The 72089-nt window shown below is 37.6% G+C and overlaps 3 pseudogenes; 1 reads left to right on the top strand and 2 right to left on the bottom strand.

Annotated features, from left to right (window-relative positions):
• Nucleotides 1-954: 954 nt before the first annotated feature.
• On the bottom strand, nt 955-2615 carry LOC131044122 (berberine bridge enzyme-like D-1; annotated as a pseudogene).
• A 15070-nt stretch (nt 2616-17685) lies between these two features.
• Nucleotides 17686-31800, top strand: LOC131044106 (berberine bridge enzyme-like D-2; annotated as a pseudogene).
• A 6413-nt stretch (nt 31801-38213) lies between these two features.
• Nucleotides 38214-65927, bottom strand: LOC131044107 (DNA replication licensing factor MCM4-like; annotated as a pseudogene).
• Between the last annotated feature and the right edge of the window lie 6162 nt (nt 65928-72089).

Genomic DNA, 72089 nt, shown 5'->3' with positions numbered 1-72089 from the left:
AGACAAGAAGATACTTCAACACTCACAAGAAATTTGACATTCCTGATGGGTTCATGATGAGACAACCATTAAACATGACACACAAGAAATAAAATTTATAATAATATATACTATTCAAAGTACACCGTGATAAGAAATGACCATATTGACCTTGAGTAGATAACATGAAAGAAAAGATAAATCAAAAGAAACATAAAATGATCAAAAAGATAAATCAAAGAAAATGAAAAGAAACTATTAAAACATAATAGTACTAACTCATGCTAAAGTGTGGAAATGATTACAAGATAGATTTGGATCATGTAGGACCTAGATTAAAATTTATATTTTAAGTGATTTTTCAATTCTAAAGTTACTTTTTGCATGTGTAATATTTGTGGGACCTTCCATGTAATGTTTTATTTGATAAAGAACATGATAATTTGAAGAATGAGTTAATTAATGGAGAAGATATGAGAGTAGAATTAGAATTATGAATTTTTCTTTTGTATTTTTATTATTTTATTTAAAATTTTACTCTTTAATGGTATGTGGATAATCAATACTACAACATAACATTTTTCTAATTATAAAAAGTTGAATAGAATATTCTACATCAAGACATGTGACCGTCCTTCAATGCCCGAAGGCAATATTAGCCCCCACCCATCCTCACACCCAGGTGGTGATGTGAATATCTTAATAATAGTTAGCTATATATTATTCGTTTGTTATGGGCAAATTCATAATTTTGCAAGATTCAGTCTTCATCAGTTTCCAACCATTGGGTGAATGAAACCCAATATATAGATCGGTTGCTAAAAGAATAGAATAAATTTCTGAACTGCGAACATAACTCAAAAGGCTCAATCAAGCAAGAGCTTGGATTGCGTTACAAAGGAAAAAATCCAGCAAGATCTTGGAATGCGTTAAAAAGAAGACATGACACGGTCCTTACAATGTAATAATGTGTTATTAAAAACGATTATTTGTCAGAGCTTAATTGGAAACATAGTAACAACACTATAATAAACAGGGAAATAATAAATCAGGGGGACTGAATATACATATCTCACTTTTTCACAGGAATGCTCTGAGAATTCCTGAAAACATTGTTAGGATCAAATTTGGTCTTTACCTTCACCAATCTGTCGAAATTGCCTCCGAAATACTTTTCACCCCAAGCTCTTGCCTCTGCCACGCTAGTTGTTCCATTAACAGCTGTGCCCAAGTCTAGATCTAAATAGTTCACATAGGCACCCCTTGGATTTTTGGATACATGAGGAGTCATGTATGTGTAAAATCTTCGGATCCAATCGATGAACCCCGAATCCTTGCTGCTATCACTCCACGTAACCTGATATTGTATGTTGTACAAATACCCTTTCCTGTGGGGAAATGGAATCTCCCACGATGGTATCTCGTACATTCTTCCACCCAGCGGAGCAAAAATAACATAACCGTTAAGCTCCTCTTCCAGGAACTTCCATGCGCCCTCCAACCCCGATGGCGATATGGGGCTCGTTACAAAATCAGATTTTGCTTTGAAGTAGTTTTTGCCGGAATTGGTCCTGTTAGCCAGCTGGCTTGTATTGGTATTTGCGGTGTAAGATATTGAGCCTATCCAGTCCGTCTCCTCGCAATCTCCAGCACCGATTCCCATTTCGGGGAAACTTTCGTTAGCCACTTTGAGGAGCTGATCGAGGGGGCCGAGATACATTCCATTGAAGGTGAGCGTCACGTCCTTCTCGCCACTTTGCAATTGGGTGCCTGATATGACGGCGCGAATAAAAAAATCCCGTTCCAAATAAGGTGCAATGGATTGCCACCGATAGACCAGGTCGGTCACCTTACTTCGCCCTGTTCTGTGCACATTGAAAACCGTTACTTTGCGAGGCACACTCACCAGCCGGACTTTCCACGCAACGACGACGCCCCAGCTGCCTCCACTTCCACCTCGGAGGGCCCAAAAGAGATCTTCTCCCATGCTCTTTCTGTCCAACAACTTACCATTTGCGTCCACAAGCACCGCATCGATGATGTTGTCGGCGGCGAGCCCGTATTTCCTGGAGAGCAAACTCATTCCGCCGCCACTGAAATGGCCGCCCGTGCCCATCGTAGGACACACACCCGCAGGGAAGCCGTAGTCTGTTGTGACGCCTGCAATGGTGGAGTACAGCTGTCCAACCGTTGCTCCCGCCTCTGCCCACGCTGTTTTCGACTTCACGTCGACCGTAACGTGGTCGAAATTGATGAGGTCGATGATAGCGAAATTGGGAGAGTCGGAAGTGGAGGAGAGACCTTTGTAGCTGTGCCCTCCGCTACGCACAACGATCTGTCAGCCGTGTTGGATGCAGCACCGCACCGAGTCTACGACTTGTTCTCTCTTGTATGGCAGAATCAACACGTATGGTTTGCGCACGCTTGGTTCTGTATACCTCAGGTTTTGCAGAGAAAACCTCAAGAGAGAATCGTATGCAGAGGAAGAATTAGAAGTCGTCACGTTTGTGATGCCCTTTTGTTGAAGGCACGATATGAGCCCCTGCCCATCTTGTGCAGATGCGCAGATGCTCAGTAGAAGCAATGCGTTGCACAACGAGATAATCCTCAACAAGGCCATGGTTATGGAGAACTTCTATTCCTCCGTTCTATATTTATAGCTCGCCTGCGGAGCAAGTGATTTGAACGTTTATTTCTCATCTTTGACTAAATAGAGGAGCCGCCTCCTGTTTTGCCTTATCTAGAATAATAATTAGGCGTGGACTTTTAAAAATGCAATTCTCTCGAAGAGGTGCGCCCACTCTCTTTGACGATAAGTATGTGGATCTGGCAGAATGGCCATTCGATGGCAGCTGTTATTTTGCTAGTTCTCTATCACCGGTAAAACAAATCAATATTAGTTCGCTGCAAAACAATTTTGTTAAACTAATTCTTATGGTAAGGAGGGGAGGATTATTAGGTTGTAGATAAGATTTTTATGGATTATCTAATGAAAGAATTAGGATGTGATATCCAAGGATTATGTAGCATACAAATTGTGTTTTTAATCTAAGATATAGATTGGATAATGCTATGTAGGCATTTGTGTCATACTTGATGGTGCATGGATAATAACTATACGTGTCAAGAGTTTAACAATTTAACATATTTTATATGTGTCTTAGTCCTTATAAACAACAAGGTGATTAGGGCTTCTTAGTGGTCTTGTAGGGCTCATAAGAAGTCTTTCTCAACTTGGTGGAAGGATGTTGTTCATGACCATCTCACTATTTTTCCTGATGTTGTTGCTTTTGAGGAAAATGAACATTATTTCTAAGGAATCAGAATAACCCACTCTTGTCTCTTCTCCTCCTTAAAATACATTCTTCTTAAAAATTGAAAGAAATCATATAGTTATCTATTAATTGTGCTGTATTCGTAACAAGATACATTGAATAACTTACTTAACACATCTAAATGTTTAATATTTTCTTATTATCTCTTATGTATAATACAAACATTGGATATCCAAACCTTGACCAAGACATTCAAATAAATTGTAAAATATGTATTATATCAATATGAAAATACATAATCCTTGGATCATTTGTTAGTATATAATTACTTTAATCCATTCTTTGGAAATAAATACAAAAATAACTAAGAAGTAACATAATAAATTTCTATTAAGATAGAGATAATAATGGAAATGAAATGTAGAGTGATCAATAAAATTGAATTTGTTACTAGGTAGAAGTTCCATGTCTCAGTCAAGGGATTGGAGACCTTTCAAGGTCTTTCTATCTTTCTTGTTTTTATCTTTCTTGTTTTCTCAATAGAGAGCCTCTAATAACCTTCCATGTATAAAAAAGCTAACTACCTAAATGATCTACAAAGGTGATAGCTAATTTGTTGATTATTGATCACTCTTTTTTGAAAAATATTTATAATTGGTAATTTTTTTATTCATTCGCCTATGTTCATGATTAGTCAAGTTTTCTAAGTGTTTACTTTTCACTTAATTTAAATTATTTTTAGTGTTATTAGCTTGATGAATTTTTTTACCAAAGAATTTTTATAGGAAAATTGGTATCGAAATGATCAATGGCCTAATCTTAAATGTTTGGATGTACAAATCTTTACCATTCAACATTAGTAATTTATAATTATATTTTTTAAATTCATTAAAAATATTTTTTCTAGCACATACATCAATGTACTTTGGTATTCAAATTAGCACTCTCCCTTGATAATTATATTTTATTAGAACAAGACCAATCAGTATCAATTTTGAATTAAAACAATTTTTTTGGGGAAAAAAGATCAAAATATATTTTAAAATATGTCTATAGAGATTACAAAAGGATTTGTAGAGAGCCACAAATATTAAAAAAAGGTCAAAAAAATATACAAAGAGGTGTCCCACAAAATCAACAATCAAAAAAACCCATAACCCTAGCAAGAATCAAGAAATAATTACAATAATCGACCCTTATCACGATGGATAAAATGTAAAAACTAAGTAACCTGATCGATGGATAGAGAAGTCCAATCAAAAGAATTCTACCCTCTAGGAGCCTTCGATATATATTTAACAAGAGAATCAACAAGAGAATCAATAACAATAATGACAAGGGCAAGGGCAACTTTTATTTTCAACCCCAACTAAATGAGTTAGCAATCATAAGGAAAATAGTAACTATCTTCAATTAATGTTTCTCTATGACAAACACAATAATTCTTTAATGGCACTATCTTGTATAATATAATGACATCATAAGCATCCAAAAGAATGAAATTGAAGTACATGACTTATTAACAAAATTTACAAATCTCTACTCACACTATGCATGATAAAATCACAAGATATATTCTTATAGTACTAAAATCTCATTATTACATCATAAGATATTGTTCTCATATTAGCACATTAATACATTAATGAAGTATTGAAACAACAACATAGAACAAATGATGTAATCTTTTGCATAACTTGTATCACAATATTCATATTAAGATAGGGTTACATTTTTTCATCAGTTCAACTTGAGTAACAAACAATAATGGAAACCACCAAGAAATATATAAAAAATTATTATCATTACTCGTAAGAATCAACCAAATCTTTTTGTTAGAGACTATTACTAACAAATTTGTCATCATTTTGGAGAATATTTCGAGAATAAATGTGACAACCATATTAACCATATTACCCTTATATATGATGTGACATTATAATAAAAAGTCATATAAAGATATGGCATGGATAAGCCTTCTTTCTATATGCAAAGAAATCAACTTGAAGACCAATTCTCTCTATGTAAGGTGGACAAATGCATTCAAAATAGAGTCTAAATGATTAGCACCAATCTCTCATAAGATAAATTAATTTGCTCATTTCGTATTTGACGTCTCTCTCATAAGGAGAAGAAAATTTTAATGTGAACAATATTTGAATTGCAATTTCTGGTATATTTCTATGTAATAAATCTTATTCTTAAAAGACTAATTTTGGTTTCTTAGCTTGGTTTTAATATTTTTAAAGTTTTCACAGATGATAGAATGTGTTATTAATTAAATCAGCTATTTATTTGGGTAAGTAAATTCCTGTAGTATAATGTAGGAGAATAAGTTCGTTCCCAGGCAAAATAATTTAAGCTGATTTATAGACATTTTGCAGAGTATCAATGTTATTATGATTTCTATATATATAATTCAAGAGAGTTTGTTGAGCAATAAGCTACAAATAGTAGAAAATCTGTAAGTCAATCATAGAGTACCTTCCCAAAGATAGATACCTATAAAAAGAATTCACAATAACAGCTGCCATTGAATGATCACTTGTCCAGATTCTACACCATTTATAGCCTTCTAAAGACAGTAGACACATTTCTTTCACTCATTTCCATTATTCGAAGTTCATGCATTATTATCAATTCATTATAAGGCAAAACCGCAAGCGGGCTTCATTATTTTGTCAGAGATATCAAAAATAACGCTTGCGGTGCAAGGCAAGACTGGTAACTGTTTTAACTTGCTTGGCTTCGTTACAAAGCCAAAGATTAGAAAAAAAACCGTTTACACTATATATTTTCTCTGTTCATAGCTTATATTTTCAAAATTGTTTAACATTTCAAACTAAAAAAGTATTTTAAATTAAATTGATATTAACAAACCTACCATCATTTTGGGGAACAATGTGACATTAGAGTAAAAGATTATGCACATATGTGCCATGGATAAAACTTCTGTCATTATACAACTTGAACAATTATCTCCACAAGGTGGGCGAATGCATTAACAAGAGTCTAAACGATGAGCGTAATCTCCCATAAGATGAACGGAATTTCATATTTGACGTGCCTTTCATAAGGAGAAGTTGTAGAATGAAATAAAATGAAAGAAAGAAACAATAAACAAGAACACAGAAGTTTATCGTGGTTTGGCAATTGCCTACGTTCACACTAAGTAGAGTAATTGTATTATGTGAAAAGAAATTATTTACTGTTGGTGTAAATAATTATTCATCATGGATATTATTACACTTACTTAAGTTTACTTAGGATAATGCATTTCATAGTAGTTTGGATATGAGACACTTGGGTGTTTGTGCCACATTGGGATAGTGTGTGTAGGAGAAATTCCACCTCTTATGGTGTTGATCTTGTTATTACACTATCATATCCACTTATTGTGGAGTGATAATTCCACCTTCGATGGGTGATCCACCTCATGTGGAATATTATATTATTTCTCCTACCTACCCACACCTATTTCCTACCTACCCTTGTTTCTTATTGAGCCACATGTCATGTTTGTGTGCTCATACATATCCCTAGCCTTGCCTATATAAGCAGGCTCATCTACATTGTATGTAACAATTATTGATCATTTTCTATTGATGAGAATACAGTTTATTCTTGTCCCATATTATGTCTCTATCTTGTGCATTTCAATGACTTCTTGATCTTGGCAAAATCCAACATGGTATCAGAGCTATTGGAGTCTCATTGATTCGTCTTGAAGAGGCATTATTGTGACGTCAAGAGGCAGATCTGAGGAGCATCGTCATTTGGAGGCGTCCTAGACCAGATCCGACCTCTCCATTGCGTCCGGAAGGCCATTTCCATGAATTTTGGTTATAAAGTTGGCCTATTTTGGTGAGGAAAAATTTTTTCCCCAATTTTGCTTATCGTACGGATTTTTCGAATTTTATATAATTTTTTCAAAAAAAAAAAAAAAATTTCATTCTTCCTGAAATTCGTTTTCGAAAAATTGAAAAATCAAAAAATTGAAAAAAAATTCGAAAAAAAAAAATCAAAAAAAAAAGAAAAGCTATTTTTGGGGGGTCCGCAGACCCCCCCCCGTACCATCCGTACCTCCGGTTGCAGGTCGCAGGTGTTGCAGAGATCGTACCTGGCGCCCGCAGCTCCGCCCGCGCAGTGTTTCCCCCTCGGCGTCCGAGCCCGCGCGGCCCACTCTCCTCCCAGCTCCGGCGGCTCCTGGTCCCGACACCTCCCGGCTTCCTCCTCTCCGCTGCGTCCTCGGCGCCCGCACTCCGCCCGAGCTGCACCGGCTCTGCAGACGGAGCTCCGCCAGCTCCGCTCCCGGCGCTCCTCCGTGGCCCACCTGCAGGTGCCACGTCAGCACCGCCACGCAGACCACAGGTGCCACGTCGATATTCCGTACGTCCAGTCATCAGTACGGACTGCCACATCAGCAGCCACGTCACCTTGACACATTAGCATTTCGTACAGTACGGAACGTACAGCCAGTTTGCCACGCAGTCTGTCCGTACGGTACGGACGCCCAGTCAGCCAGGCAGCGAAGTTTTGGTGACGGTCATACGGCCGTCAAATTTAACCCAGTGTTTTGCTGACGTCAGCGCCACATCAGCAGGGTTTGGAAATTTTTTGACCCCCTCTCATTTGCATTTTTGATTTTGCAGTTCAACTTCAAATGGCCATAACTTGCTCATTTTTGCTCCTTTTTGGGTGCAATTTTTTTTGAAATGGGCTAGAATTTCGTGCTCTCCGCAGTGGTGAAAGAATTTTTTGATTTTGATGCATGTATTTTTCAGAAAATTCAGTTTTTGGTGACTGTCCCTGAGTAATCCCAGTTTTTGCAACTTCAGAGGCTTCGTTTGGGGTCATCCGACCTCCTTTTTAGGTGCCGTTTTTTTTGAAAGTGCGTATTTTTTCATCTACTTTCACATGATGCTATCAGATTGATTTCATTCTAAGTAGAAATTGTACTTTCAGATCTTGGCCTTTTTTGGCTCTTTTGGTACTTGTATATTTGCTTGAATCTCAGTTAGATTCATTGCACTATTGATTGAAGTCTCTTGTATCTCATTTGAGAAGTTGTAAAATTTGCATCATAAGCCCACTTTGCCTTGTTTTGCAAGTGGCTCATTGTAATCGCACTAAGTATAAAGTGCCAAAATCATCACTTTAGGGGGGGTACTTTGATTGATTGAATTTGGGGGGTGTCTCTTGTGCTTTTGTGCTCTTGTGTTCCTTCCTTTTTTCTGCTATGGGTTCTTCTAAGTTTCCTCTCTTAACTCCACATAATTATGCTACTTGGAAAATTGATGCATGGAGTAAACTTATGGAAAAAGGACTCACTCATTACATTGATGGAACTATTGTTGCTCCAACTGATCCTAAGGCTGATCCAGTTGGTCACTTAGATTGGCTCACTAAAAATATCATGGCAATTGGTACCTTAAGAAAGTATGTATCAAAGGATCTCATTTTTCATATTGAGAAATGTACTCTAATCAAGGATGCTTGGCAAAAGTTTCAAGACTTGTATGGTCAAGTTGATGAGATTAGGGGATATCAAATTGATAGTGATCTCACCATGTTAGATCCCAAGAACTTTGATACTATACAAGATTATGTCACTAAGGCAAATGAGTTGAGGGCACAACTCAAAGATTGTGGCATTGATAAGAAGGATACTCAATTGATATTCAACTTGATAGGGAAGCTTCCACAAGAATATGCAGCATTTGTTTCTAGTTTCCAAACTCATAGGATGACAATGGGTTCAAGCTACAAAATGCCTACATTTGATGCTTTCAATGAAATGTTGATGATGGAACAAACTAAGTTGATAAGCATGAGCATTCTTAAGGCTTCTTCTAAGTCTCAAGCATTAGTGGCAACTCAAGGAAACAAAGGAAATCAAGGAAAGGACAACTCAAACAAGAAGAAATGGCAATCAAAGCCTAAAGACAAAGCAACATCTTCTCCACAACAAGGAGATTCATCTTCTTCCAAGAAAGATAATTCACCAAAGAGAGAGAGACCTACTTGTGCTTATTGTAAAAAGATTGGTCATGAGGAACATCGTTGCCATACTAAGAAGATTGATGAGCTCACACATATCATCAAAAAGCATAACATTGATTTGCCTAAAGTCTACAAGAAGGATGATTCATCAACTTCCACTTCCTCACATTCAAAAGGAAAAGGGCAAGCTTTCATGGCTTCTACAAGTGGAAAAACTCACTCTTTTGGAACAAGAAAAGGACAAGCTCTATGTGCTACAACAAATCATACTTCAGAGAGATGGCTTCTAGATTCAGGGGCTTCTCATCATATGGCATCTTCACAATCTATGTTCTCTACATTTGAGCCTTGTACCATGCCACAGATTTTGATGGGCAATCATACATACATGGATGTGATTGGGAAAGGATCTATTGACATTGGGGATAACTCCTTCAATGATGTGTTGTGTGTACCCCACTTGACAAACAATCTCCTTTCTATCTATCAAATCACACATGGCGCAACTAAGAGAGTTGTGGAGTTCACACCTGACTCAGTTTTTATTAGAGACATGGAGACTAGAGCTATCATTGCAACTGGGGTGGTTGATCATGCATCTCGGTTATACTCCTTTTCAGATTTTGTTGATGATGATGATTTCACATTTGATGATTCTACACATGATGATCACACTTATTGTGATGATTCATATTTTGAGGAGAACTTTGGACACTTGAACTTGGGGATTCTCACATGTAACCCAGTTCTTGAGTCTTGTACTTCATCTTCTCATATTGATATTACATCACCTATTGCACTTGATTATGTGGATAGTGCGACAGTTTTGCCTTCATGTGATTCAGTGCAGCAGGATATACATTGTCTTCCAGCTTCAGATTCATGGGATGATTACATGACAGATATTGCAGGTTTGTTTGTGGAATCCTACATTGCAGATTTGGGAGACATCATTGATGACATACATCTTCTCTTTGATGAAGATGATCCTTCTTCGATTGTTGCGAGGGCACACTCTGACCCTCTTGTTCATTCTCTACATGATCATTCTTTCGAGGTTGACATGATTGTGGATACTTATGTACAGCAGTTGGAGGAGGTCTCTTTATTCTTTGAGGAGACACATGAGTCTTTGGATATTGTTCTACATCCATCTCCACTAGATGTTGGAGTTCCTTTTTCAGCAGTATGGCACAGTTTACCATCTTTGGAAGGGGTATCTTTCAGCATCGACATGGGGACACTTGAGCAGTTTTCAGAGATTCCTTTCATCATGAGTTTTCTTCATACATCTTCCCTTCATGATTGGGGAGACTTCATGGATACACCTTTGGTTTTGTTTCTTCCTAAGGGGAGGAATGTTGTTCGATGTTCGTGGAGCAGTTTCTTCATACATCGAGCTTCTATCATTGGTGCAAATTCTTCATTGAGGGATGATCACAGTTTGACTTCTCTTCTTCTCTCGTATGGGGGGGACCTTTTCCTCACATGGGGTTTTGTTCCTCACATACTTCTTTGAGAGTTCTCTTGTATAGCTTTCATCTCTCTTTTGGGGGAAGGTTTTTTCCCATTGGGTTTTTCTCTCTTTCCCCACTTTGTGAGAGATTTCATTGCATTGGTTTGCATGCATTTGCATTTGTGCATGGGTACCTAACATGGCCTCGTAGCCGGGACCCATCTTGCATTGCTTAGTTGCATTGTAGACTTAAGTGCATTCCCCTAAGTTGCACTTAAGGGGGGGTGTTGGTGTAAATAATTATTCATCATGGATATTATTACACTTACTTAAGTTTACTTAGGATAATGCATTTCATAGTAGTTTGGATATGAGACACTTGGGTGTTTGTGCCACATTGGGATAGTGTGTGTAGGAGAAATTCCACCTCTTATGGTGTTGATCTTGTTATTACACTATCATATCCACTTATTGTGGAGTGATAATTCCACCTTCGATGGGTGATCCACCTCATGTGGAATATTATATTATTTCTCCTACCTACCCACACCTATTTCCTACCTACCCTTGTTTCTTATTGAGCCACATGTCATGTTTGTGTGCTCATACATATCCCTAGCCTTGCCTATATAAGCAGGCTCATCTACATTGTATGTAACAATTATTGATCATTTTCTATTGATGAGAATACAGTTTATTCTTGTCCCATATTATGTCTCTATCTTGTGAATTTCAATGACTTCTTGATCTTGGCAAAATCCAACATTTACAAATGATAGCAGCAGCTGTATATAAAGCCTTTTCAATATACATGACTTCAAGACTCACAATTGGAGGGAATATACAAATGGACAACAAACCTGATGGTCAACAAAAGCTGCCACTAATCACCCATTACCCTGCTCGCCCTGCTGATTTTACTTTAGCTTAACAAGGCCAAGAGAAGTTCTTGCATATTCAAACTTCTCTTTGCCTACAACCTTGATGAAAATATCTACTAGATTGACCTTTGTGTCAATTTTCACAACTTTCAATTTGCCCTCTTCAACCATGTGATGCACAAAATGAGCATGTGTGTCTATGTGTTTTGAACATCACTGAGATGTGTGATTGTGAGCCATAAAGATGGCGTTGCAACTATCACAAAATAGAATATAATCATTTTGTTGATACTTTATGTCACCAAGAAGTCGCTGTAACCAAATCATCTCCCGAGCACCTTCGGAAAGAGCAAAATACTCGGCTTCAGCGGAAGAAAGAGCAATGGAAAGTTGAAGCCTTGAGGCCCAACTAATAGCAGCCCCAGGAAACATGAATGTGTAACTGGTAGTAGACCTTCGTTTATCCAAATCTCTAGCAAGATCCGAATCCGTAAAGCCTTGTAGCTGAACATTACTAGAACCAAAACATAAAGCAAAATCAAAAGTACCTTTGAGATATCTTAATATCCATTTGACGGCCTCCCAATGAGTCTTCCCGGGATTGCTCAAAAATCTACTCACAACTCCCACAGCATGAGCAATGTCGGGGCGTGTCGAAACCATAGCATACATAATGCTACCAATTGCTGATTTGTAAGGAATTCCTTCCATGAATCCTTTTCTTCTTGTATTTTTGGACACAAATCAGAAGATAAATGAAAATGTGGAGCAAGTGGAGTAGAAACACTATGTGCATCAACCATGCCAAATCTCTCAATGACTTTGTCAATGTATTCCTTTTGTGACAAAGTGATCTCCCTCTTCTTCCTATCACGGGTGATAGTCATACCAAGAATCTTCTTGGCTGCCCCTAGATCCTTCATAGAAAATGTGCTTGCCAATTTAGTTTTTAGCTCACCAACAATTTAGGACTTTGTTCCTGCTACCAACATATCATCAACATAGAGAAGAAGAATAACAAATTCACCATTCGGAAGTTTCTTGTAATAGATGCATGGATCAGATTCACATCTAGTGAAATTGTGCTCAAGCATGAAATGATGAAATTTCAAATACCATTGTCTCAGGGCTTGTTTGAGCCCATACAAACTTCATTTCAGCCTGCAATAAAGATGCGCTTGTCCCTTCTTGACGAATCCTTGAGGTTGTTCCATGTATAGCTCCTCATCTATATCACCATGTAGAAACACGATTTTCACATCAAGTTGTTCCAACTCAACATCCCAAATGGCTACTAGTCCCAAAACCGTCTGGATTGTTGTCATTTTGACAACCGATGAGAAAATCTCATTGAAGTCAATCCCTTGTCGCTGAGCATACCCTTTTACCACTAACCAAGCCTTGTATCTTTTACCACTGTTGCCCTCATCCTTCTACCAATACACCCATTTATTCTTGAGTGGTTTTCAATTTGGAGATAGTGTAACCAATTCCCATGTTTTCTTTGTATTAAGGGAATTCATTTCTTCCTTCATAGCAATCATCCATTTGTCATGATCGCTGCTCAAACATGCCTTTTTAAAACTAGATGGTTCGATTTGCTTGGAAATTAATAATTCTAGCTCTGCCTCTTTAGCATACAACAACTGATAATCAGAAATTTTTTGTGGAATTTTCCATTGCCTGGAAGATCTTCTCAATTCTAGAATATGACTTGGATCCATAGTGCCACAATTTCCAACTGTATTGGTTTCAATACCTTCCTGTGCCTGTATGTTTCCACTGCCAAATGGAGCCTATGATTGAATACCACAATTTGATGCAAGATGCTGAGTATAATGTGAATCATCACATAAGTGATGATTATCAGAAGGTTGCGAGCTATTCATAGCTCTGTTTTCAACAAATGGTTTCCCTTGCCGCATGTGATCACGTGAGGATATTGTTTGTTCCTCCAATCTTTCTTTCTGGCATTCAACCCTACCCAAATTGTGGCCAATGTCTTTTGGTGAGACATTTGTTCCATGAGACCACTGTTGACATTCAGCGTTATTTTGCCCGCTATTGATATTCACCCGTTCACCAATTTCCTTATGCGTGTGGGTACCCTGTGGAAAATCTCCTTGGATTTGATCGAGGGTTTGGGGATTCAGTGTAGAAATCTGTGATAGCATGGGTTAAATATTTGGACTGTGATTTGTTTCACGTTCATCTTGTCCCTACTATGCGTTCTTGTGATTTGGTTCTGCTTGGATACCATGTGCGTTATGTGACTTAGCTAATCCCCTGTTCTAAAAACAATTGGCATCCCCAAATTTATTTAAAAACGTGGCTGAAACACCGTTTTGATATTCATTTTCAAACCCACCGTTTTGACTGTCCTCCACGCAAGCTCCATAATTTGTTTGCTTTGTGTGCACATCCCCCCAAATGACTTGTTGTATATCCACATCACCATGGCTATCAAAGGAGTGTGCCATGTTATGGAGTGGGCTTTGATTCCCTTCAAACAACAATGTCCCCTGTTCTGGCCATTCACTATTCTATTCAAAGCTTGAGGAATAATGTGGAGGATTTAGAACAGAATTCGGTGTTGAATGTATCATATTTTGTCCTTGAGCAGACTGAAATAATGTCATAAGATTAGAACCGTTATTATTCTCAAAAATTGAGAATGGAACATACTCAACTTCTGATTGTTCCTCGGTTTTTAAAGCTGGAAATGTCTTCTCATTGAAGACTACATCCTGACTCCTTATTATTTTCTTTGCAACTGGATCCCAAATTCTGAATCCGAACTGGTCTTCGCCATAGCCTACAAAGATACCTTTTTGTGATTTAGAATCAAGCTTTGTCCTCTTTTCGTTTGGGACATGGACATAAGCTGCGCATCCAAAAACTCGAAGATGTGCATAGGAAATCCTCTTACCCAACCATTCTTCTTCCGAAATACTAAACTCCAACCGAGATGAAGGGCTCTGGTTAATCAAATAGATAGTTGTGTTACATGCTTCCACCCAAAATTCTTTGGCCAAACCGACATTCGAAAGCATACATCTAGCTTTCTCAAGAATAGTTCTATAAAGTCTTTCCGCTGCCCCATTTTCTTGCAGAGTGTAAGGGACAACTTTAATCCTTCTAATACCAAAATCTGCACAAAAGTTATCAAACTCCAAAGAACACAATTCACCTCCATTATCCGTTTTTAAAATTTTTATCTTGTGACCGCTTTGATTTTCAACAAGAGCTTTAAAAACTTTAAATTTTGAAAAAACTTCAGATTTATTTGACATCATATAATTCCAAACTTTCCTAGTACAATCATCAAGGAAAGTAACAAAATACTTTGCGCCTCCATAAGAGGTTACCTCTGTAGGTCCGAAGACATCCGAGTGCACTAGCTCCAACGGTGTCGTCTTCTTGTCATGCCCATTCTTTAAGAAGCTGACTCGTCTTTGCTTTCCACGAAGACAATGTTCACAAAACTCTAAATTTGCTGATTGTAGACCCAGAAGTTGATCATAGTTGAGCATCACCTCAAGTCCTTTCTTGCTCATGTGACCCAATCTTTGATACCCAAGAGCCACATCATTGCCCACAAGAGTCATAGCAGCTCCCACCTCACCAATGGTTTTCACAATGTAGAGACTACCCATCTTGTCTCCTTTTGTAATAGCCAAGGAGCCTTTGGCTATTTTCCAAGTGTCTGTGAGTTCAGTTTTAAAGCCTTGTGTATATAATTGGCTGATTGAAATCAGATTTCTTTTTAATTGTGGAACATGTCTCACATCTTTGAGCAATAATTTGGCTCCTCCATCTAAGTGTAAGAGAACATCACCTTTTCCAATGATTTGACAAACTTTGTTGTCGCCCAAATATACTTCTCCAAATTCTCCTTTTTGATAATTTGTGAATGCATCCATGAGAGAGGAAGCATGAAAAGAAGCGCCGGAATCAATTACCCATGAATCAGATTTTGTATCTGTTGTGGCTAGCACTAGAATCCCATCATCTTTATCATGGACTATGTTTGCTCCACTATCCAATACTTTGTCTTGTGCCTTTTTGTATTTCCGACAATCCTTCTTAACATGTCCAAACTTTCCACAAAACCAGCAACCGCCTTCTCTTCCCCTAGACTGCGATCTTCTTGCTAAATTGGACCTCCATTTATTATAATTATTTCTACCTTTATGTTGGCTTCTTCCTCTATTCTCAGTGCTCACCATAGTGAGAGTATCACCAGATGAGGATTCATTATTTTTCCTCCTCAATTCTTCGGAGAGAAGAGTGGCTGAAACTTCATTGAAAGCCAACTTCTTGGAGCTTGATGCCGAAGTGCTTACCGCTGTCACAAGTCCATCCCAGCTAGTAGGAAGAGAAATCAATAATAAAATAGTCTTGTTCTCATCGTCTTGTGGCATGCCAACCAAATTCGCTTGGCTGATTAGGGTATTAAACTCATTAAGGTGATTTGTCATGGTTTCACCTTCCCTCATCTTGAGTTTATACAACTTCTTCATGATAAAAACTTTATTTGCAGCGGACGCCTGCTCATATGTTTTGGCCAGTTTATCCCATACCTCCTTTGTTGTTGATTCACTTACAACATTATGCAAGACATTATCGCCTACTGCAAGGAAGATTGTCGCCTTGGCTTTTTCATCAAGCTTCTCCCAATCTTCATCTTTCATGGTAACTGGCTTGTTTGTGTTTCCCTCAAGCGCAAGAGAGAGGTCTTGCTTGATCAACAAAGATTTCATTTGAATCTTCCATATCCCATAGTTCTTCCCAGAAAATTTATGAACTTTCAAATCTTCCATTCTCAGGAAATTTAATCACCAAATTTCCAAACAACTGTTCGCTCAGCTCTGATACCAATTGTAGAATGAAATAAAATGAAAGAAAGAAACAATAAATAAGAACACAAAAGTTTATCGTGGTTCGACAATTGCCTATGTCCACACTGAGCAGAGTAATTGTATTATGTGAAAAGAAATTATTTACAAATGACAGCACCAGTTGTATATAAAGCCTTTTCAATATACATGACTCCAAGAGTCACAATTGGAAGGAATATACAAAAGAACAAAAGTCTGTTGGCCTTCAACCTTTCAGAAGCAAATTTACAATATTTGAATTGTAAATTTCTATTTAACAAATCTGATTTGCAGCAGACTAAATTTACTTCCTTAGCTTGGCTTTCATATCTTTAAAGTTTTCAAGGGATGATGAATGTTTGTGTTAATTAAATCAACTATTTATCTGGGTGACTGATTCCCGTTTGGAGAATGAGTTGCATGGCAAAATAATTTAATATCATGAGAGCGTTGGTGAATAAGCTGCCATTGATCTACTTTCTTCCATGCGTAATTATCAATTCATGATAAATCAAAACAGCAGGCGGGCTTCATCAGTTTGTCAGAGATGAGCAGAAAACGTTCGAGGTACAAGACAAGACTGGTAGCTGTTTTCACGTGGCTCCTGCATACAAGCTTGGTTGCCTTAGGTAAGGCAAAACTGCATGTGAGCTTCATTATTAATTTCTTCAAGAGGAAGACGTTGGAGATCATCTATAGATGTTAGAACGTGGGAATAGAAGACAATTGAATATGAAAAGAATATGGAATACTAACTCGTTGTGCATGCAAATGATAGAAAACAACTAAGACAATGACAGAACACCTAAGGATAGATACAGACTGATATAAAATTCACAATACCAGCTGCCATTGGGTGATCACTTATCCAGATTCAACACCATTTATCCTCTTCTTTGTTTCCGTCAAAGAGAGAGTACACACGTTTCTTCCGCTCATTTCTATTTTCCGAAGTCCATGCTTAGTTATCAATTCATGAAAAGGCAAAACAGCAAGCGGGCTTCATTATTTTCTAAGATTTGAAGAAAACGTTCCAGGTACAAGACAAGAATGGCAACTGTTTACACGTGGTTCTATATTTCAAATCCCACACCAGCTTGGCTTCATTAATTAAGGCAAAACTGCATGTGAGCCTCATTATTTTCTCTGCCGGAAACGTCACGGACATTTCTTATAAATGTTAGAACGGGGAAACCAAGTTCTCCATAACCATGGCCTTGTTGAGGATAATTTCGTTTTGCACCTCATTGCTTCTATTGAGCATCTGCGCTTCTGCGCAAGATGGGCAGGGGCTCATATCATGCCTTCAACAAAAAGGCATCACAAACTTGACCACTTCTACTTCTTCCTCTGCATACGATTCTCTCTTGCGGTTTTCACTGCAGAACCTGAGGTTTACGGAACCAGGCGTCCGCAAGCCATACGTGTTGATTCTGCCATGCAAGAGAGAACAAGTGGTGGAATCGGTGCGGTGCTGCATCAAACACGGCTGGTAGATTGTTGTGCTCAGCGGAGGGCACAGCTACGAAGGTCTCTCCTCCACTTCCGATGCCCCCAATTTCGCTATCATCGACCTCATCAACCTCGACCGCGTAACAGTCGACATGAAGTCGAAAACAGCGTGGGCAGAGGCAGGAGCGACGGTTGGACAGCTGTACTCCGCCATTGCAGGCGTTACAACAGACTACGGCTTCCCTGCGGGAGTGTGTCCTACAATGGGCACGGGCGGTCATTTCAGCGGAGGTGGACTAAGTTTACTCTCAAGGAAATACGGACTGGCTGCCAATAACATCATCGATGCACTGCTCGTGGATGCAAATGGTAACTTGTTGGACAGAAAGAAGATGGGTGAAGATCTGTTTTGGGCGATCCGAGGTGGCGGTGGAGGAAGCTGGGGCGTCGTCATTGCATGGAAAGTCCGGCTGGTGAGAGTGCCTCGCAAAGTAACGGTGTTCAATGTGCACAGAACGGGGCGAAATCAGGTGACCGACCTCGTCCATAGGTGGCAATCCATTGCACCTTATTTCGAACAGGACCTCTTTATTCGTGCCGTCATTTCAGGTACTCAATTGCAAAGTGGCCAGAAGGATATCAAGCTTACCTTCAATGGAATGTATCTCGGCCCCCTCGACCAACTACTCAAACTGGCTAAGAAGAGTTTCCCCGAAATGGGAATTGTTGCTGGAGAATGCGAGGAGAAGAGCTGGATGGGCTCAATATCTTGCACGGCGTTTACCACTACGAGCTAACTGGATAACAGGAACAATTCCAACAAAAGCTATTTCAAAGCAAAATCTGATTTTGTAACGAGCCCTATATCGCCATCAAGGTTGGAAGGCGCATGGAAGTTCTTGGAAGAAGAGATTAACAGTTATATTTGTAGATAGGAATTTGGAAATCATCAAAGCAATATAAGCATTAGCCTAGCTCAATCACGAAAACTAAATTGCAATGATTACAATCTTAAAAACATTCAATAGAGATACATGAAAAACAAGACATTCAATTCAAATGCAAACCATCGCAAATGTGAAATGTCTCCTCAAGAACTCTCCATTGTCCTTCTTTCTCCTTCAAATTGCTTTGTTTTGTGGATCTCACCTACAAGTGCATAAGCATAATATAAAAGCAAGATTGACAAGACAGCATAAAGATACTAGAAGCGTGATTGATTTTTTTGGCCCCTTGATTGAAGAAATTCATCCAATTTATAGATAAATTGGAGAAAAGACAGGATTAGCATGAAATTGATATTAGAGGCAATTGATTTCAAAATGGCAAAATTGAGTTGAAGGAAGAAGGTTATGACACCTTCTATGTCATGAATTATGACATATTGCCAATGCAAAGGTTAGAGGACTAAAAGCCTATGACATCTTGCTATGCCAATAGTATGACGCATGAGAAATTCATGCTTCCACCGAAGCACAAAAATAGGGAGAGACTAGAGAGAAATTAATTAGGTGGAAATTGAATTTGACAAATTAGAAAATTAGGTGGAAATTAGGAATTAGAAAAATTAGAAATTGATGAAATTAGAAAATTAGGTGAATTAATTAACAATTTTTCATTCATTAATTAATTCACAAAAAGAGAGGGAATTAATTAGCCAATTAAATAAATATTTAATTGTGACAAGAAGACTTAGGATAAATAAATAAATTATTTAACCTAGAGAGAAAGTGACAAACAAGATTAAATGAATAAATCATAAAACCTTAGAGGATGAATTAGAAATGCAAGAACGACAATTAGGTCTTGACGAAAGATAATTGATGTAGGGTCGATTTGATCATGATTCTAACTTGATAAATGATTTGATTGATAAATGCACCAATTAATGAGGAACAATAACTAATTGATCCAAATTGACATGATTGAGAAGGACGACGATCGATGACAAATCGATCGCAAAATGAAAAGATTGAAAATGACAATGATCGATGACAAATCGATCGCAAAATGACAAAATTGACAATGACAATGATCGATGATAAATCGATCGCAAGATGACAAGATTGACAAGGATGAGGATCGATGACAAATCAATCACAAAATGACAATGATCAATGACAAATCGATCTCAAGATGACAAGAAAACCCTAATTCGAAAGCGATAAAAATGAGGAATGCAGAAGAAGGACTCAATGCTCGCAAATGATAAAGACCAAGTGCGCGACATAGAAGAAATGTTAATGCGACACAAAAACCCTAAAATAAGGCAATGCGCAAATGTTAAAATATGACTCCGCAAGCGTTGACCATTTTTAGATGTCTACATTTTGCCCCTCTTTGAGACAATGCGATTTCAAGCGTTGTTTCAAAGAACAATAATGAAAATGCCCCAGACGATGACAATGACATATGCATGCCCCCTCGAGGAATTGGCCGGAAACATCCAGAAAAGAGGCCAATTGATCGATAAGAATGATAGAAAATGATAGGATCAAACGGATCAAAAATCGGGGATCGGATACACAAATGACAAGAAGTTGAAGGTGCAAAAGATTGCGACCAGCATAAGATGGCGAGGGTGCACGTCCATCTATGCACTGACAAAGATCTATAAATTAGACAAGGAGAAGGAAAAGAGCTCATTTGCACTAGCCAAAGTGGAGGATTTGTTGCTCTGAAAAAGGACCCTTGTAGAGAGATGGCAAACATTCCAATGGTAGATAACCTCGGGGAACATGTACGCATCTATAGATGACGGGACGACATGGGAGCAACGGTATGTATCTCAAAAACCCATATTGTCAATTTCATGAATTTGACTTGCTTGCGGGACATTGCGGGGCCCACAGGGAATGAAAAAAAGGACTTCTGCGCTTGTGTGGGCACATTCTGCGCTTGTGTAGGATGTTCTGCGCCTGTGCAGGGTACACAGGCGCAGCTTCATGCTGCACAGGCACAGGACAGGGTACACAGGCGTAGTTGTGCACTTGGGACCCTAATTTGACCGAAAACAGCATGCGGATGATCCCGAAAAGGGGGATAAAGGTAGGATAGGTCAAAATAGATAAGAAACACCCTAATTTGTGCATGAAACAAGAAAATGCAGCCCTTAGGAGAAAACCCTAAAAACTGACAAATTATGCCCCAATTGTGATGCAGAGTCGACAGTATCCATTGATTACGCGGGAGAACAGACCCGACTGCTTCATGTTGTGATATAGACTCAAGAGCATGGATAGAGATACATTAGTAGGACTTGGATTATACTATATCACATTCATGCCTAAGATTAGGGCAAACACAAGACTGCTTACCGCATTGGCAGAGCAATGGCATTTTGATACTTCCTCTTTCCATCTGCCGACAGGAGAGGCGACAGTGACCCTAAAGGATGTATGGCGTATCCTCTGCATTCCGATTCAAGGGGAGATGATAGAATATGATCCAGCGACAGGGAGAGACACTTTGTGCAGATTATTTGAGTGTGATGCAAATGATCTGGATATCGTAGAGAGGGAGATCGACTGGGAGACCATGGCTGCAGAGTACGATCGACTATATGTGGTGATAGTCATGGTTATAGCATGTCTATTAGTAGGGGACAGATGAGGACATGGATTCCCTATTGGATGGGGAAGAGTGTTAGAGCGGATGGCGACAGAGGGGACTATATACGCATGGGGACCATGTGTGCTTGCTATGCTATATTTTCAGCTGCATCAGATAGCATATCAGAGAGTGCAGACTTTGAGCTGTGGGGTCACACTGTTACAGGTATGGGCATTTGAGCACATAGCCATATGTCAGCCGATTGCAAAGAGACAGGTAGTACCACATCGACCATATGTGTACTGCTATGGGGGTACATTGAGATAGGGTTTGTTCGGATACATATTGTATTGGCAACATGAGCTGGACAGATTGAGAGAGTTCACATGGAGGCCATATCAGGATTGCCCTGGATGGTCAGATGATAGTGATGAGCTACCGTATTGCAGACAGGAGATACCTGATTAGGTGACTAGTGAATCACCAGAGAGTGATTGAGATGTACCTGCTAGAGAGAGTCAGACGACGGTTTGGAGAGAGGCAGGATGTTCCGAAAGGGACTACACACTTTGCCTGATCTCATAGAGAGATGAGTCAGTGGGGGAGAATGATTCAACCACACATAGCATATGCTGACTTCACATAGCTACAGTAGAGATAGTGGGATTGGAGATCAGACGTGGTGGATGCCGGGACGACAGAGGAGTATGAGTGATGGTTTGCACGACGACGGCCAGTGCCATTGACAGATCCTGATATTCCGGTACCTAGGAGATAGGAGGACTTCCCACTCGCTGGAGAGGAGGAGGGAGATGATGAGGATAGAGATGAGGATGAGGATGGAGGTGATGAGGATGAGGGGGATGATGAGGATGAAGAGTATGAGCCAGATTCAGTCAATCAGGAGTCATTGTAGGATATAGCCATAGAGCCGGAGACAGTTAGCATAGAGGAGATGGAGATATGTAGGGCCACCATAGCGAGTCAGCATGATCACATTGTGACATTAGAGAGACAAAATGCTATCTTGAGGACAGAGCAGGATCAGTTTAGAGTAGAGATAGCCAGACTGACAGCGACTCAAGATACAGCAATAGCCCAGGCACAGCAAGAAGAGCAGAGAGTCACCGAGTATATTGGGTCAATTAGGGATGCTAGTGCACGTGAGATGGCACAGATGTTGGTAGAGATCGGAGAGGAGATACACCATTGGAGGACACTATATGAGAGTGCAGTTCCACCAGAGCAGAGAGCAGCATCATATTAGGCACGACCAAGGACAGAGAGCAGGCCACGTTCACGGAGGTTAGTGAGCAGCATGGGGGTGAGTGGACCTATGAGACCACCATAGCTAGGACCAGGGACAGGAGGGACATCATCTTTGAGACATGGCAGGGATGAGGAGGACAAAGGAAGCACCCAGTGACAGAGGCATGTGCTTCTTATGATAGAGACATATGTAGTGTGACATTATGTAGTCAGCCTACGGACCATACTTAGGACAGACAGTCCAATTTTGTACTCCGATACTTTTTTTGATATATGATGTGATAGGCAGCTATATGATGGGATGCAATGTGTTATGGCTTATGGTTACTTTCCATGTATGGATGGATGTATTTTTATGTGTTTTTGATGCATTTATAAAATGAAATGGATAAAATGTTGTGTATAATGCAAATGTACTAATCAATAAATGTAGGATGCTGCTTATGTTTTTGGAGATCGGAGAACAAGATCGAACTGACTGCCCAAACTGACGGAAGAAATGTTAGTAAGAAATTAGACAGACAACAGTTAGAGATGAAGAAAAACTTGCTTTCACCAATGCATAGAAGTAGGTGAGAACCTTTATTTGATATGGCAAAATAGATGCGGCGCAACATGGAAATGAAAGCCAAAGTGATAATGCAATCCCTTTGCGTAAGACAGACACATCGCACACAAGGAATGAGTGAATCATCCTAGGGTGCATACATCAAGGGTCGATGTATGTGCGGCGTTCATAGAGCGAATGTACTTATCACAGACACCCAATGATATAGTTGCCCTAGTTTGTGACAAACATTCCACAAACAGCAAACACAACAAAAAATAAAAGGGACCATGAACCATCCCAATCACTCTAAATCACTCAATGACATCATTGAGCAACATAGGAACATGATCGAAGCCAAAGATAAATCAGTAAAAAGATAAGACTCACAAATTCGACCAAGTTAAACAAACAATCTAATTGTCATTGTCAAAAGTGAATAACAAGAATGATCATGCTGTCTAATTCCAGGGAATGCGGTACCCCATCTAAGATAGGACATAGTCTAGTTTCGAGTATACCACACCCTATATAAGACCCATGATAGTAGTGACAAGGACAAATGATATTGATGTTGATTGATTGATATGACAATTTTAATCAGTTTTGAACGTCTGGTTTGATTGAAAAGTTCATCTGTTAATGCATGATTTCATTAAAGCACAATGTTTGATTGAGTGCCATTGGATGTATGCTCAGCAATCTGCCTATGCACAAAGGGGATTTGTTTTTGGATTTTGATGTTTTGAAATTTTTTTGTTCATTTTTTAGGACTTTATTTGACGTTTTAGGGTTTTTTAGGACATTATATGATTTTGTTTGATTATTTCAGGACATTATTTGATTTTTAGGGATTTTTTTAGGACATTATATGATTTTTAGGGATTTTTTTTAGGACATTATTTGATTTTTAGGGATTTTTTTCAGAACATTATTTGATTTTTAGGGATTTTTTCAGGACATTTTTCAATTTTTATGATTTTGCCCCTAGTGTCTAGCAAGGCAAGGAATATGAGAGGTAAATAAATAGGTTTTCTGAAATGTTGGTGGATAGAGGGAAGACAAAGGCCTTTTATTATGGAGACAATACGGATGCAATTTTCAAGGGCTATTGCGTGATGGGACAAGAGACTGCATATGACAATGTAAAGCAGTGACATGGCATGAGGGACATGTCAAGAGGTTTTTGAAAAATATGTTTTGCATTTCACGTCCTTATGTCAGATCAAGATCAAGGGACAGAAAAAGAGTGTATGAATAGTGATAAGATATGGATAGGATAAGTAAGACCAAGAATGGATAAGGGACATGGACTGAAGGTTGGGATAGGATACAGGATAGTGGCAGAAAGTTGCAATAAGACAAGGAATATGGATGAAAGGTTATAATAAGCAAATGGATAACGACCAAAAGCTATGATGGACTAAAAGCTGCAAACAAGATGCATGATGCTCATGAAGATCCTCAGCCTTGTCAAGATCAAAGGTGGAAAGAGGAAATGGACCTGAGAGACAATAGGATAATGGAGGACTATGACATGGTATGATAGGATAATGAAGGGCAATAGGAAATGGAGGAAACCTACCCCCAAGTGTGGTGTGCAAGAAGTTCATAGATTACACATGACACCTGTTTGCTAGGTTTTCACCAGTAGATGAATTATTTTTGCTTTACTTTTTTTCTTTTCTTTTCTTTTCTTTTTTTTTTTTTTGACTTTTTCAATAGAAGATGGACACGTGATAGGGGATGGAAGAAGGACTCAAGCGTCTTTTTGTTTGGATAGTAGCCTTGAAAAAAATGGACCATGACCTTTAAAAGTATGCTCAAATACGTCGGTAGGATAAGGACATGGAAAAAGAGATGAAATTAAGGCAAGGATTTATGCAAGGGTGGGATCAAAGGGATCGAAGGATGGAAAATATGCATTGGATAATGGATAGGGTATTGGAAGAATTGGGCTTCAGTGGATGGAAATGAAGGCAAGATCAACATTGGCACACACCTTGAGGTGTGATGGACTGATGGAGGAAGAGTGGGTTTTGGATATGGAGATTTTGATGAAGGAATAGCTAGGGATTTGTGGACAAAAGGACCCAAAATGGATGAAGAAGGTGATGGAGGAATAAATTTGAGAGGGTTAGATGGAGGAATAGAAACTTTGGATGCCAAGTTGGATGTTTCTTTTTGTGCTTCAAGAAGCTTCTTAGGAACCCACATTGTTTTGGATTTTTCATGCTTTTGTTGTTCTTTGGTGTGCATTGCTTGCATAAGGGATTTAGGAACCCATATATATTTTGACTTTGCTTTATTTTTCTCAATGGGCCTTTGTGGCCTTTTTGATATTTCTTTTTCTTTATAGATCAATTTGTTCTTTGTTTTGACATGTCGATTATATTGGACATGTTGATCCTTGAATACATGTGGATTGCTAGACTTATGACGTTTACACTTGGCATCCAAATTGCTTGGAGGGGGAATGGAATGCATGGATGGATATGAATGAAATGGAGTTCTTTTGGATGGATGAAATTTACTCAAGGATTTGTGCCTTTGCTGACCTTGCATAGAGGATGAAGGAATATAAGGACCTAAGATGGATGGAAAGTATGATGGGGAAGGGATATGTTTGGATTTTGAAGGGATGTTGGATTTAGTAGGGGTACCCACGTCTTGAGGAATTTCACTGAGGCCATGACCCTTAATATTTTCTTTAACATGAAGGGATGCTTGCTTATGGAGTTCTACTGAATATCTTGACTTATAGGATACTCTTTTCTTTGGGAAGAAGACGCGAGTCCATTATGAGGTGGATATGATTGAGAGAAATAATGAGATCTTGAAGTGGATCGGATCGCACCAAAGTGGAAGAACCCATTATGCATGTCGAGGGTTCATGAACATCTTGCACTAACATGTTAGAATCATGAGGGGGATTAGGATCATGAGGGGGACTAGGATTGTGTAGTGGACATGGTTCAATGACGGGCTCTTCAAGAGATGGAATGGGAGAAATAATAGGATCATTAAAGGAAATGCGATCTTGGAGTATATATGGAGCATTAAGACAAGGAGATGGAGGAACAAAAGGATCTTGTGGAGGATTTAAAGGAATAATTTGATCTTGACAAGGAGGAAGATCATTGGAATCCTCTTTAAAGGTGCTTTGCTCTTGACTTTTAATGGGATCATCATAAAGGATGGAAAGGATATCTTGATCTTTCTTAGGAAGTGGAATGCCAATGGGATTTAAAAGGACATTTTTTTCATGAAATGGAAGGGGATCGTTTGGGATTGGATGGACTGGGATATCTTGATCTTGCTTGAGGAATGGAGTGTCAATAGGACTTTGGATAGGATGGACAAGAATAAGGGAATCATCGTGAGTGTCTGGGAACATGGGGTCCTGGTCAACAATTGGATGGGATGATAAGGTTTCAAGATCTTGATCTTGATCTTTTTTAAGACACATTTCTTCATGCTCTAAATTATCCTCTTGACATGAGGTTGGACTTTGGATATGTATGGGGGATTCTGACAAGGAATCAATGTTTTGGCATGAAGGAAATGCACTTTGAACATTTGTATAGATTTTGGCAAGGAATCAATTCTTGAACATGAGGAAGAGGGACTTCGAATAGGGTCCTCTAAAACAGGTAATGGCAATAAAGTGCATGGTGGCATTGGGTCTTGTATTTCTGAAACATGACAAGGATGTGCATCATGAATTGGATTCTCTTGGCAATCAATTATGGATAGCCCTTGGATAATTTCATCCTTGGGTGTATTGTTTGATGGGGACAATATGGAAGGTTCTTGTGAAACTTCTAGAGGTGTAGGGATAGATGCCACTAGGGAGTCAATTTGTTTGTGGGGGGATGAGGCATTGCTAGACATAAGTGTATTATTTTGATCTTCCTCAAAGAACTCACTTGGTAATTTCCTTAAGATCCTTGCAATAAAGCCACCTTTCTTTCAAGGTTTTGACATAGTTGTAGCTGGAATTTGAACTTGTTTGGCAAGAATGTGGTCTTGGTTTGATGTCATGTTTTGATATTGAACTTGGTTCAATTGTTCTGACATGTTTGAAACTTGGGTTGGTGTGTGCTGCAACCTTTGTTTTTGAATGTTTGGTTGTGTTTGTTGACATTGATATGCTGATTGAACTTGTTGATATTCCACCATTGGTTGAACTATTTGTGGACATTGTATAATTGGTTGGACATATTGTTGAAATTTGGCCATTGGTTGTGTTGGTTGTATATGTTGGACCATTGGTTGTGTCTGTTGGAAATGTTGAAATTGTTGAACAATTGGTTGTGATGGTTGAAAATCTAATTGATAGTAAACACCTTCTTGTTCTTGTTGTGAAGGCACATAATGTTGTTGTCTCTTTTCTTGAAATTGTTTCATCATCTCTATTTGTGAGAGGAGAGCTGGTATGTCTGATCATTCAATAAGAGATCTTACATCAATTGGCTCAATTTTTGGATTTCGACCTGGAAATTTTTAAAATATTTTGGACATTTGTGATGTATTATTCTCAATGTTTTTCACTTTTTGTTCCAAAATCTCCTTTTCTTGAGCTAGTTTCTCCTCTAGGTTTTGTATTTGGACATTTAAATCATCATGATAAGTTTGATCCAAGTTCTGAGACATGTAGAGATTGGATTGACATGACTGATTTCTCAATTGTGATGACATGGCTTCGTAAGAAGGTTGAGATCTCATTTCAACAAACATGTCACTATGCAATGCAACTAATGGGATTGACAAATGCAACCTAAAGGATGACAATGCAACTTAATATTTTTGGACTTTTTGAATTTTTGGAGACAAACTTTTGAAATGCAAAGCTAAAGACACAACCTTGGGAAATTGAAATGAAGTCAAGACCTTAAAGGACAAAGGACCAAATGACAATAGGACAAATTGAAAATGTCTCACCTATATGCTTGGATACTAAGATAGGTTTGACAAAAATGATATTAATGAAAGGACAAATTTTAGACAAGGTCAAGACTCCCTAACAACAACTTAGGGTATCATCCAAAGTTATGATTTTTCAAGTTTGACAAACCAAATTTTTGAGACTAAATGTAAGAAGGCAATGATTATGACAACAACTTAGGATATGACATGAAAATGATCTAAGGATATGATATGACAAGATGAAGCCAAGACAAGATGACAATACAATGATAAGGATATGCGAAGACCAATGACTTGGAATATGCAAAATGCAACCTAGGCAAGTCCTAATGGAAATCTATCTTGGATATGACAATGAAATGCAAACTTAGGGAAATGATTTTGAACCTAAGTGCAAAATGGGGATGCTTGCAATGAAAAGGACTAAAATGAAGGGAGATGACAATATGCCCTAGGACCTAAGTTGGACTATGCAAAACCTAGCCTAAAATGACATGAATTTTGAAACAAAGATATTCAATGTCTTGACAAGCCATGTTCAAATGTTGGATGAATACTTGGACAAATTTGGACTTTTGTTTGGATTTTGTATTGAATTGAAGGTTGTTGATTCCTAAAATCCAAGTTGATTATGAGCACTTTTTGAAGACTTGTTTTTTTGTTTTTGATTTAACCTTTGACAATCATAGAAGACAAAATGTTTGTTTGACTTTGACTCAAAACAATCAAGCACATTTACAACAAGTCCTATGGTTGGCAAGGGCAATATCTATTGAATCCTCTACCCTAAATACAACACTTAGTCGGATAGCTAGACGCTTGGCAGCACTGGCTCCCCCTTACAGTGCACTCACTTCTCGGGCATACCAAGCTTCAAGTTCAAGGGGCATCACTTCCCAAGAACTTGCTATCTCTAACTAAGGAGTACATGAGAGGTGTCTTCAGCATGCGCGTATCACAATGCTTAAGCCAATAGATAGAAGGTTTTTGGCATCTAAACAAGAGCTTCTAGTAAAGGCATCCATTCGGGTGGGTATTGATCCGGTGAATAAATCATTGCAATACCATTCCAGCACCCGTTGTCTACAACTTGTGTTGCATCCACAGTTATTTAGAGTGGTTCGGAAGAGCTTGGTTTTAGCCCATCACCACTTAGGGTCGTTCCCTCTCACCAATGCCTGTGCGAAGTGCCAGGCAAATCGAGAGGTAGGCCCAATTCTAAGGGTTAAAACATGCAATCAAACTAAAAGAAATCCAAGCATGCATGGTGTTCATTAACCTTTAGGAAAATAAATGTGCAACTACTTTAAAAATCACATGCAAGATGTTTTTAATAGAAGTCTTTGACTGCGTCCTGCATAAGATTTGTTAGTAGTTTCATTCTTAGTCTTCGTCACATATAATGCCAAGGTGTTGCACAGGGAATTAGTACCAAAGAAAACTAGAATATAAGAACAGAATGCAAAGCAAAGTAATTTGCAAGCAAAAACACTGGTTGTACCCCTGTTTCTGGCCTTACACAGGCATAGAATGTCTTACACAGGTGCAGGATTGCTTACACAGGCACAGGATACCTTACAGAGTCATAGGATTGCTTACACAGGTGCAGGATACCTTGCACAGGCCCAGGATTGCTTACACAGGCACAGATCCCTTCTACACAGGCGTAGAAGTGCCCAAAAAGCCCTAAGTTGCCCTGTTTCTTGGGTTTTCACTTGCAAATCAGCTCAAAAGGCACTCAAAACATGGTTAAATGGTTAGTTCACGTCAGGTTCACCAATTAATGTAGATAGGAATTTGGAAATCATCAAAGCATATAAAAATTAGCCTAGCTCAATCACAAAAACTAAATTGCAATGATTACAATCCTAAAAACATTCAATAGAGATACATGAAAAACAAGACATTCAATTCAAATGCAAACCATCGCAAATGTGAAATGTCTCCTCAAGAATTCTCCATTGTCCTTCTTTCTCCTTCAAATTGCTTTGTTTTGTGGATCTCACCTACAAGCGCATAAGCATAATATGAAAGCAAGATTGACAAGACAGCATAAAGATACTAGAAGCGTGATTGATTTTTTTGGCCCCTTGATTGAAGAAATTCATCCAATTTATAGATAAATTGGAGAAAAGATAGGATTAGCATGGAATTGATATTAGAGGCAATTGATTTCAAAATGGCAAAATTGAGTTGAAGGAAGAAGGTTATGACACCTTCTATGTCATGAATTATGACATATTGCCAATGCAAAGGTTAGAGGACTAAAAGCCTATGACATCTTGCTATGCCAATAGTAAGACGCATGAGAAATTCATGCTTCCACCGAAGCACAAAAATAGGGAGAGACTAGAGAGAAATTAATTAGGTGGAAATTAGGAATTAGGAAAATTAGAAATTGATGAAATTAGAAAATTAGGTGAATTAATTAACAATTTTTCATTCATTAATTAATTCACAAAAAGAGAGGGAATTAATCAGCCAATTAAATAAATATATAATTGTGACAAGAAGACTTAGGATAAATAAATAAATTATTTAGCCTAGGGAGAAAATGACAAACAAGATTAAATGAATAAATCATAAAACCTTAGAAGATGAATTAGAAATGCAAGAACGACAATTAGGTCTTGACAAAAGATAATTGATGTAGGGTCGATCTGATCATGATTCTGACTTAATAAATGATTTGATTGATAAATGCGCCAATTAATGAGGAACAATAACTAATTGATCCAAATTGACATGATTGAGAAGGATGACGATCGATGACAAATCGATCGCAAAATGAAAAGATTGAAAATGACAATGATCGATGACAAATCGATTGCAAAATGACAAAATTGACAATGACAATGATCGATGACAAATCAATCACAAGATGACAAGATTGACAAGGACGAGGATCGATGACAAATCGATCGCAAAACGGTAAGATTGAAAATGACAACAATCAATGACAAATCGATCACAAGATGACAAGAAAACCCTAATTCGAAAGCGATAAAAATGAGGAATGCAGAAGAAGGACTCAATGCTCACAAATGATAAAGACTAAGTGCGCGACATAGAAGAAATGTTAATGCAACACAAAAACCCTAAAATAAGGCAATGCGCAAATGTTAAAATATGACTCCGCAAGCGTTGACCATTTTTAGATGTCTACAATATTATTTTTGCTCCGCTGGGTGGAAGAATGTACGAGATAGCATCGTGGGAGAGTCCATTTCCCCATAGGAAAGGGTATTTTTACAACATACAATATCAAGTTACGTGGAGTGATAGCAACAAGGCTTCGGGCTTCATCGATTGGATCCGAAGATTCTACACATACATGACTCCTTATGTTTCCAAAAATCCAAGGGGTGCCTATGTGAACTATTTAGATATGGACTTGGGCATAGATGTTAATGAAACAACCAGTGTGGTAGAGGCAAGAGCGTGGGGTGAAAAGTATTTCAGAGGCAATTTCGAGAGATTAGTGAAGGTAAAGACCAAATTTGATCCCAACAATGTTTTGAGGAATTCACAGAGTATTCCTGTGGACAAGTTAGATATTTATCTCACGCTTTTGTAAGAACATACTGCTGGAATATTAATTGTTTACATAATAAAGTAGAAAAGTTGGACTATTAACGGTTTAGAGTCATCTTGGTGACTTTATTTTATTTTTATTATTTAATAATTAATTAAATTGATAGTTTGAAAAGTTGTGTTTGAAATGTTTTTCAAATATAATGATGTAATATATTTAAAAGGGTATAATATTTTATCATTGCATATTTTATATTTTGTAAATGCAGATCTCTTAAATTTTTCTATTATAATATCACAAGTTCAAAGGTAGAGAGTCATAACATAAAAAAGAAACAAACAAAATGTTGAAAATATGACTGTTGTATTAGAAGATGAAAAATGGTAAGATTGTTGTCATATTTTTTAACAAAAGTAAGATGTGAATAGAGAACTAATGTTTAATTGTTATAAATATTTTATTTTTTATTTTTTATTAAGAGAAAAGCAAGTTTTAGGGGGCCCGAAACCCCATAAAATATGTTTTGAAGGGATCTAAAAGCCTCAAATTTTATGGAAACTTGAAACCCATTTATAGAACACTACAAAAACATACAACATGACAAACCATCAACAAACCAACAACCTAACAACAAATACTAAGCATTAAAGAACCAACTGGAAAAATGGAAGGCCAAACCCAACAAAATAGGCAACTCAAAAAATCATGAACAAAGGATTTTTCCAAGCTTCCTTAACCTTAGTAATGGGTTTTAACAAGGCTACAATAACCTTCACCTCCAATAACATAAAGATATTGCATAATAAACTCATTAGAAAATTGAGTTTTGTAAAGGCTTCCATAACCTTCATCTAGTGCAGAAACACAACCCCATCAATCACCAAAACCTTGAACTCCACCTTGGTCTCCACCTCCATAGGAGAAGAATGACAAAGAAGAATATTGAAGGCATCAATGCAACCAAAAACCACCAACAAAGAAGCAAAATCCCCCTTAATACAACTTCCAACCTCTCTCACCAAGGCATTCTTTGCCTCAATAGAAGGCACCTCCACCTCAATAGAATCAACGAAGACGAAGAAAGAAGTAGAGAAATTGTTGTGGTTATATTATCAAACAATTAAGTGAACATAATCACCTTAGGAATATCCACATAGTAAAGTCAATTATTTGATGTGAGAAGTATAAGTAACATGATTTGTAGTTAAGGTAAATTAGTTATTTGTATTACATCATTATTTAGTCTATATGTGAATACATGATCTCAACTATGAGTTATAAATATCCTCTTTTATAAAAAATATGTGTTTTCAATTAAATGTGTATGGGCAATACATTGGCTATTAAAGTGAATTTTTATACTTTGAAACCTTATGGGTGTTTCTTACCTTGTACAGAGAGAATTTTTTTTTTTTAGGTTGTTAAACTTAGTCATGTTTTGTGAACATAGCATTGTATGTGTGTTTATAAAACAACTTGAGAAAAATGATTTGTGGATGTTGCACATGTTTCACAAATATGCACCCTTGGTTATACTTTATGTTATTGTGGACCCCATGTATTGTTCACTATTGTGAATTCCTTGTTGAGTGGTGATTTGTTGTAAATGTGTTATATTTGGTAAGGGAAGTGTTATAATGATTGGCCCTCTCAAACTATCTGGAGTACCAATTATGTGGGTTTATGTCAGGAGAGAATACCAATTTTATGACCTAACCTATCTTAGGGTGAGGTGAGCCATCATACATGACCTTCACCTATCCTAGGGTGAAGTGAGATATCATATGGCCCTTATAGTCAGATTGGAGTGTTTTCCACTATCTCCCATTGTTTATGGATTCACTAGTGATTCATATGTGATGCCATTAATTGTTCAATATCATCCTTGTTTCTTTCACTTCTGTTTGATTATCATAAAGTAAATGTGTTGTGGAATTTTCTAGGTTGAGGATGGAGCTAAGTGTACGGGCCATATTTTTTGAGCAGATATATTATTGATAATTTGATTGCTATATGATTTTATTGGGGTGTATGAGGCACATTTATTATGGAATGATGATTTATTTATGATCTTTATGCGGTTTGAGATGACCATTTCATCTCCTCTTCACTTAGGTGACTTGTATAAGGTCACATGGTAATCATGATGTGAAACTTTGTGCTATTAGGACACATATTTGTGATTACTAATATTATTATAACTTTTATTTCTTTTATTAAGCTAGTAGCTTTGATATTTTTTTGTTTGATTTATTGAATCATAAAAATTGTCATGTTTTCCTCGAGGAATGACTATAGTAAAGTTTTGTTTTAATTTTAAATTCTTTCCTATTGGCTACCATTGAATTTCTTTTCTTTTCTTATCAATTTTTTACTTCATTGAAAATTTAACTTATTGAAATTTTCTTATTTTGGTACTTTATTAATATTTTCTACTACTTACATATGTAAAATAATGTGAATTTTATTATTATGTATTATTCATCGAGGATCCTTAATAGGTTGTATAACGGAAGTAGATGGCATGACTCTAGAATGACCACAAATATAGTAAAAAATTCCTTAGGTCCCACTAGACTGACAAAGACTTGGATCCCAAGAGTAAAAAAGAAATACCTAATCATGTTTATCTATTAATGAAGAGAGCTCCCTCCATAATTATATTGACTCTGGAAAAAGGACCTACCATGATGTCTATAATAATATTACCATTAATCTAAGCAAGAATGTAAAGAGGAGGAAGAACTCCATAAAATACGATTCATTAAGTTTGAATGATACATTGGGAATCTTAACCTTTTGATTGAGGGGAGAGATTAGAGTCATACTCACCATGTTGAAATATAAATAATAACTCAATGGAAGAGAAGAAGATGTATAGATAAAATTAGAAGAACATGGATGAAAGGGATCTATGTAGATTTGCAACTTATTGTTAGCTTCCATAATAGACTTATTAGAACTAACTTTAATATCACCAACATGGATGGTTTCATTGTCTATGTGGTCCTAGACAACATATAATAGGCACACACAATGCTCAGTACCATGCCTTGGTACTCAATGATATTGATAGAATTTTGATGCATCATACTAGAGAGGGTATGGTATGTTGTCTAGGAGTGGTTAATATCCATAAAGGTAACCAAACTATCTCTAAGTATATTTTATAAAACACTTAAGTAAGAATCAAATAGTTTTATGAACACCTAATCATGTTGAGTCCCCATTTTATTATTCTTATTTTCTTAGGTGGGGTTATTACATTAGCAACTACTTTATTTGTTTGGAACCTCCAAAAGAGGACATAGCTCCAAAGTTATCAGCATAAGATTTTAAAGTAGGATCTGAAAACTAAGTCAACATGAGTTAGAAATCTTGAAATTTAGCATGCAGATTGGAGAATGAAGGATACTTAAGCAAAGAAACTTTCTCCATAAGTTTCGACTGTAAACTGCCAACAAACAATCCTCTGGAGATCATTGTCAGGAAGGATGTAAGGGATTTTGAAATAAACAAACTCATAAAGAAAGGTAAAATCAATAAGTTTATCATTTAGTTGTTTCTTACAATGAACAAGGTCAGCGGCAGTGACCTAGCTACCAATGTTCACCTAAAACTATTGAAGAAAATCATTCATACGTTGATTGAAAAAATACATGGATCTATTAACCAATGAGAAATACCATTCTAATGTGGTCCCCTTAAAAGACTAAGAGAATTTTTTTGCCAACATATGGTCTTGATGATGAAAGTCACTACAAGGCATAGTGAAAGAATTAACATGTAACTATGGGTACTATCTGTTAGTAGCAACAATGGATGAAAACTGAGAGGGGGGGTTGAATCAATTTTCACCAGATCTACAAACTTAACCAGAAAAATAGATCTGATAAACTGCAGCAATAACAAAGATAAGAAAATTGATAGCACAACACACAACACCAAGATTTTGACATGGAAAACCCGATTAAGGGAAAAACCACGATGGGAACCTACCCACAATAAGATGATACTCTACACTAGTATGTGTAAATATTAATATGGGTAATTCACACTTCCTAGAGCTCACTTATCAAAAGATAATGACTTAGAAGGCTACAACCCTTAGGGAATTCTCACTAACTTACAACAAGATTCAAACTACAATCCGGAAGGAATGAACTACAATAATAGCATCTCCAAATGTCTGATGATAGTTCCGATTAAGCACAATTGTCTTCTCTGAAACACCAATCTCTCTTCAATGTACAACATTGAAAGATGAATCCTTTTTCACATATACACAACTCTCTGATAATTTATACACAACCTCGATACCCAAATTACATTATAATATTACCTATTTATACAATTCATCAACCTTAATAACAAGGTCGGCTAAACCCTCAACTCACAATTACAAAATTATATCACACAACACAAAGATCGACCATCGGACCAATGTAATGATATACATGACATAACATGGACCTAAATCAAATCTCCAAACATGCAACACCACTAGAAATCCCGCCAAGATCAACCGCAACACACTACACCACCAAGAAAACCATATAATATGAAGAACATCATCGGTTCAACAAAATCACTAATAAATTGCACAATAATCAATGTGGATCATCAAAACAAATAGGACACAATTAGGAAACACCAGAAAGAACGTTAGAATCATCAAAAATAACTGCACCAACACCACTTATCAAATCTTCATTTGTCAACGTTTGGAACTCAAGAACACTCAAATAGCAGCAACTGTCACGAAGAAAGATAACTCGTGGAGCACCAAATCACAAACCATATAAAATAAAGATACATAAGACCATCTCAAACAATATCCCAAAATCTCAGCACAAGTTGCGATCACACTAGAATATACCAAAGGAAATATTGAACTCTACAAAGCACTGATCAGAAAAACAAACTGCAAAACCAGATCATATGATATGATCAATTAAGCTTCTTGGATCACCAAAATCAATATAGAAGAATATAGTGATATTATGTATACTCTATAAAGAAAACCATAATCCCAAATGAGCCAATCTACAATCACTGGAGCAGTAATATGTTGACATCAATGACAATAACATATCCTAGCAGTAGCAATGTCCAACACAATCACCATTGAACTTACCGAACTTTTAAATATCAACCCCTTGGTGTAGGGGAGAATTCAATTTATGGAAAAAGTAGTTCGTTATGATGTATGGATCAAGCGAGGATTGAGTGGTAGCATTGATCAAATTAGTGGGTTGTGATTGCATTTGGCCCATACTTTGTTATATGTTATTTAAGATGGCATTACCAGGTGGAGGAGATGGAGGTTGGTTTTCCAAGCTAGGAAAAACCTGAGAAATAGAAACATTAGCCATGGTTATGCTAACTATTGTAATATAAATTTTGGAAATAGTCATATGGAATAGGGAGGCAAAGACAAGTTTTATTTCAAGCGAATTTAAGAGACATCGACACTAGGAATTGTAGATGTATTTTTTATATTACTACATAAAGGATCAAAAGTAGGACCTATATAAACCATATGAATTGATATCCTAGGCATTCTGAAATTCATTTGAGGACCAATGATGTCTATATGTATATCTTGAGGCTTAAACACAATTGAAGGTATGTGAGTCTATACAATTTATGCCAAAGCAACTCAAGATCCTAAGATTTGAGAAAATAATCTCTCAAATATTATTGAAAATGGAACCAACTTGGGAAATGACATTCTCTCAATTAACGAATCCTTTAAAATCTCTCAAGTTTTCCTCCAAATATTGTATTTGATCAAATGAGCCTAAGAGAAAATTCATGATCAATGAGAGGAGACCTAGGAGGGTGTTCGTTAGAAGATTATGTTATGAGTTTGGTTGAGAATTAGATGTAGAAGAATCCCCAAAACTTGAAGGAAAATAATGAGGAGCCGAAGGATCACAATTTCTTTAAAATATTAGACTAGGCCTCATAAGACTATAATGATTGGGAGGAATGCTCAAAATTTTAAATATTTAAAATCAAGGGATGAGTTCATGTCGGGTTCACCAAAATGTAGTGTTAAAATCAAACCATTACAAGGGGTAATCAAACCCCTTGAGGACTCAAGTTCCAACTCTCCACTCAAAAAACAACCTCAAATGATTGTGACCTCTAAGCCTATCCATTATTAAGAGGAAAGAGTGTTTAATTTATTTAGTTCATAAGAAACAAAAGTTCAGGTGACAAGGACCTTTTGGATAGCTCCATGAGCTCTTTACCTAGGACAGATGTGGTTCAGGGATGACAACATGATGTACAAGAATCCTTTATGAATAGAACACATAGGGGAATACCAAAAAGTATAAAATGACAAGTACAATATTTGTAAACTAAATACAAAATAAAACACAAAATAGGGAGCTTATAAATATAAATAAAGCAACAAAAGGGACTAGGAGGAAGCAAAGCAATGTTCACCTAAATTCATAAAATGATGCTCCAACAAGAACCACTATCTTCTCCGCTAGAACCTACACACAAAAGACCAATAATGAAACATTGGAGGTAGTTATGTTTAGAGGTTTTTCTCAAACAAATTCCCAGTTTAGTGTTTCCACATCCACAAACAACCTATAGATAAGATTGTAAATGAAACTGATAAAATAGATAGTTAGAGAAATAGATTGATATACTAATATAAAGACACTGCATAAAAAAAAACTCTAGTGAGTTAGTATAAGACCAACCCTTATGTGAATTTATTATAACTCTTACAAAATCTCTTTTTAGTAATAAATTGTGTAGCCTATTTAGGCAAGATGCGTTTTGGATCATGTTCATGAACTATATGGGTAGATAATTATTCTTTCTATCTTCTCTTTTACCATGTTGAAAATTATGTTTATAATTGTGTAAATGATTTCATTAAATTATTAGCTATAGAACTATATTATACTATTAATGTTCAAATGGTGTTCAAAATTTAAATGGTTAAGTCTTAAACTTATTAGGTTTCTAAACTAGGCATTCATTCTTTTTTTTCTAATGTGTAATGAATTAGTAATTAAATGAATTGATTGGTGAAATGGAAATAGATAGAAAGAAAAAGAATAAGATGGGTAGAATTAGTGGATAGGAAATGACTTTGGATGTATTCTAAAGTGATGAATTATACTAATGCATTGACTTGATTGTGATGAGGAAACAATAGAGTGGAGTGAGAGCTTGGGAAAAACTTTAATAGTTCAAATGGGTTTCCAATTGCATTGCGAATATCATTGATGTTGACTTCCTTGGATCCCTGTTTGTGTATTTCCTCTAGTAACTCTATTATACGTGTTGATGGTCCCCCTACCTGCATCTTTTCCATGATAAGAATCCTAATTGATGAAACAAGATTGTTTCATCTTATTCTTTCATTGGCTAAAACTTCCATAGTGATGAGATCTATGTCAATGGTCCCAGTTGAATGATCGGTGGCAGATTGTTGAAGTGCAACTTCAAGAAGGTTGAATGCTTCTGCCACATCACAACTTTCAACCCACTCAAAGAATCTAATGCGGGATAGTGCTTCACTAATTCTTATCAACCTTTCAATTCGATGAGGTGTTGTTGTGATAACCTTTTTGCTACTGCCAGGGGAGTTGCCCTTCCTATGCATTTCCACATAACCACGATTCAGATCCTCTGCAGCCTCATCAGATATTTTAGGATGTATATGTTGTCTTGCATAAGTGATATATGAAGTGAGGGTTGGGAGGTCCAATGAATCTAATGTTTGGTCCTCAGGATCATCATAATACAATGCAACAAGATGCTTTACAAGGCATCGATCTATTTGTTCATCAACTATATCAAGCACTAGGTAGATCAGATCAAACTTGGAAAGCAATGTTGGAGAAAGTTGGATATTGTAGCATCCTAAAATTGCGACACTTGCAATTTCGACCGCATTTGGGTCTTCACGATGGTGACGCAACACTGAACCTGAATGGAGACCCCGAAACTTGCTCACGACACCAAAAACTGCATTTTTCAGCACCCTAGCCTGATCCTCCTTGCACCCCGTTGTCCCTGGAGGTGGGACCATGGCGCCCAGCGCCCTGGTCCTTAAGGACTAGGGTGCCCAGCGCCCTGGTCCCCCAGGACCATGGCGCCCAGCGCCCTGGTCCCTGGCCCTATTTTGGGCCCGGTCTCCTATGGGGCTTCGGGTCTTTATGTTTGCAATTTGGAAAATAGTACTTCCTGGTCGGCCCAAGGTCAGAAAAATCAGTCTATCAACCCTAATTAGCAAGTATATAAACTACTTTTCCTCTCTCATTTTGGGGAAGAGGGAAAAAGGGGTGGAAAAGATATTCAAACATTCAAGCATTCAAGCATTCAAGCATTCAAACATTCCTTCAAGCAATTGATCATTCTAAGTCTCCATTCAAGGCTAGGTGTTGCATTCAAGACAAGGATTCAACCATTGAAGAGGAGATCACATGCTACAACATACAACATACAACAAACAACAACATCTATACCTTCGCATATAAGGATACAAACATCCTTACAACAAGGTACTAGTACTTGTTTTACATTACAGTCATTTACATTTACAGCATTTCTCATTTCTTGGTTAATTCCAAAACTGGGGTTTGACCTAAGGGCAAACCCCTAATCCCTAACCCCCCAATCGTCTTCGCTTTTCTGTGTGTAGGTTGTAGGTATGCGGCTGAAATTGAAGATCTGGAATCCTTGTGCAGAGACGAACAGATCCCCCTTTGTTTTGCGGATTTTTCGGAGGACCGTGTGCACGCCGGGCGCCATCGTCCTGTCAACTTTTGCTCAAATTTGTAGGACAGCGCCATCTCAACATTTTACTACTAATTCCAGGTCCACAGCTTCATATCATAGCCCTATCTCTATTTATAAGTGAATCTTTCTTGCTTCTACATGCATTCCTAGTTCAATCTTTCTATCTACATTCTTTACAAAAGAGGGTATCCTTGCTATCACAACCCTTGAAACTCATATAGAATCCAATCTTGCATTGCGTGGGATTGGATCTTGTGGGTTTCAACGCCTCTTTTGAATGTAAAGTCTCCCCTAAGTGAAAACCATCAACCCTAGTGACTCTCCCTTCTCTCTCCTCGGAGTTAGGGAGGGGAGAACGACTGGGGTTCGATTTTTCCGATTTACATTTTGGTGAACCCGACGTGAACATCCTTTCTGATTATTCATAGTTAGATCTGAAAATTGGATTCCTTGATTACATTTCCATGTTTGATCTTTTGCAAAATTTTAGAGGTTAATTGCATAAAAACCCTAAATTTTCTTTTTAAGTAATTAAACTTGTGAAATGTTTAATTGTTAATGCTTGTTTCAGATCTGCCCTTCTATTACAAATTATCAATTCATATTTGTGCATTAATTTTGAAAATTAAGTGGTTAAGTGTCAAAACCCTAATTTTTGAAACCCTCTTGATTCAACCTTTGTCCGACAATTTCACTGATCAAAACATCTCCAAATCAGCTGTAACTTTGGATTCCGCAATAAAATCATAATATCTTTCATCCCTGAAAATTTGGAAAAAAGTTGCGAGGACCGTGTGTACCCCGAGCGCCATCGTCCCCGACATTTTTTCCAAAATTTCGGGAGCTAGATCTTACTGTATTTTTCTGCTAAAATCTAGAATTTTGGCTGATTTTATCAATTTTAACACCTTCAAAATTACAGTCAAAGTTGGTCTAGAGATTGCTTGGATTGAGGCTTCTAATCATTCAAAAATTGTTGAAATTGAAATTTGTGTCAAAATTGTGTTTCTTACAGTCCTAAATCTGAAAAGTGTGTTATCATTCATTCAAAATTTCAGTGATTTATTCAAATTTTTGCAATTTGTGACTTTTGAAATTAAGTGCTTAATTACAACAACTTTGATTTCCGCTTTCAAAATTGAATTTTGCGTGAAATTGAGTCAACTTTCAAATTTCAAAACTTGCATTGCTTTTGGTATTCCCTCTAAAATCATAAAATTCAAAATTTCAGTTTCCCTCTCTTTTTCAAAATTCAAATTTTGCATTTTTCGACAATCTTGGTAGGGTTCAATTTTGAGATTGCAACTTTAATTTGGCCTATCTACAGATCGTAAAATAACTCAATTTTTTCAGGTTAGCTGTAAAATCATCATAACTTTCATCCCTGCAAATTTCAAAAAAAGTTGTGAGGACCGTGTGCACCCCGAGCGCCACAGTCGCGGACATTTTTTCTGAAATTTCGGGAGATTGTCCTGATTGTATTTAACAGCTTAAATCTAGAAGATTGGCTGGTTTTACTGAAATTTGCTACCTCTAAAATTCAAAATCTTCTCTCTTTCTTTAGTGCATGAGTTTTACAACAATAAGCCCTACTTACACTATTCCCGTTAGACGAAGCCTTAGAATTAAGTCCTTCCAAGGTTTAATTACTGAGGAGATGGAACCTAATTTGAATGGCCCTTTTAACGAGGACATGGGTAATTCCTCTAATCCTCTTAATGATGAAGAAGCTCTCCATGAGGTTTCTGTAGAACAATTTTCAAAATTGGATAACCAATTTGATGATTTTCGACAATGGATGTCTCAAGAATACCCTGATAGTCAAGCTCTTCCTTTAATTGAGGGTCTAAAACGTATGCTTCAAAGTGATAAGAATGGAATTGATATTTTGCGTGGTATTGCACACATTGTGGATTCAAATGTGATGCCTATGAAGAGTTGTGCTGAAACTTTGGGTTATACACAACCTCCTACTCAAGACAATCATTCTATTCCTTTGATGACTTCTATTGCTAGTATACCTACTTTTACATCAAACATAATGACTACTTCAATACAAGACATTCCTCCTATGATCACTAGTCATGGGGGCAATCCCTCTTCTTCAATCAACCCTCTTCCTTCATTCAATCCGACTTCTTCATTCATTCCTTCAATAAGTGTTCCTATTATATCTCCACAAATGAACATGACGCAAGGGGGCAATTCATTTAACCATTCCATTCCTCCTTGTAGTGTTCCTCCTGTCCAATCATCTCCTATGACTAACTATCATAGTGTCCCACCACCTTACTCTCTACCTTCTTTCAATAACATAACACCTCCATGACAATCTAACACGTCTAATATGAACTCTTCGACTGAAGCAACCATTAACAATCTTGCACAAACTGTCTCTTCTTTACAGCAACAAATTGCCTCTATGAATCAATCTAAGTTTAGTGTGCCCACATTTGATGTTGCGAGCCCACTTTCTCTTGACATTGTTTGAGCTATTCCCCCTAAACATGTTGAAATTCTGCATTTGGAGCTTTATAATGGTAAGGGTGATCCTCTAACACATGTTAAGACCTTTCAAACAATATGTACTGATTTTGCTTATGACCAAAGGTTGCTTGCAAAACTGTTTAGTAGAACATTAAGAGATAAAGCCCTACAATGGTATTGCTCGTTGCCTTCCTATTCTATTACTTCTTTCGAACAACTTGCAAATGCTTTCATTCAACAATTTCAAAACAATATAAGTCCTAAAGTTACTTTGATTGATTTAATGCATTGTAAACAAGGTGTTAAAGAAAAAGTGACTGATTTCATTTGTAGATATAAGCATTTGTATGCTCAAATTTCTTTTCCAGTGCCTGACAATGATATTCAAAGAATCTTTGTTTCTAATTTACAAAAAGACATTAGAGAAAAACTCTTGTTTTCTGAGTTTACTTCTTTCCAACAGTTGTGCGCAACTCTTCACAATTATCAACTGACTGTGAGTCAAATGGAACAATCACATCCTATGGCTCCGAGTGATAAGGGTGATAGTAGTCAACAACCATTTGGGAAGTTTAAACCGAACAGAGAGTCCATTAAATTCAATGAAAACATCATCAACAACAATGTGAATGCAGCAACAGGTGTGCCTCCTATTTCTAAGTTTTTCAAGAAAGAAAGAAAGTTTACTCCTTTGAATGAATCATTGCATAGTATTATGAATAAGTTATTGGAACAAAATGTGCTTACTCTTCCTCCTATAAGGCAAATAGATCCTGCAAAGATTAACTCACCCTATTTTGATAACAAATCTTTTTGTCAATTTCATCGTCAACCTGGGCATGATACTGAAAAATGTTTTGCTTTAAAGGGTAAAATTCAAGATTTGATTGATAATAATACTATCTCTGTTTCTGGAATGAATGATAAAGGCAACACATCTGTAGCTCCCCCTAACCAAAATCTTGAGATTTTTACTGATCCATTACCTTCTCATACCTCTAATGCGATTGATACTACTGATTCCTCTGTCTCACCTGATGATCTTGTGTCTATGACTCTGAATGTGATTAACTTTGTGGAGCAGCAGAAAATCCCTAAAGAACCTTCCATCACATTTGATTCCAGTGAAACTATCAAGGCACCTGATGGTCCTTTATATATAGTTGCAAAAGTCAAGAATACACCTTGTCGTGGAGTGCTTATTGATCCTTCTTGTATGGTTAATATCATTACTGAAGAATTTCTTTTTACTTTGCAATTGAATCAAGTGATCTATGATGAAACAAATGTGGTTGTGAAACTATTTGATGCATTTTCTTCTCCTGTAATTGGTTCTATTACATTACCTATTGAGGTCCATAACAAATCCCTTGATGTGGACTTTGTTATTATTCCATCGTCCGAACAATTTCGTGTGAAGCTAGGCTATCCTTGGCTATCTTCCATGAAAGCTATTGCTTCTCCTATTCACAAGTGTTTGAAATTTCCCCATAATGGTGAAGTTGTTACTGTTAATCATAGTCTCTTTAAACCAGCTGAAAGAACTTCTAGCATTCCTATTGACTATTTTTGGCCTAAACAATTCCAATCCCTTCCACTGTGAAGTGATCATCTTTTCAAATCTTATCAAAAGTGGAAAAAAGATATGATCCTATCTCTAAGTGAACCTAGAACACCCAAACTTGACATTCCTATCGTTCTTGAGAAGGAAGTTCTTCCTTTGAAAGATAAAACTAATATCTTTCCTCAAGAAGATTCCCAACCCATCCCTATGGATGTGACTATGCCTATGATTAATAAACTTCCTAAAAGTAGACCTATCCCTCCTCGTCATGATGGACTTGGTCTCCTTCCTAAACCAAATATTCCTCCCTTATATGGAGCAGTTCCTCCTCCCTCTTATGGAGAGAAGAGACCTTCCTCTTCTCCTATTGTTCAACCTAAGAGACCACAACCTAAACACCCAAGTGATAAGGATGAGAACATTCCTCCTCCTCAATCTTCTCAACTTCCTACTAAGACTAGACGAAATCATTCTGCACGTGAACGCCGACGAAAGCGTCATCTTAGAGCTCAGGCAGCTGCTTCTCAAACTTTGCAATCCCCAAAAACACCTTCAACTAATATTATTCCATTTTCTCCTCAGCCGATGATTGAGCCGAAATCTCCTAAACATAAGATGCATGACGGTCTTGATCCTGTGTGAGTTAAAGATCCTATTTTTATAAATCTTGATGATGATATAGATGAAAATGTTATTCATGATGAAAATGTTACTCCTGTTCATTCTGATAGTGAATATGAATATGTTGATGTTGATAACCATTTATCTAACACATTTTCTAAAGCACTTATCCTAGCTCCTAGACAAGAACACCGCGGCTTGGGATATGAACATAGCCCTTGTTTGGATCTTGTGATAGCTCCATCTGCTGTGTTGGATGTTCCTCCTCTAGCGTGTTCCCTACCTTCCCGAAACATTGATCAGTAAGATCGGGGGGTAGATGACGTGCTAGACTAGTTTCATTAGCATAGCAGATTCTCTCCTCCTCTATTTCTTTTGTTACTTCTTCTATATGTTATTCTCATTCTTCTATTTGTTGTCCTTAGTGTTGTCTACTTGAGGACGATGCAAAACATTGAGATCTCTTTTGGTCTCTCTCATGTTGACTCAAAAGACACATGTGTTCCCTTCTTCTAGGTGACCTTCCTTGATTGGGGAATGAAGAACAATTATGCATACATACATATGATATACATGAATTATCATACAGCATACTGACCCCGAGGAAAGCGAAGTCACCTTGTGCTTTGTGTTTTGTGTCCATTATCCTTGGGCTTATCTCACACTTGGGGGCTAAATCCTTGTGATAACGTGCTCCTTTCTCATTTCTTATATGTATCACTACCTTAAAGCAATCACCCCTGGTTAGGCATGTGCGATCACTTTAACATAGGGGGGCATACATCCCGTTCATATCTTTTCAAGATACTTGAAAATTTCTTGACAAATTTAGCTTTGCCTTGAAAATTTTTGATATCTTTCTTGCATGACTCATAGTGAGGGAACCTTACTACTGACAGTCATGGTTCTCCCTCGTGATCTTCCCTTTTACTTTGTCAATCAAATTCGTAAGATCCTTAGTCCACTGGGGGCTTGGTGTATCTTGCCTCCTTGACGTGGTGAAAGTTTTTCAATGTTGTTTCCTTGTACTTTACCGGAAGTATGAGCGTACGCTTATACTCCCGCTAAAGTGGGGGCTAAATGTAGCATCCTAAAATTGCGACACTTGCAATTTTGACCGCATTTGGGTCTTCACGATGGCGACGCAACACTGAACCTGAATGGAGACCCCGAAACTTGCTCACGACACCAAAAACTGCATTTTTCAGCACCCTGGCCTGATCCTCCTTGCACCCCGTTGTCCCTGGAGGTGGGACCATGGCGCCCAGTGCCTTGGTCCTTCGGGACTAGGGCGCCAGCGCCCTGGTCCCCCAGGACCATGGTGCCTAGCGCCCTGGTCCCTGGCCCTATTTTGGGCCCGGTCTCCTATGGGGCTTCGGGTCTTTATGTTTGCAATTTGAAAAATAGTACTTCCTAGTCGGCCAAAGGTCGGAAAAATCAGTCTATCAACCCTAATTGGCAAGTATATAAACTACTTTTCCTCTCTCATTTTGGGGAAGAGGGAAAAAGGGGTGGAAACGATATTCAAACATTCAAGCATTCAAGCATTCAAGCATTCAAGCATTCAAACATTCCTTCAAGCAATTGATCATTCTAAGTCTCCATTCAAGGCTAGGTGTTGCATTCAAGACAAGGATTCAACCATTGAAGAGGAGATCACATGCTACAACATACAACATACAACAAACAACAACATCTATACCTTCGCATATAAGGATACAAACATCCTTACAACAAGGTACTAGTACTTGTTTTACATTACAGTCATTTACATTTATAGCATTTCTCATTTCTTGGTTAATTCCAAAACTGGGGTTTGACCTAAGGGCAAACCCCTAATCCCTAACCCCCCAATCGTCTTCGCTTTTCTATGTGTAGGTTGCAGGTACACGGCTGAAATTGAAGATATGGAATCCTTGTGCAGAGACGAACAGATCCCCCTTCGTTTCGCGGATTTTTCGGAGGACCGTGTGCACGCCGGGCGCCATCGTCCCGTCAACTTTTGCTCAAATTTGCAGGACAGTTCCGTCTCGACATTTTACTGCTAATTCCAGGTCCACAGCTTCATATCATATCCCTATCTCTATTTATAAGTGAATCTTTCTTGTTTCTACATGCATTCCTAGTTCAATCTTTCTCTCTACATTCTTTACAAAAGAGGGTATCCTTGCTATCACAACCCTTGAAACTCATATAGAATCCAATTTTGCATTGCGTAGGATTGGATCTTGTGGGTTTCAACCCCACTTTTGAATGTAAAGTCTCCCCTAAGTGAAAACCATCAACCCTAGTGACTCTCCCTTCTCTCTCCTCGGAGTTGGGGAGGGGAGAACTACTGGGGTTCGATTTTTCCGCCTATTTGTTCATCAACTATATCAAGCACTAGGTAGATCAGATCAAACCTGGAAAGCAATGTTGGAGAAAGTTGGATATTATCAATAACTGAAAGTCTGGGGTTGTAGCATGAACCACTAGGATTGGCACAAGCTAAAACCAATTTCCTTTCATTAAGAGATGCTATGACCCAACCTTTGCAATTGACACTTGTAAAGTGGAAAATTGGATCCTAGTGACTCCCCACCTAGGAGAGAGAAAGGAAGCCACTAGGATGATCTTCACTTAGGAGGAACTTTACACTCAAAAGAGGGGCTAGATCCAAATCTAAGGGAAACAAGGATGTGAATTCTGAGTGGATTTCAAGTGGTTGAAGTGTGATTTACCTTCTTTTGTAAATGAGAAAGTTGACTTGTTGACTATGTGGAAAAAAGAGAGGAAATGAGTAAAATGAGGAGCTACTAGTTCGGGATTGCATTGTAACTTCGGATTTGAGATAACTAGACTGATATGGATCTTCCCTGCAAATTTAGAGAAAATTCATTAGGACCATGGTGAGAATGTACATGGTCCGCCACAAAATCCGCAAAATGAAAAGGGTTCTTCTGTCTCTACAAATGAAGCCCAAACTTGCAATTACAGCTACGCACCTACAACCTACACACAGAAAATAGAGGGGGAATGGTTGTGGATAGGGGTTTTCCTTAGTTAAACCTTGGTTGAGGAATCAACCTTGAGAGAAAGTAATTTCAAATGCTTGAATGTAAACAATGGAAATGTATACCTTGTAGATCTGCAACTTGTTGATGATGATTGCTTTGATTCTTAAAATCTTGTATCTTCTCCTTATTCTCCTTATCTATTATCATCCATCTATCCATCCTTGAATGAGGGTATTTAATTTTTTTTTATACATGTCTCAAGGATTAATTTTCAACCACTGAAGGTTGACAAAGAGGAATTGCAAACACCGAAGACAAATAATACATAGGAGACCGGGCAGACCTGACATAGGGCCACCCGAAAGGGTGGGGACAAGGGTCTTATGCCCCTATCCTAGGGGGATGAGGGTGCCATGCCCCTACCCTTTCCTATTTTGGGGCCCGAACAGGGTCTAGAAAAGACACAGGACATGAAGGAGGAAGGGTGAAGGGGTGAGAATGCAGAAATAGGTCTCGGTTAGGTAAGGAGATGTCATCACCAAGGTGAGGACCCAAAATATGGTTAAAATTGTAGGGGTCACAATTTTGTGACACTACAACATTGTTTGTTGTTCCATAACCTCATGTAACATGCTACGAGCATTATCTGACATCTTTTCAAACTTGTCTATGCAACAAATACCCCTATCACTCAATAGTAGTGCTCCACTTTCTAGAACTGTTTCACCAGTTTTAGGGTCCTTTGATACATAAGCAGTCAAACCAACTGCAAAACTTCCACGACCACTTGTATAAATACCTCGAGGAGCCAACTTATGCACTTACTGAAGTACTGTGTTTTTTACATTGAGTGGGTAAGGCTTTTTGGGGAAAAAATTTTGTGCCAGCTCTCATGGAGTCCATAGGCATACATCTCCTTCATGAGATTTCCTAACTTGTATGGGCTCGGGCATAAAACTCTCTCTTTCACAGAGTTTGCCAAAAAATTTCATGGTTCTTACATTTTTTTTTTATATATGTCAATTTTTGTCTTCAGATTGTACAACCACGCTTTTCATTCCTTCCAACTTCAATATTTGTTACAAGAGAAAGTACCCAATGATGTATTATAGAGCATAAATAAGTATAGTCATTTATTAGTTATTAAAGAAAGATTCATACAATGAGATAGTGTTGAAAATATATTTATGTAGGGTGCCTTATAGAAGTTCTCTGTATTCAACGCTATCTTGTAGGGTGCCTTAAGGTTCTGACTAAATAAGGTTATGATTTTACAAATTTGTAATGTCCCCTAGGGTAAATGACTAAATAAGGTTCTGATTTTATATGATCGGATTTTGGAAGCAAAGACCTTTAACCTCTATTAATCTGCAACTGAAAAACAAAATCATAAGATACTAATAATTATATTAAGAGTTGCTCATATAAACAAGTATAATCAAATTAGTTATTAAATAAAGATTCATACAATGAGATAGTGGTGAATATATATTTATGTAGGGTACCTTATAGTAGTTCTCCCTATTCAATGCTATCTTGTAGGGTGCCTTATAGTAGTTATCCCTATTCAACTCTTAAGTCCTTATTGGCAAGATACTCATTAGATTTTGGTCAAAAGATAAATTCATCCAAATCCAAGGTATACATCCTTAACTCTAATTGTCTTGTAAAATCTAATATTACTAGGGTCATATGCTTCCAATGATAGAATTACCTTGAAAGCACCTTGGCATTCCTTTCTTCATGGTTCAAAATAAACCTTCAGACTATTAGAAAGTCACTCAAAGCTTACAAAGTAGGATCTCTAATTGGAAAGGCAAAGGGTTATCAATAACATCTAGAATACAAATGATAAAATTAACTCTTGACACCATTCCCAATTGTTACATGGTTGTTTTGAGATCTCCTAAATCAGTAGTCTCAAAATTAGAGAGTTACCAGAAATTTCATTTGGAAAGTAAATCTAGATAAAAAGTAAAAATATGTCTAATCTCATTAGAAAAAATGAGTTTAGATAAGTCTAAAGGTGGATTGGGTATTCACAACATCTCAGTGATAAATTTAGCTCTAGGTACAAAATTGGTTTAGCACATGTACAATAAGCCTCATCCCAAATCGTGTAAATTTATGCAAAGGAAATACCTTAATTCTTCTAATCCAAGAAATAAGCTGATAGTTTCTAATCTTTAATTTTATTATTATTATTTATTATTAAATTATTAGATTATTAAATTATATTTCAAAGTAGGGACATTACGGTCTACCCTTCCCAAATTTTCTTATCCTCAAGCAATGTTGATTTTAATTTTCTCAAACAAACGTGAGAAGAATGACACATCTATGACCTTCATATCCCCTTTGGTTCACTCTTGTTATTCTCATATTCTAGATTAACTAAAAATATAGAGCCAAACACAGAGCATACACTTGAAAATACAAAGCATACACATGGATATATGAAGACATAGCATAGACAGAGTATACACATGAATATACACATTGTTAGACCCTTCTTATTGTTAGAATGCATTCATTATTGTATTGCTTGGAAATAAAATATTGATCCATAATTGATCGATAATTTATGTATTGTATTTCTTGGAAATAAAATATTACAAATATGCAAGTATAGGTGGTATTAAAAAACCACCAGAGTTTTGTCGCCCTGAAAAAATCCCCAAAACCACTCTCAAAACTACCATCCCAGCAAAACCCAAACCCTACTACATGTAGAATCGGCCTACCAAAACTAATAGCAGAAATCCCCATGTACATAAAGAATTAGGGAGAAAACAGACATAGAACAAAAAGATACAAACAGACAACACAAATTCCTTTGGCCATGGCGGGATTAACCCAGAAGTGGCTATACTGCAGGTGCTCATAGAATTCTGAGAGTTGCTTCATTGCTTGGGAAGTCTAGGGTCTCGATCGTAACTCTCGACCCACCTATGCTCATGCCACTTCATGAAGAATGATGCAGGAGCATTCATGGTCGATGGGAAATCTTGCATCAACCAAAAATATTTCCTTTCAGATTTATTCTTGTTTTGTTCTTTGTGCAGTTTTCAGTGTTATTGTCGGTTGGCACCAATAGTTTCTTTCTCTTCATGGCAGATCTTATTTTTGGTTTCCTAATAGTTTCATGTGGTTGATTCTATATTTCTTGTTCATTTGGGTTCTTTTCCAATTAGTTATCACTTCCAGTTGTCCGTTTTTAGGTTCTCGGGGCAGTTGTTGTGCTTACCGGTTGGTTTTCCTTTATTACTGACGTGATTTTTGGCATGTGGATTCATTTAGGGTCTTGTTTGATGTTCTTTGGCATGTGGCCTAAATTCCTACTGATCTGCATCACTTGGTTATTATTTTCCAAAAATATTTATCTAATTCTTAGGGCTGACCTAATTACATGGTTCATTTTCGTGCATTGGTGAATGTAATCTTATGAGGCCGACCCAGATGTGTTTTGGTAGGTATAAATATGATGTTAGGTAATCATTTGTAGGGGCAGAGGAAGTAGAACTCAGAATAAGGATTGAGATTCGCATGTTGTGATCTGGTTGATTCTTAGAGTCCCCGTTGGATAGTATTTGGCTTGAAGTTTGCATGCAACAGGTTAATTACCGAATGTTCTTTGATGATAATATAATGATTTCTAGATGATTTCCAGAATTTCTATGGCTTTAATATGATATGTCTATGTGAATTTGTTATGTTTTCTTGCTTCTTTTGTTGTGTCTCCCTCACTACATAAGCCGATTGACTCTTTTGAGGGTTTTTATCAGTTATGGATGCATCAAGTGGTATCAAAGCTAGTTATGGACCAGCTGGTGGAAGAATCATTTACGAACATTGAGACATTCAATGAGGTGGACAGATTGCCGATTGGAGGCAGGGTGCGTGTGTATTCAATAGATCATCAAGGGGAGGCAATTGAAACTGGTAGTCAGATCACCGAGTTGAGGCAGTTCACTGGAGTGGAAGAAGAGATGCTGCCGAGGAGAGAAAACCCCCAGAGGGTAGAACAGATGATGGAAGACTTCACGAATGAAGTGAGGAATGAAATTTGGAATTCTTTGGCTAGTTTGCAAAGAAACCCTAATCTGAGGATGAATATGAGGAAGTTGGTGAAGATCTTGAGGAAGCTAAAGGACCGGAAGATAAGAGAGGGGAAAGATTCCTAAAAGTAGTGGCGCAAGCAAGTAAAGTGCATAAAGTGCATAAAGTTGAGGTTTATAACTTTTCTCGAATGTTGAACCCAGAGGATCTGATCGATTGGATCAGAGAGTTGGAGGACTACTTTGAGTTTGAGGATGTCAAGGACCCATAGAGAGTTCGGTTGGCACAAAACAAGTTGAAAGGGCATGTTGCCTTATGGTGGAAAGGATTGTAGAAAGATAGAGTGGAGAATGGTGAATTGAAAATCACCCAGTGGAGACAGATGGTTGCAAGATTGAAGGCCAAGTTCATACCAGGAGACTATGAATTGGAGTTGTTCAAGAAGTTGCAGAACCTGAAATATAGAAATATGACTGTGAAGGAATATACAGAGGAATTATACAAGGTGGTAATTAGATCTGGACATAGAGATATCGACAAAGAAAAGGTGGCAAGGTACATCAATCGACTCTGTTTTAACATTCAAGATGAGATGAGTATGTTGAAGATTTTCACAGTTGAAGAATCTTACCAGTATGCTTTGAATGTTGAGGAGAAGGAAACCAAATAAGGGAAAGGAGAAATTCAAGATGAGTGATAATATGAAGAAACCAGTTGAAGAAGAGGAGTCAAAACCTAAGTGGAGTAAAGAACCAGAGTAGAATACACCGAGGAAAGGTAGATGCAATACCAGTAGAGAATTTACTGGCAAATGCTTCAAGTGTGGAGAAACCAGACATAGATCCTATGAATTTAAAAAAGGAATGACAATAAGTTGTGTGGCAAGTGAGTAACCAGAAGGTGATGGTAACAGATCTAACTATGCACCAAAGCAAGGAGAATCCCTTATGTTTAGAAGAAAGGATACTAGATCTACTCAGAGGAGGAGTCTTTTCCAAACTGTGTGTAAATCAGGTGGTAAGTGTTTCAAGGTCATTGTAGATAGCGGAAGCATAAATAATTTAGTATCTGAGGAGATGGTTGTGAAGCTCAGGTTGAAGAGGCTTAAGCATCCTTGTCCTTATGAGGTGACTTGGTTACAAGATGATCAAAAGATGTAGAAAAAGGAGCAGTGTTTGGTGAGTTTCAATATTGGGCCTTTCAAAGATGAAGCTTTATGTGATATTGTGTCAATGAGTGTTTGTCATGTCTTGTTGGGAAAATATTGGTAGTATGATAGAGGAGCTATTTATGACTATAGAAAAAACCTGGTTACTATGGAAAAGGATGGGTAGAAGTTCGCATTGATTTCTTTAAAGGAGAAAGAGAAGTAGGTGAAGAAACTAAGTCTTGAGAGAAGTTGCACTACTAAGAAACTGGTGATAGGGGTTGTACTGAAAGGATTGATAGAATTGGTTGCAGGAGTTATACCGGAGGATTTAAAGAAAGATCTGATAGAACTAGTTGCAGAGGTTATACCAGAGGGTGACATGAGTTTGTTGAAGGATCTAATAGTTGAGCCTAGTAGACAGGTGGAACCGGATGACAAAGAGCTGATGTTGACTAACCAGATAAAGTATTGTGGCAGAACCAAATAAAATTTGTAGAAATAGAGACAATGTGCTAATCAGAAGCAAAGAAAGAGAAACAATGAGGGTCGGGAGTTAGAGGAGCTGGTTGACACACTGGAAGAGACAAAGTAGAGGGTGGTAGATAGAGAAGATGTTTGGATCATAAATGAGCATGAAATCTTCATTCTAAATCCTTTTAGACCAGCCACCCTTGCCTCGGGAACAATTCCCACCATTCAAACCACACGAGCACACACACTATCTAGGTTTAACAGATACCTTGAGTCAATTACAACTCTCAAGGCATTTTTCACCTTGTCCACCTTAGCCTCAAACTGGAAGTTCCCTAGGATACAATCAATGAATATGCATCCATGTTCGTCCTATAGCGATGACTTACGTTGACAATTTCCTCTCCCAGCTCAACATCTTCACAACCTCGTACAAGTGCTCATCCTTAAACAAAAACAAACCTTTCAACCTCTTGTCCATGAATCGTCCAATAAATGGGACTAATTTCTTGTCAGTATGGAAGGAGAAATTGTCTTCCATGCTGCGTAAGACACCCAAGAAAACTCTGCATATAGTATGATACCAAGAAAATGGCACTCCAACAACACTCCACCTAGTCTACTCAAGCTTTAAACACCTCACTCAATTAAACAGCCATCCACCATCGACCTTTATCACAATCTCTGTCATTATTCCTCTAAATATTCTAGTTCATCCTCCCAATTCATCCGCACAAGCTGACATTAAATCCATCTAAATATTAACCATTCAATGTGTACGACTGTAGCGTCCTAAAATTGCGACACTTGCAATTTCGACTGCATTTGGGTCTTCACGATGGCGATGCAACACGGAACCTGAATGGAGACCCCGAAACTTGTTCATGACACCAAAAACTGCATTTTTCAGCACCCTGGCTTGATCCTCCTTGCACCCCACTGTCCCTGGAGGTGGGACCATGGCACCCAGTGCCCTGGTCCTTCAGGACTAGGGCGCCCAGTGCCCTGGTCCCTGGCCCTATTTTGGGCCCAGTCTCTTTTGGGGCTTCGGGTCTTTATGTTTGCAAATTGGAAAATAACATTTCCTGGTCGGCCTAAGGTCGGGAAAATCAGTCTATCAGCCCTAATTGACAAGTATATAAACTACATTTCCCCTCTCAAAAGGGGGAGGACATATGTGAGCAAGGCGCGAAAGCGATATTCAAACATTCAAGCATTCAAGCATTCCTTCAAGTAATTGATCATTCTAAGTCTCCATTCAAGGCTAAGTGTTGCATTCAAGACAAGGATTCAACCATTGAAGAGGAGATCACATACAACACATTACATACTACATACATTACACCTTCGCATGTAAGAATACAAACATTCTTACAACAAGGTATCAGTACTTGTTTACATTACAAACATTTACATTTACAGCATTCTCATTTCTTGGTTAATTCCAAAACTGGGGTTTGACCTAAAGGCAAACCCCTCATCCCTAACCCCCCAGTCGTCCTCTCTTTTCTGTGTGTAGGTTGCAGGTACGCGACTGTAATTGAAGATCTGGAATCCTTGTGCAGAGACGAACAGATCCACCTTCGTTTCGTGGATTTTTCGGAGGACCGTGTGCACGCCGGGCGCCATCGTCCTGTCAACTTTCGCTCAAATTTGCAGAACAGCACCGTCTCGACATTTTACTACTAATTCCAGGTCCGCAGCTTCATCTTGTATCCCTATCTCTATTTATAAGCGAATCTTTCCTACTTTACATGCATTCTTAGTTCAATCATCCTATCTACATTCTTTACAAAAGAGGGTATCCTTGATGTCTTAACCCTTGAAACTCATTTAGAATCCAATCTTGCATTGTGTGGGATTGGATCTTGTGGGTTTCAACCCCTCTTTTGAATGTAAATTCCCCCCTAAGTGAAAACCATCAACCCTAGTGACTCTCCCTTCTCTCTCCTTGGAGTTGGGGAGGGGAGAACAACTAGGGTTTGATTTTTCCGCTTTACATTTTGGTGAACCTGACGTGAACATCCTCATTCTGATTATTCATGGTTAGATCTGAAAATTTTGTTTCCTTAATTACATTTCCATGTTTGATCTTTTGCAAATTTTAGAGGCTAATTACACAAAAACCCTAAAATTTTCTTTTTAGTAATTAAACTTGTGAAATGTTTAATTGTCAATGCTTGTTTCAGATCTACCCTTCTATTGCAAAGTGTCAATTCATATTTGTGCTTTAACTCTAAAAATTAAGTGGTTAAATGTCAAAACCCTAATTTTTAAAACCTCCTTGATTCAACCTTTGACTGATAATTTCACTGATCAAAACACCTCCAAATTGGCTGTAACTTTCGATTCCGCAATAAAATCACAATATCTTTCATCCCTGAAAATTTGGAAAAAAGTTGCGAGGACTGTGTGCACCCCGAGCGCCATCGTCCCCGACATTTTTTCCAAAATTTCGGGAGCTAGATCTTACTGTATTTTTCTGCTAAAATCCAGAATTTTGGCTGATTTTATCAATTTTAACACTTTCAAAATTAAAGTCAAAGTTGGTCTAGCAATTGCTTGGATTGAGGCTTCTAATCATTCAAAAATCGTTGAAATTAAAATTCCTATCAAAATTGTGTTTCTTATAGTCCTAAATCTGAAAAGTGTGTTAGCATTCATTCGAAATTTCAGTGTTTTATTCAAATTTTTGCAATTTGTGACTTTTGAAATTAAATGTTTAATTACAACAACCTTGATTTCCACTTTCAAATTTGAATTTTGCATGAAATTGAGTCAAATTTTAAATTTCAAAACTTGCATTGCTTTTGGTATTCTCTCTAAAATCATAAAATTCAAAATTTCAGTTTCCCTCTCTTTTTTTCAAAATTCAAATTTTGCATTTTTTTCAACAATCTTGGTAGGGTTCAATTTTGAGATTGCAACTTTAATTTGGCCTATCTACAGATCATAAAATCACTCAATTTTTTCAGATTAGCTTTGAAATCATCATAACTTTCATCCCTGAAAATTTCGAAAAAAGTTGCAAGGACCGTGTGCACTCCGTTCGCCACGGTCCCAGACATTTTTTTCAAAATTTCGGGAGATTGTCCTGATTGTATTTAACAGCTTAAATCTAGGAGATTGGCTGATTTTATTGAAATTTGCTACCTCTAAAATTCAAAATCTTCTCTGTCTTTAGTGCATGAGTTTTACAACAATAAGCCCTACTTACACTATTCCCGTTAGACGAAGCCTTAGAATTAAGTCCTTCCAAGGTGTAATTACCGAGGAGATGAAGCCTAATTTGAATGGCCTTTTTAACGAAGACATGGGTAATTCCTCTAATCCTCTTAATGATGAAGAAGCTCTCCATGAGGTTTCTGTAGAACAACTTTCAAAATTGGATAACCAATTTGATGATTTTCGACAATGGATGTCTCAAGAATACCCTGATAGCGAAGCTCTTTCATTAATTGAGGGTCTAAAACATATGGTTCAAAGTGATAAGAATGGAATTGATATTTTGTGTGGTATTGCACACAAATTGGATTCAAATGTGATGCCTATGAAAAGTTCTGCCGAAACCTTAGGTTATACACAACCTCCTACTCAAGTTAATCATTCTATTCCTTTGACGACTCCTATTGCTAGCATACCTACCTTTACATCAAACATAATGACTACTTCTATACAAGACATTCCTCCTATGATCACCAGTCATGGGGGCAATCCCTCTTTTTCAATTAACCCTCTTCCTTCATTCAATCCGACTTCTTCATTCATTCCTTCAATGAGTGTTCCTATTATATCTCCACAAATGAACATGACGCAAGGGGGCAATTCATTTAACCCTTCCATTCCTCCTTGTAGTGTTCCTCCTGTCCAATCATCTCCTATGACTAACTATCATAGTGTCCCACCACCTTACTCTCTACCTTCTTTCAATAACATAACACCTCCATCACAATCTAACACATCTAATATGAATTCTTTGACTGAAGTGACCATTAACAATCTTGCACAAACTGTCTCTTCTTTGCAGCAACAAATTGCCTCTATGAATCAATCTAAGTTTAGTGTGCCCACATTTGATGTTGCGAGCCCACTTTCTCTTGACATTGTTTGAGCTATTCCACCTAAACATGTTGAAATTCCGCATTTGGAGCTTTATAATGGTAAGGGTGATCCTCTAACACATGTTAAGACCTTTCAAACAATATGTACCGATTTTGCTTATGACCAAAGGTTGCTTGCAAAACTATTTACTAGAACATTAAGAGATAAAGCCCTACAATGGTATTGCTCATTGCCTTCTTATTCTATTACTTCTTTCGAACAACTTGCAAATGCTTTCATTCAACAATTTCAAAACAATATAAGTCCTAAAGTTACTTTGATTGATTTAATGCATTGCAAACAAGGTGTTAAAGAAAAAGTGACTGATTTCATTGGTAGATATAAGCATTTGTATGCTCAAATTTCTTTTCCAGTGCCTGACAATGATATTCAAAGAATCTTTATTTCTAATTTACAAAAAGATATTAGAGAAAAACTCCTATTTTCTGAGTTTACTTCTTTCCAACAGTTGTGCGCAACTCTTCACCATTATCAACTGACTGTGAGTCAAATGGAACAAGCAAATCCTATGGCTCCGAGTGATAAGGGTGATAGTAGTCAACAACCTTTTGGGAAGTTTAAACCGAACAGAGAGTCCATTAAATTCAATGAAAACATCATCAACAACAATGTGAATGCAGCATCAGGTGTGCTTCCTATTTCTAAGTTTTTCAAGAAAGAAAGAAAGTTTACTCCTTTGAATGAATCATTGCATAGTATTATGAATAAGTTATTGGAACAAAATGTGCTTACTCTTCCTCCTATAAGGCAAATAGATCCTGCAAAGATTAATTCACCCTATTTTGATAACAAATCTTTTTGTCAATTTCATCGTCATCCTGGGCATGATACTGAAAAATGTTTTGCTTTAAAGGGTAAAATTCAAGATTTGATTGATAATAATACTATCTCTGTTTCTGGTGTGAATGATAAAGGCAACACATCTATAGCTCCTCCCAACCAAAATCTTCAGATTTTTACTGATCCATTACCTTCTCATACCTCTAATGAGATTGATACTACTGATTCCTCTGTCTCACCTGATGATCTTGTGTCTATGACTCTGAATGTGATTAACTTTGTGGAGCAGCAGAAAATCCCTAAAGAACCTTCCATCACATTTGATTCCAGTGAAACTATCAAGGCACCTGATGGTCCTTTATATATAGTTGCAAAAGTCAAGAATACACCTTGTCGTGGAGTGCTTATTGATCCTTCTTGTATGGTTAATATCATTACTGAAGAATTTCTTTTTACTTTGCAATTGAATCAAGTGATCTATGATGAAACAAATGTGGTTGTGAAACTATTTGATGCATTTTCTTCTCCTGTAATTGGTTCTATTACATTACCTATTGAGGTCCATAACAAATCCCTTGATGTGGACTTTGTTATTATTCCATCGTCCGAACAATTTCGTGTGAAGCTAGGCTATCCTTGGCTATCTTCCATGAAAGCTATTGCTTCTCCTATTCACAAGTGTTTGAAATTTCCCCATAATGGTGAAGTTGTTACTGTCAATCATAGTCTCTTTAAACCAGCTGAAAGAACTTCTAGCGTTCCTATTGACTATTTTTGGCCTAAACAATTCCAATCCCTTCCACTGTGAAGTGATCATCTTTTCAAATCTTATCAAAAGTGGAAAAAAGATATGATCCTATCTCTAAGTGAACCTAGAACACCCAAACTTGACATTCCTATCGTTCTTGAGAAGGAAGTTCTTCCTTTGAAAGATAAAACTAATGTCTTTCCTCAAGAAGATTCCCAACCCATCCCTATGGATGTGACTATGCCTATGATTAATAAACTTCCTAAAAGTAGACCTATCCCTCCTCGTCATGATGGACTTGGTCTCCTTCCTAAACCAAATATTCCTCCCTTATATGGAGCAGTTCCTCCTCCCTCTTATGGAGAGAAGAGACTTTCCTCTTCTCCTATTGTTCAACCTAAGAGACCACAACCTAAACATCCAAGTGATAAGGATGAGAATATTCCTCCTCCTCAATCTTTGCAACTTCCTACTAAGACTAGACGAAATCATTCTGCACGTGAACGTCGATGAAAGCATCGTCTTAGAGCTCAGGCAGCTGCTTCTCAAACTTTGCAATCCCCAAAAACACCTTCAACTAATATTATTCCATTTTCTCCTCAGCCGATGATTGAGCCGAAATCTCCTAAACATAAGATGCATGATGGCCTTGATCCTGTGCGAGTTAAAGATCCTATTTTTATAAATCTTGATGATGATATAGATGAAAATGTTATTCATGATGAAAATGTTACTCCTGTTCATTCTGATAGTGAATATGAATATGTTGATGTTGATAACCATCTATCTAACGAATTTTCTATAGCACTTATCCTAGCTCCTAGACAAGAACACCGCGGCTTGGGATATGAACATAGCCCTTGTTTGGATCTTGTGATAGCTCCATCTGCTGTGTTGGATGTTCCTCCTCTAGCGTGTTTCCTACCTTACCGAAATATTGATCAGCAAGATCGGGGGGTAGATGACGTGCTAGACTAGTTCATTAGCATAGCAGATTCTCTCCTCCTCTCTTTTGTTACTTCTTCTATATGTTATTCTCATTCTTCTATTTGTTGTCCTTAGTGTTGTCTACTTGAGGATGATGCAAAGCATTGAGATCTCTTTTGGTCTCTCTCATGTTGACTCAAAAGACACATGTGTTCCATTCTTCTAGGTGACCTTCCTTGATTGGGGAATGAAGAACAATTATGCATACATACATATGATATACATGAATTATCATACAGCATACTGACCCCGAGGAAAGCGAAGTCACCTTGTGCTTTGTGTTTTGTGTCTATTATCCTTGGGCTTATCTCACACTTGGGGGCTAAATCCTTGTGATAACGTGCTCCTTTCTCATTTCTTATATGTATCACTACCTTAAAGCAATCACCCCCGGTCAGGCGTGTGCGATCTCTTTAACATAGGGGGGCATACATCCCGTTCATATCTTTTCAAGATACTTGAAAATTTCTTGACAAATTTAGCTTTGCCTTGAAAATTTCTGATATCTTTCTTGCATGACTCATAGTGAGGGAACCTTACTACTGACAGTCATGGTTCTCCCTCGTGATCTTCCCTTTTACTTTGTCAATCGAAGTTGTAAGATCCTTAGTCCACTGGGGGCTTGGTGTATCTTGCCTCCTTGACGTGGTGAAAGTTTTTCAATGTTGTTTCCTTGTACTTTACCGGAAGTATGAGCGTACGCTTATACTCCCGCTAAAGTGGGGGCTAAATGTAGCGTGCTAAAATTGCGACACTTGCAATTTCGACTGCATTTGGGTCTTCACGATGGCGATGCAACACGGAACCTGAATGGAGACCCCGAAACTTGTTCATGACACCAAAAACTGCATTTTTCAGCACCCTGGCCTGATCCTCCTTGCACCCCGCTGTCCCTGGAGGTGGGACCATGGCGCTTCAGGACTAGGGTGCCCAGCGCCCTTGTCCCTGGCCCTATTTTGGGCCCGATCTCTTTTGGGGCTTCGGGTCTTTATGTTTGCAAATTGGAAAATAACATTTCCTAGTCGGCCTAAGGTCAGGAAAATCAGTCTATCAGCCCTAATTAACAAGTATATAAACTACATTTCCCCTCTCAAAAGGGGGAGGACATATGTGAGCAAGGCGTGAAAGCGATATTCAAACATTCAAGCATTCAAGCATTCCTTCAAGTAATTGATCATTCTAAGTCTCCATTCAAGGCTAAGTGTTGCATTCAAGACAAGGATTCAACCATTGAAGAGGAGATCACATACAACACATTACATACTACATACATTATCGCATGTAAGAATACAAACATTCTTACAACAAGGTATCAGTACTTGTTGACATTACAAACATTTATATTTACAGCATTCTCATTTCTTGGTTAATTCCAAAACTGGGGTTTGACCTAAAGGCAAACACCTCATCCCTAACCCCCCAATTGTCCTCTCTTTTCTATGTGTAGGTTGCAGGTACGCGGCTGTAATTGAAGATCTGGAATCCTTGTGAGAGACGAATAGATCCACCTTCGTTTCGCAGATTTTTCAGAGGACCGTGTGCACGCCGGGCGCCATCGTCCTGTCAACTTTCGCTCAAATTTGCAGAACAACACCGTCTCGACATTTTACTGCTAATTCCAGGTCCACAGCTTCATCCTGTATCCCTATCTCTATTTATAAGCGAATCTTTCCTACTTTACATGCATTCTTAGTTCAATCATCCTATCTACATTCTTTACAAAAGAGGGTATCCTTGATGTCTTAACCCTTGAAACTCATTTAGAATCCAATCTTTCATTGTGTGGGATTGGATCTTGTGGGTTTCAACCCCTCTTTTGAATGTAAAGTCTCCCCTAAGTGAAAACCATCAACCCTAGTGACTCTCCCTTCTCTCTCCTTGGAGTTGGGGAGGGGAGAACAACTAGGGTTCGATTTTTCCGCTTTACAATGACAAGGCAATATCTCTGCTTATCAGCATTCTCGATCACCATAAGGTAATAACGCAAGACAATTTGTTCAAATGTATTCAAGATAGTTCACAACATTTAATTATTTTTGGGCCAATCCATATTCTGACACCATTTCACAAACCCACTTTATTCCTCCTTCTAAAATGGCCACCTTTTCACCAATTCTGAAGTGGTAGTTGATGTTATTCATTAAATAACATCGAGTTTTTATTTCACAATCCTCAATTTTGTCTTTTCCAAAATGGTGATGTATTCGCCATTTCGTAAATCTTTATTTTACCTTCACGAAACAATGATAGGTTCATTATTTCACATCCTTCATATTTAGACTACGCAAAACAGTGAAAGATTCGCCATTTTGCATCCTTTGTTTTTGGACTCATGTGAAATCGACATCTGACAATGTTGTTGTATGTGCGATGATATTTTTGCCAAACTGGCATGCTCCACATCGTTGTAATTGCAATGAACCACTTAAATATTCGACGAAGTTGTTGTAACAATTTTTTTGTCATAATTACCAATGTTTTGTGTTGATTGTTCATTGCAAGACCAACAAAATTTTCATCCATATTCGGATAAAAATTGCTCGCATTTTTTTGCAACATTGTCTGATGATACTTCATCGAGAGTTTGATGAAACTAGGAACGTCGGACAAGCGATGAAATTTTTTTGGGTATTTTGTCAATAATCTGATGATAGTTCGTTGAAACTTAAACAACCATGTGTTAGAAATTGGTTCCAAATACAGTAGTGATAGTTCGGGAAGGATATGGAACATTGAGTAAGTCTCAACACACATTTCAGAAAAGGACGTGTTTCTCCTTCTATTTGTCATATGTGGGTCTTCCAAAGGTAGGAGCATTCACCCGGATAACCATAAAAGGTAAAATTATCACTAGTGGTAGGCTCAACCTCCTAGAGACAGCTCTAACATTTAACTATGTATTATGTGATAAAGAGATTGAGACTTGTAAGAATATGCCAAATATAGCCAAGATCTAGAGCACAATGAATAACACAAGAGAAAGACAATAGATTTGATAAGAATAAACCATATTCTAATCAAGATGTAAAATGAGATCAACCAGATCATTAAAATTACATACAATGAAGATGAGCCTGCTTATAAAGGCAAGGCCATATGGATATGTGAGCATGCAATCATGACACGTGGCTCAATGAGAAACAAGGGTAGGTAGGGGTAGGTAGGAGAAATAATTAAATACTACAAAAGAGTTAGATCACCCACCGAAGGTGGAATGTAACAACAAGATAAGACCACAAAAGGTATAAATTCTCCTACAAGCACCATCCCTATGTGCACACTTCCCTAAGTTTCTCATATCCAAACTACTATGAAATGCATCACCCTAAATCAACTTAAAGTAAAGTGTAATTATGAGACATAAATTACACCAACACCCCCCTTAAGTGCAACTTAGGGGAATGTACACTCAATTCAACAATGCAAGATGGATCCCAACTACAAATCCAACTACCATAATTTAAGTCATTATTCATTAACTTAAACCATCAAGAGTACAACTTGACATTATCTAACTACCATAATCCCCCTTAGATTCATTTTAGCAACACCAAATCCAAATGGTCCTAAATCCCAATACATTATTATTAACTACCACATACTTAATTCATTTTCTTATAGCAATATGCCTTAACTCTAGAACATTTGCGGGATGAATGGCTCATCCTGCACAATGCTAGACTCTAGAACATTTGCGGGATGAATGGCTCATCTTGTGCAATGCTCGCTCATCCTAGACAATGCACACATTTTTTTCGATATATATATAATTTAAATCACTTGAAATGATTTAATCAACACCTAGATATCTATTTAAATAGAACTTAAAAACAAACAAACAAAAATATTTTAAACTTTATATATACCCGTGTCTCCTGATGAACAACTGGGTCAGTGGCAGCATCCAAATCTCCATACATTGACCCTAACGTGATACCCTATATAGTTCAAAAACTACAATCCAATATATATAATTAATTTAATCTATGCAGTTCATGTGTACAATCGAGTAGCTATATAAAATTTCTAAATTTAAATTAGTAAATTATATATATATATAATTCATACCTCTCCTGCAGCATATAAGGCTCGTCTGATCCTACTCATGTCAGAATCATGCAAGGAGCCCATAGCAACATGATCCCCCTCACTATCTGGATCCATAAGCATGGTAGTGAACATCCCCAAAAATCCAGTACTAGGTATTGTGGCTCGATCAACTAATGTATAAACAGGAAGAGGAGAAGGTGTATCCTGACCAACTATTGTATGTTGGGGTGGGGCAGTAGGATGTGCAGTATCGGTAGGCTAAGAATCTATATTCTCACAACCATGGCTAGAAGCAACTGGTCTACCAAGTACATGCCTAACAAATGATGGGGCATCCTCTAGTGGGATCCCATGCTCCATAGCAATGACATGATATGAATCCAAGAGATCACTAGATAAGCATGCACTCATCTGCCATAAAGGATCTATGTCATGCATGTGTGTAACATCCATCGACAATGGTATGTCTACTTTAACATATGGATCATCACTTGCTGATGCATCATGAATGCTAGTATGAGATCACAACAAATATCTACCCACCTGATCTGATGTCATCTCATCCACCTGTGTGGCTATAGTAGCAATACTGGAAAAGATGGTATGTCGAGTGTCATCTGGTACACTATCTGCAACATGTTCTAGGTCTGCACTCTTGGGAAGAACCACAAGGTTTGGACCAATCAATGCCCATTTATTAGTGGGCAGGGGTGCACCTGGTTGTCTAAACTTATTTGAAAATCTGCCCTTTCCTTGCCCAACATGTTTCCAAAAATCGATGTAATCAACATCAACCAACAAATGAAACTCTACAAACAATTGTTTGTAGAAATAAAGGGGAAACTCATCCTTTTGGGGCCACCTATGATGAGTGGCTAACCATCTAGGATAGATAAAAGGTGCTACTAGTGCATCTGTGCACCTGGTAGGCATATAACCCTTCACCCTACCGAAGGCCTGATAATGAGGAAACATGGTTTTCACATCAGCTATGGAAACCCTATCATTCACCATGTCCCATTTCACCATACCACATACACTGTGTGAAAGGGATCTATAGAATTCCTCTATGTTGACCTCGTCATATGGATTATAATTGTCAATGAGGTCAATCATATGAAGTAGCTAATGTCTAATAATCTCACCCCTTTGTTTATTTGGTTGATCACGCATGTTTCCCAATGTGGTATTTATATGATCTAAGGCATGTTGGAGTGCCTCTGCTATTTGATTGTAGAGCTGATGTCTCTCCTGTGGAGTTGTGGAAGACCTATGTGATGTCTTCTCAGTCCGACGGGGATGAACACTAGGCTCAGAACTACTAGTGTTATGTGATCTAGGATCATCAGACATGATGTGAGTGGGTAATGTATATATATATATATATATGCACATGTGTATGTATGCAGTACACATTAAACAATATTTTAAAAAGTACATACATACATTCAAAGCATTTTAAACACATTTAAACATGTAAATTAAAAAAATTAGATATATACAAAAAAGAAACTTAAACATCATAAATGCATACTTGAGTTAGAATTTTCTAGATATAAAGACAAATTTAAGATAAATTTCTAGATCTATGCACAAAAGAAATTTAAACAACTATAAATTTAATTTTAAATATTAATATATGTCTAATTCACAATTACATATGTTTGCATATACAATAATTAATTTGAAAAATAGTCAAATTAAGTCAAATTAATTTACAATTAAGTCAAATTAATTTATAATTTTGCATATACAATTTAATTAATAGGTCCTAATTTGGTCTTATGTGGTCCTAATAGGTGCTAAGAGGTGCACATGTGTCATAAGGGGTCATGTGTGGTCCTAAGGGGTCACCCATGTGTTAGAACACATGCATGACCCCTTAGGACCACTTAAAACCCCTTGCAACACCATTTGGTCTTATGTGGTCCTAATAGGTTGTAAGGGGCGCACATGTGTCACAAGGGGTCTTGTGTGGTCCTAAGGGGTCACCCATGTGTTAGAACATATGTGTGACCACTTAGGACCACTTAAGACCCCTTGTGACACCATTTGGTCTTATGTGGTCCTAATACGTGCTAAGGGGTAGACATGTGTCGCAAGGGGTCTTAAGTGGTCCTATGGGGTCACCCATGTGTTAGAACACATGTGTGACCCCTTAGAACCACATAAGACCCCTTTCGACACAATTTGGTCTTATGTGGTCCTAATAGGTGCTAAGGGGTGCACATGTGTCGTAAGGGGCCTTGTGTGGTCCTAAGGGGTCACCCATGTGTTAGAACACGTGTGACCCCTTTCGACACCATTTGGTCTTATGTGGTCCTAATAGATCCTAAGGGGTGCACATGTGTCGCAAGGGTCCTTGTGTGGTCCTAAGCGGTAACCCATGTGTTAGAACACATGTGTGACCCCTTAGTACCACATTAGACCCCTTTTGACACCAGTGAGTCTTATGTGGTCCTAATAGGTGCTAAGGGGTGCACATGTGTCGCAAGGGGTCTTATGTGGTCCTAATGGGTCACCCATGTGTTAGAACACATGTGTGACCCCTTAGGACCAGATAAGACCCCTTTCGACACCATTTCATCGTACCACATACACTGTGTGAAAGGGATTTATAGAATTCCTCTATGTTGACCTCGTCATATGGATTATAATTGTCAATGAGGTCAATCATATGAAGTAGCTAATGTCTAATAATCTCACCCCTTTGTTTATTTGGTTGATCACGCATGTTTCCCAATGTGGTATTTATATGATCTAAGGCATGTTGGAGTGCCTCTGCTATTTGATTGTAGAGCTGATGTCTCTCCTGTGGAGTTGTGGAAGACCTATGTGATGTCTTCTCAATCCGACGGGGATGAACACTAGGCTCAGAACTACTAGTGTTATGTGATCTAGGCTCATCAGACATGATGTGAGTGGGTAATGTATATATAAATATATATATATATATATATGCACATGTGTATGTATGTAGTACACATTAAACAATATTTAAAAAAGTACATGCATACATTTAAATCATTTTCAACACATTTAAACATGTAAATTAAAAAAATTAGATATATACAAAAAAGAAACTTAAACGTCATAAATGCATACTTGAGTTAGAATTTTCTAGATATAAAGACAAATTTAAGATAAATTTCTAGATCTATGCAAAAAAGAAATTTAAACAACTATAAATTTAATTTTAAATTTGAATATATGTCTAATTTACAATTACATATGTTTGTATATACAATAATTAATTTGAAAATTAGTCAAATTAACACAAATTAAGTTAAATTAATTTATAATTTTGTATATACAATTTAATTAATAGGTCGTAATTTGGTCTTATGTGGTCCTAATAGGTTCTAAGGGGTTCACATGTGTCACAAGGGGTCTTGTGTGGTCCTAATGGGTCACCTATGTGTTAGAACATATGTGTGATCACTTAGGACCACTTAAGACCCCTTGTGACATCATTTGGTCTTATGTGGTCCTAATACGTGCTAAGGGGTGCACATGTGTTGCAAGGGGTCTTAAGTGGTCCTATGGGGTCACCCATGTGTTAGAACACATGTGTGACCCCTTAGGACCACATAAGATCCCTTTTGACACCATCTGGTCTTATGTGGTCCTAATAGGTGCTAAGGGGTGCACATGTGTCGTAAGGGGCCTTGTGTGGTCATAAGGGGTCACCCATATGTTAGAACACATGCATGACCCCTTAGGACCACATAAAACCCCTTTCGACACCATTTAGTCTTATGTGGTCCTAATAGATCCTAAAGGGTGCACATGTGTCACAAGGGGCCTTGTGTAGTCCAAAGGGGTCACTCATGTGTTAGAACACATGCGTGACCCCTTAGGACCACATAAGACCCCTTGTGACACCATTGGATCTTATGTGGTCCTAATAGGTGCTAAGGGGTGCACATGTGTTGCAAGGGGTCTTATGTGGTCCTAAGGGGTCACCCATGTGTTAGAACATATGTGTGACCCCTTAGGACCACATAAGACCCCTTAAGGAGTCATGCATGTGTTCTAACACATGGGTGACCCCTTAGGACCACACAAGGCCCCTAGCGACACATGTGCACCCCTTAGGATCTATTAGGACCATATAAGACCAAATGGTGTCGAAAGGGGTCTTATGTGGTCCTAAGGGGTCACGCATGTGTTCTAACACATGGGTGACCCCTTAGGACCACACAAGGCCCCTTATGATACATGTGCACCCCTTAGCAGCTATTAGGACCACATAAGACCAAGTGGTGTCAAAAGGGGTCTTATGTGGTCCTAAGGGGTCACGCATGTGTTCTAACACATGGGTGACCCCATAGGACCACTTAAGACCCTTTACGACACATGTGTACCCCTTAGCACGTATTAGGACCACATAAAACCAAATGGTGTCATAAGGGGTCTTAAGTGGTCCTAAGTGGTCACACATGGGTGACCCCTTAGGACCACACAAGACCCCTTGTGACACATGTGCACCCCATAGAACCTATTAGGACTACATAAGACCAAATGGTGTTGCAAGGGGTTTTAAGTGATCCTTTGAGTATATGCATCTTCCAGTTAGAGTGTTCCTAATTCTTAATCTCTCTAGTCCATTCCCTAAAGCTCTTTCTACCCTCTCAAAATTTGGCACATGGGATCAATAAATTGTTATTCAAGATGCTAAGACTATCGACAAACATTCCAATAGTTTGGGACACTATAATACTCAATGTCAAGGATCGACCCTCGGTTGACAGAATTTGTGATGATCATGTAGTCGATCCACTTCAGTTTGCCTTCTTCACATCCTCAGATGATCCTCAAGACAAATCTATCAAATCCCAAGAAGAAGACTCCAATTTAAGTTCACTTCAAAACATCCAGAACAAGTTTATTTCAAATCAGTAGGTATCTCAACCTTTGTCAATTAATTTGAGAATATTTGAAGTGATTATAAAGTTCCTTTATTTCATAGACATTTGGTGTAAGGGATTGTGCGCTATTTATCATTAGAGAGCTACCTCTAGTCTATTTATCACGTCTGCTAGCTCCTCTAAGATATATACATCATTTAATGCTCCTCTTGTCAAAGGTCAGAATGTAATAAAGGTCATGCTTGTAAAGGATGTTCCTCAGAAAGACTTATCAATTTCCTTAAGGTCGGTCTCCTATTTAGAGGTGAAAAAAATATGGATGATTTAGTTCATGAATTGATTTTTCAAAATCGCCCACTTCATAATATGGACAAATATTTATGCTGGACTCAGCCTCCCTCCTCGAAGGTGAACTAGGACCCTTTAGTTGTAGAGAAAGATTGGATAAATAAACCATCCATCAAAGATTTAGAAAACATGGCTCAGGAGCTATTAGTCTCAGTGGTATCAAGATTGATTGATGAAATTGCAGAGGAAGAGCTACATGAGGTTAACACAGACCTCTTAGCCTCTCTCTTGGTTGAGACTTATTTTTAAATATCAAAGATTAGAATGCAGGAAATTATTATGAACTTTGATGAGAGCACAACCTTTGACGATAACACACTTCAAGATCTGAGCCTAGAAGGATCACAACAACAAAGTCGGGAAGCACCTTCTATAGATCCAGGACTAGAAGGGTCACATCAGCAAATTCAGGATATAACTAATATACTACCCATAAGCTCCCAATAGGATTTTGGATCAAAAGCGCAAGTAAATAATGATTTTGACTTCTCTCAGACGTTTTCAATTTCACAATGACCCTCTTTATGCAAGACAACAAAAAAAACTATGAAACCTAGAGGAAGAAAGCCAAAAGTCACTAAGACCAAAGAGGAAATTGAAGCAGGCACACAAACTACACTGGATGGGAAATTCTCATCCACAAAGAGGACAAGGAGAACCTGTTGTTCTCCTTGTCAACAATGAAGATAATTTCTTGGAATGTCAAAGGCATAAATGCCTCTGACAAAAGACATAGAATCACTTGATTCTTCACAAGCTAATATTATCTTGCTACAAGAGACCAAAACATCGCAGGATACATTTCAAAAATCTATACAGAAATGGACCAATTGGAAGTTAGTTTAGGTTCAGGCAGTAGGAGAATCTGGAGGTCTCATCACTTTATGGAATACTAAAATAATAAAGGTTTTGGTTATTAAACAAGACAACAACTAGCAATTGCTAAATATTTAGAACTTTGATTTATCATTTAATCTGATCAATGTATATGGGCCAACTGTTACCCATGAAAGAAAAGGACTTGGATTTATCTTACTTCTCTTATTCAATATTGTGCAGACCACAACATCATTCTAGGAGGAGATTTGAATGCAATAACTTCCTCATTAGAGAAGAAAGGTGGAATATACCCCCTTGCAGAAACATGGAAGATTTTACCTCATTTATAAATGATAATGTTTTAATAGATATTTTGCCTCAAAATGGTCTTTTCACCTGGACAAATAGAAGTGAAAAGTTCCTTCAGATTGCAAAAAGATTAGACAATTTTATTATATCACAATGTTGGCAAATTCAAGACTTTAAAATTTAGTCTAAGATTCTACCTTTCATAGGATCTGATCATTTTCCTATTTCACTGAATATCATGAAGAATGTACCATCATCAACACATAGGCATAGGCCTTCCTTTAAATTTGAGAAAATGTGGTTTCATCACCCACATTTTCTCCTTATATTGATTCGATGGTGGGTGAGTACCCCATAGAACAAGGGCACCAAAATGTTTCAATTGTACAAAAAGATGCAGTATGTAAAATCTCAAATCAAAATATGGAATAAACAAATTTTCAAGAATATTTTTACCCAAAGGTAATTGTTGAAAAGGAGCTATCTGAGATTAATGATCACATCATTTGTCATGGCTTGGACTCAGCCTTTTTTGAAAAGAAAAAACAATTGCAAGAAGAATGAGAAGAATTGTACAAAAGGTAAGAAATATATTGGAGGCATAATTCCCATGAATTATGGGTCAAGGAAGGGGACAAGAATACAAAAAAAATTCATATGTCAACAAAGTTAAAAAGACCAACAGTTATAGTCTTCTCCATTAATGACTCTACCTCTGGCATTGTAATCTCAAGTGCATAGGCCATCCAAGAAGAGGGTGTTCTCTTTTTCAAAAATCTATTAGCCTCTCCATCTTCTCCTCACCCAGATGAAACCCAAGAAGATGAACTACTTGATGCAATTCCTAGCATAATTACTCCTCAAGACAATCATTTTATTTTGTCATATTTCAATATGATGGAAATACAAACAATAGTCTTTTCTCTAGCTCTAGATAAATCTCCTGGTCCAGATGGGTTTACCGCACTCTTTTTTTAAAAATGTTGGGATGTTATTTACTTTGATCTTATGTCAGTCTTAGAAGAATCAAGAAAGAGTGCATCAGTTCTAAAACAACAATAACGTAACCAATATTTCTATCATACCCAAGATCAAGGAACCTAAGACCTTTTCATATTTCAGACCCATTTCATTATGAATACATTATATAAGATCCTCTCTAAAGACA

This window comes from Cryptomeria japonica, chromosome 4, assembly GCF_030272615.1.
Source record: "Cryptomeria japonica chromosome 4, Sugi_1.0, whole genome shotgun sequence".
In the NCBI taxonomy this organism is placed as follows: domain Eukaryota; kingdom Viridiplantae; phylum Streptophyta; class Pinopsida; order Cupressales; family Cupressaceae; genus Cryptomeria; species Cryptomeria japonica.
Note: the sequence above shows the minus strand (reverse complement) of the source record. Positions and strands in the feature narration are given on the sequence as shown.